This window comes from Beta vulgaris, chromosome 5, assembly GCF_026745355.1.
Source record: "Beta vulgaris subsp. vulgaris cultivar EL10 chromosome 5, EL10.2, whole genome shotgun sequence".
Taxonomy (NCBI): Eukaryota; Viridiplantae; Streptophyta; class Magnoliopsida; order Caryophyllales; family Amaranthaceae; genus Beta; species Beta vulgaris.
In genome coordinates, this window is record NC_079206.1 from 37,655,663 (window position 1) to 37,727,751 (window position 72,089).

The following is a 72,089-nucleotide window of genomic DNA, read 5'->3' on the forward strand; positions in this document are numbered from 1 at the left end:
TGTTGATGGATCATTGTTCCTCTTTCAGTTTGCTTGATTTGCAAACCAAGAAAGAAGTTTAATTCTCCCATCATACTCATTTCAAATTCACTACGCATTAACTCAGCAAATTCTTTACAAAGAGATTCGTTAGTTGCACCAAAAATTATATCATCCACATATATCTGAACCACTAGGATGTCTGTTCCTTTGGATCGAAGGAACAGGGTCCTATCAACTTTGCCTCGTATAAAATCATTAGAAAGTAAGAATTTTGAAAGTCTTTCATACCATGATCTAGGAGCTTGCTTAAGCCCATAAAGAGCTTTATCTAGCTTATAGACATGATTTGGAAGATCCGGGTTTTCAAAACCGGGAGGTTGTTCCACATAGACGTCTTCAATCAAATATCCATTTAAAAATGCACATTTGACGTCCATCTGGTACAACCTAAAACCCATGAATGATGCAAAGGCAATCAAAATTCTTATTGCTTCTATTCTAGCTACGGGAGCAAAAGTTTCATCAAAGTCAATACCTTCTTGTTGATTATACCCTTTGGCTACTAGTCTGGCTTTGTTCCTTATGACTGTCCCATGCTCATCTAGCTTGTTCCTGAAGACCCATTTTAGTCCAATTACCTTTTGGTTCTTGGGCTTGGTCTCAAGGTGCCCGACCTTGTTCCTCTGGAACTCATTCAGTTCCTCTTGCATGACGTTTATCCAATCAGACTCCAGAAGGGCATCATTGTGATCTCGTGGTTCTGTCATAGACAGAAAAGCATGGAAAGCACAAAATTTTTTCAGTTGGGATCTCGTTTGAGTTCCCTTTTCAATATCACTTACTATTAAATCCAATGGATGGGATTTTAAGTGTTTCCAGGTCTTGGTTAAATCTCTTGTCTCTGCTCCTCCAGATTGAGGAGCTTCATTTGTCTCGTCTCCAGGATGAATTTCTGGTGCCTGTTCCTCCTGTATAACAGGATCAGGAACAGTTATCTCTTCTTCAGAAATATGCTTTTTGTCGGTTCCTGCAGGTGTTAGTTCCTCATCAATGTTTACTGACTCCTCAATACGAGTCAGTCCTATTTCAAAGTCATTTTCATGACTTGGTTCCTGCAGAGAGTTAGTTTCATCGAAAATAACATGGATACTTTCCTCAACACACATTGTTCGTTTGTTGTAAACTCTATATGCCTTACCATTGTTATGTACAAAGCATTTACAACCAAAGATTCTAAAGTATGAGATATTAGGTCTTCTTCCTTTAAGTAGCTCATAAGGGGTCTTCAAGATAATAGATCTTAGCATGACTCTATTGATTATGCAGCATGCCGTATTCACAGCTTCAGCCCAAAAAAATTTCGGAAGGTTGCTTGCAATTATCATCGTTCTTGCCATGTCCTCCAGTGTGCGATTCTTCCGTTCTACTACGCCATTTTGTTGTGGGGTTCTAGGAGCTGAAAAGTTGTGATCAAGACCTTCATGCCTGCAAAACTCATCAAATTTTGAGTTTTCAAACTCCTTCACATGATCAGAACGCAAGTGCTTAATCTTAAAACCACTTCTTCTTTGAGTTCTTTTAGCAAATTTAACAAATTCATCAAATGTTTCATCTTTACTATGAAGAAAAATAACCCAAGTGTATCTTGAAAAATCATCAACTATTACAAGCACATATCTCTTACCAGATCGACTTTGGATTCGAACAGGGCCACACAAGTCCATATGAATCAATTCAAGGGGACTTTGTGTGCTTACCATTTTCTTAGATTTGAACGAGGATCTAACTTGTTTACCTTTTGCACAGGGTCCACAAACTTCATGGTTTGAGACTTTGATAGTAGGTAATCCAACTACCAAGTCCTTACCACTTAGCTTCTGGAGTAATGTCATACTTGCGTGACCACATCTGTTATGCCAAAGTAGTGGTTCATTATCGACGGCACTTAAACACGTTAGATTGACCTTAGGAACAAGGTTGAGATCCATAACATAGGTGTTTCCTTTCCTTGTTCCTTCTAGAATTTCGGTACCTGTTCCTGCATTTCTTACTATACAATGTTCATTAGTAAAATTTACACTGTTCCCTTTGTCGCAAAATTGAGAGATACTAAGCAGATTATGTTTTAAACCCTCGACCAAAAATACATTGTCTATGGAATGTGACTTAGATTTTCCTACCTTCCCAATTGCAATTATGTTACCGGCAAGATTATCTCCGAAGGTCACAATTCCTCCATCATAGACTGAAAGCGAGAAAAATTTTTCTTTATCTCTTGTCATGTGTTTAGAACAACCGCTATCGAGGTACCACAGGTTGTTCCCCCTCACTTTAGCCTGCATCAAAGCAATCAGTCAGTGGTAGGAACCCAGTTTGACTTGGGTTCCTCTGTCGGGCTTGTATTCCTTTTGACTTTCCAAACTTGTTTAACTAGGTGGGTGTTCATTTCAATATGTTCTTCTCCGGAGGAACAGTCAGACACTAAGTGTCCACTGTTCCCACAGTAAGAACATATTCGGCTGCTTGGAAGATCAACATATTTTTTCATTTTGTTTTTCTTCTTGTGATTGAAACCTAGCCCACTTCTTCCTTCATTTTTATATTTTTGTATCCAGCTCACTGGATCAGGAAGAGTCGTTCTGGAAGATTCCATTTTCTCTTTAAGTACCAGATATTTACTCAAAACTTTTTCATGTTCGAATTTTAACTTTTCGAACTCGGATCTGGTATTTATAGAGGAACTGGTTCCTTCAGGAACGAATAGTTTTAATTCAGCCATTTCCATATTCAAGAAGTAGTTTTCATTTTTAGCATTTTCAAAAGCTTCTCGAATACGCCGGTTTTCATCAAAGACTTCAAAGAATCTTTCCTCAATGTTTGCATTCACTATTTTAAACCAATTTGAATGACCTTTGGTGACTTCTAAGGCTTTTTCTAAATTTTCTTCTCTAACGCAAATAGCCTTGTAGTCATCTAAGGTTTCCAAAAGTAGTTTTATTAATTGATTCTTTGAAAGTTCTTTTAACTCTTCTTCAATAACATTTATGTGTACCTTGTTGTTTGGCAAGTCTTCTTCTTCGTCTGTTTTTGCCATGAGACATAAGTGAGCTGTCTCCTCTTCTGGTTGTTCCTGCTCCTCGTCTGAATCCGATTCTCCCCATGCAGCTACCATGGCCCTTCTCATATCAACTTTAGAGAAAGGTTTTTGTTGTTCCTTTCCCTTTTCCTTATACTTTCCTTGGCTCTTTTCATTTTCCCATAGAGGGCATTCCTTAATGAAGTGATCCGGACTTCCACACTTGCGACAGCTTAGCTTTCCTGACTTTTTTATATTCTTCCCTTTGTAGTTCTTGTTAAAGAACTTTGTGAATCTTTTCACGATTAGTGATGCTTCTTCATCATCAGTATCTGAATCCTCCAGATCATCGGACTTGAGAGCCAAGGTCTTAGGTCTGCTAGAGTCAACTTCATGAGTTCCAAGATGGATTTCATGAGTTAACAATGAACCGGAAAGTTGCTCGATATTGAATGTGGTGAAATCTTTAGTTTCGAGCAAGGCATTAACCTTTGCCATCCATTTTTCATCTTGAGGAAAACTTCGTAGAACTTTACGTACTTGTTCCTCGGGAGTGATGATATTCCCTAGAGATTCAAGCTCATTTATGATGTTGGAGAATCTTGTGAGCATCTCTTGAAAAGACTCCTTAGGCTTCATTTGAAATAGCTCATATTTGTGCATGAGCATGTCAATCTTTGATCTCTTGACTTCATTTGTTCCTTCGTGAGTAACTTGTAGAAGTTCCCACAATTGCTTGGCTAACTTGCATCCCATGACTCGATTGTGTTCATGGGGACCAAGACCGCAGTGAAGAATTTTCTTGGCCAAGTTGTTCATCTCCATCTTGTCGAAATCATCTTTATCAAATTTTGAGAGAGGCTTGGGAATGTCTTCGCCTTTTTCATTTTTCTCTGTGACTTCGAAGTCACCAATCTCTATTACTCTCCAAACTTGATAATTTTCGGCCTTGATAAAAATTTTCATACGATTCTTCCAGTATGGATAATACTTGCCATTAAACATGGGTGGACGCTGAGTTGAGTAACCTTCTTCCAATCTTTCTCCTGATGTGTTCATCGTTTCCAGGAACTAGCTCCTCACTGTTAGCTGATTTTGGAGGAACTAGGCTCTGATACCAATTGTTAGTCTTGGACGAACACTTAAGCAACTACAAGAAGGGGGGGTGAATTGTAGTTGGAGAGATTTTCAAACTTTTTGCAGAAATAGAAGAATGAATAAGTAAGAGAGAAATAATTGCATGAACTTAGAAAGAAGTAGGAACATGGAATTTTTACAAGGAAAACTTCCTAGGCCCAATAGGAAGAAAAACCTTGACCACGAGGGATTTTGACTCAATTCTCTTTAATAACTTTTAGGCCAAAAGACTCTCTTTTGTACAACCTAAACGCGGACCAACTCTGTTCCTCTAGGAACTGGTTCCCTGTCAGCCTGTTCCCCCTGAACAGTTTACTTCTCCCTTGACTTCACTCAAAGCCTTTTCTCTTTCTCTCTTCTCTTTCTCTTTTTCTCTCAAAATGATTACAGACTTAGATTCACTCAACCCAATCTATAATACATCAATTTCTAAGAAGAAGAAAACCGAATGTACTTTCTCTAAGAATATTACATAAAATTCTGAAGGTATTACTAAAAGATCCGTTACAAATGCCTATTTGTAGAGATATATTTTCTCAAGCACTTCTCCACGATTTTCTTCAAAAACGTCTCCATGATCACACGTAGCTTCAGCTACTTCTCCATGATTTTTTCGTTGTCGTTTTACCGTTGATAGTTTGTTCAGTTTGGCTTCCACGATCTCAGCCACTTCTCCATGTTCACACGCCTCACAAATAGCTAGGTTATTGCGGTTCCTAAATTATAGGAACTACCTCAACGTTCAATTTGTTGGCGCCTCCTTAGGTTAGTGTTTTGCGGCTCCTAGATTTTAGGTAACCATAGATGCTGCACAAACACTTAACTAAAAACAATATTGTGGAATCTTAATAAATTTCATTTGTTACATCCATAATATTAATCGGATAACACAAATAAAATTATAAATAACTTTAAACTTGATTAAACACCTAATCAAATCTTCACAAAGTATTTATCATTTTATTTGTGAAACCTAAAGATAATTACACTAATTAAAACTAGAAAAATAAAATAAACGAAACAAAATAAACTGGAGAAATAGATCTGAGACATAAAAAATATTACTTCTAACAAGAAAACTAAAAACCGAATTAATAAACTAAAAATATGTAAACTTTAATTATATGTCATTATCAAAATAGTGAAATAACAAATAAGTAAGAGTTTGAGATGAATCAATAATTACCGAAATGATGTTTGATTGGCGATTACATGGTTTGATGGTGATAGGCAGTAGCGTGGTGGTGATAGAACAAAGTTTCTTGGAATAGGGATGGAATCCGCACGAAAACGAGAAGATTGGTGTAGAAAATGACCGGTGAATTTAGAGGACTGGTGAAGGTAGCCAGCGAATGAATTTTAGGTAGGTTTCCACACAAAATTCAGGCAGTTTTTCTCTGTTCTATCGAGATCTGGGACGAAGAAGGAGATCTAAAGATGTGAAGAAAGAAAATGGAATTAGGGATTTTTGGAATAGAGTATGAATATGTTTTCTTTTACCTTTTTTTCTTCTGAATACTGAAGTTATTAATGTAGTTATTAATGACAAGTAATATTATTATGGAAGGAATTATTTTTCCAAAAAGCACATAAAGTCAAAATAACAACTTAATATGGATACGGGGTTTATTTGATATTGTAAATTTTTGAGAAAGTAGTGCAAAAGACCACCTTTCTAAAAAGTAGGTCTTTTATCATATTATAAGAGATCTCTTTTCTAACATATTTGGTATTTTTTACAAAATAATCACTTATGTCATCAATGTGGTCTCTTATAAGTGATTCTTTTGCACATATTTGTAGTAGTGCATATTCCATGCACCATGGGGGTGACAAGTCGTACAAAGACCATAAAGGTATTTATTGGTGGCAAAGCATGAAGCGTGAGGTAGTTAAATATGTGTCTAAGTGCCTAACCTATCAGAAGGTGAAGATAGATCATAAGAGACCCATAGGGAAGGTTCAATTCATAGAGGTTCCTGGATGGAAGTGAGATTCTATTTCTATGGATTTTCTGACAGCTTTGCCTAGGACGAGGAGTGGTGACGATACTATTTGGATTATTGTGGATAGACTGACTAAGTCCGCCGTATTTATACCTATTAAGGAGACATGAAAAAAGAAGCAACTTGTAAAGACGTACATTAGGCATGTGGTGAGATTGCATGGGGTTCCAAGGGATATTATTTTGGATCGTGATTCGAGGATTCTCTCAATTTTAGGAAAAAGATCCAATTAAATATTGGGACAACATCAAAGATATTGAGAGGACTAACCAAACCATGGAGGATATGTTGAGAGCGTGCGTTATTGATTTTCAAGGTAGTTGGGAGGACCAATTAGACTTGATCAAATTTTCTTATAACAATAGCTATCATACGAGTATTAAGATGGCACCTTTCGAGGCAGTATATGGACGAAAGTGTAGAAGTCCCATTTGTTGGAATGATTTTAGTGAACATATAGTCTTGGGGACAGAATTTATTGAGGAAAGCGTCAGGAATGTCAAACTGATTTAGGCTAGAATTCAAGCCGCTCAAGATAGGCGAAAGAGTTATGCCGACTTAAAACGATGCGAAGATGAGTTTGCAGTAGGTGTTAAAGTGTTTTTGAAAGTATCACCAACTAAGGGCGTCATGAGATTTGGGAAAAAGGGCAAGTTAAGTGCCAAATATGTACGCCCATATGAAATTTTGAAGCAAATTGGGAAAGTAGCCTATAGGTTGGCATTGCCAATGGAGTTTGAGAAGATGCATGATGTGTTCCATATCTCCCAACTCAAGCGATACATCCCTGATGAGCATCATGTTTATTTTGTCCTGAACGGATCCAGATCGATAGTAGCCTCACATATGAGGAAAGACCTGTACAGGAAGGTGCATAGTACACACAATAAGGATGTCCACATCGTGAAAGTACTTTTGTCTAACCACGAGTCTGAAGAGGCAACGTGGGAAGCCGAACATGAAATGAAGAAGAAATATCTAGACTTGCTCCTTGAGGTGAGTTACGAGGGCGTAACTCGTTTTCTGTAAGGTAGATAGAATGCGATAGAATTTCGCGCTGTTTACCTATTTTTATGAGATTTTGAAGCATTTTTATGCTTATTTTGGCGATTTGCACATATTGGTGCAAAATAAATAGATTCTCCGCATAGAAAAGTGTGTTCAAGAAGAAACACAAGTATTTCTCAAATGAAAATTTCGATCAAGTTTTTCGATTTCTGGGAATTTTTTGTCAAGTTTCGGGATGAAACTTCTTTTAAGAGGGGTAGACTATGATTCCCCGTAAATTTATGGATTTTATAAATATATTTTAGTATATACATATATATTTTTATATTAAAATAGAATTTAGTTTAAAAATAATTTATTTATTTAGAAGTTTGACTAATTTGAAAGTCAAAGAAATTATTTTAAAGGTTTATGGAAGTCAAAATATTTTGTTTAAGGCATGCTTTGAAAAATATTTGAAATACTAATTGGATTTGAAAAATGATTTTAGATGGGCATGAGGAACCCAAATACTAATTGGACTAGGAAAAGGAAATTCTAGTAATGTTAAGAGTTTATGCATCAATCCTATTCATTATCATATCCTACTTAAGATCCCATTGCCTTTTTCTAAGCCCAAAAAGAAAGTCTTCCTATAAATATCATTAAGCCCAAATATTTTACCACACAAAAAAAAAAAAAAAATCTCCAATCCTCCCTCCTTCCACATGATTTCTTTTTCCTCTTATTCCTTTCTTGTCTTGGTTTGATTTCTTTTCTTCTTCCTCATGTTTTGATTAAAGATTATGTTTTTGTGTTTTATTTTAGTACTAATTATGATTAGAAGCTTTAATTTACTGTTTTAATGAGAAATCAATGATTATACAAATTATATATTGAAAGAATAAAAATTCAGATTTGATTATTATGTTTAAATTGGATTTTTAATTATCAATGCATGGACTTTTAGGGTATTGAATATTGGAAACCATAGTAGCATGTTATAAACTATGAAGTTGATTTCACTTATGAATTTAAGGATGTTTAAGTATGTTTAAAGGGAGTTTTAATAAATTATAAGTTGCTGAAATTTTAGAAAAGTTGTTATTAATGGAGTTTAATGGATTTTAATGACTAGGATAGTACTACTAGGCTAGGGAATATAAGTAATTGAAGTTTTAAGGATGAAAACAACTTTTAAACAACTTTTAAAGGATATTTAAAGTATTTTGAAGTTGCTGGAATTTATTTGGAGTATTGATTGTAAATTCTATTGGTTATTTTAGGTGGCAATTTCTCTGTAGGCGACTTCCAAATTTGTTAAAAGTGGCCTATCAATTTGCCTACACGAGGTACGTACATACCTATGTGTTGTTTGATGTAGTATCATGATTTTAGGAAGGAAAAGTTATGTAGTATCATTTACAGGAACTTTGTGAATTCATATATGATTTCTATTGTGATTGGATTTACATGTTTTCTGCCTATGTACGAACATGTTAAGTATTCGATTTAATTATGAGATTAATATCATGTTTGTATGGAATATTGATGCAAGCATGTTGGTTGGGATTTTATTTATTAATTCACTTTGGCGAATTAATATATTTATCAGTTGGATCATGATTGAATCATGTATTCCCTTATATTATTAATTTCACTACTCTATAAGCACTATGGGCCTTATTTGTTAAGTTGATAATTTCTACCTTTGAAAGGTAAGTTGGTTGTTGGCTAGGTTCAACAAATAAGAAGGATTGAAATAAACAATGAATTAATCTTGGGCTATAAGTTGTATGATCACTTATTTAATCGTAAGATAAAAAATTTGTATTGCTTGTGTGTCGTAACAAGTAATAATTGGTAAATCGTGTAAAGTGAAACTTGGATAGTAATAAACTTTAGACTGGTGCAAGTGAAGTTGGATAATCAGGAGTTGCGGTTCATGGTGGTTGTGTCATGGCTTTTTTCTGGGATTTGGATTGATCACCATTCCTATTTTTATTAAAAGGTTGCTCGATAGCGTAGGTCATTATGGAATACGGAGTCGCGCCCGTATTTCGTCTTCCAAAGGGAAGGCTGGTTTTAGATGAGATAACTTGGTGCAATGACTAAGTAATAAAAAGATTGTTAAAGTTTAGTTCAATAAAATTTATCTGCAGATTGTTAGATTTTATGTTGTTATTTATCCATGTTTAGTATTCTTTTAGTATCATGTTAGGAAAGTTTATTTATGATTATGTAGTACTCAGCTTTACTGACTACGTACTTTCTTTGTATATGTTGATCATGATTTTTCCTTATTGATCCTGTGATGACCCATTCTTGGTGAGTAGATCCTTTAGTGCATTGACATTTATAGGTGTGTTAATGTTGCATCATGGGGATTTGGGAGTGGAGAGCTTGTGTAACAGATTGATCTATCTATTGATTTATAGTAGATACATTTACATTTAAGTTTCGTTTGAAGTTAAGGTTAACAATGTCGTTTGGTTTTAAAGTTATTTTATTATTTATTATATTTTCACTTATAAAGTTCAGTTATATGTTTTCCATTGCAAAATTCTGAATAAGCCGATACGTTATCACACGGGCGATAATGCTTTGAAGATTCTCTAAGTTTATATTGAAAAGGTATTTTGGAAAAGAGAGAATTATTGGGGTGTTACAGACTTTTTCAAATGGTATCCAGGCTCCAAGTAAATTTCCATAAAATCTCTTTACTTAGTATCCATATGGATGAGGTTCGGTTACAAAATGTCGCGGACTCATGACTATGCAAAAGGGGAAGTTTTTCCTTCACATATTTGGACTAACCCACTAGTGGCAATGCTTCAATGCGAAAATCTTGGGTGCCGATAGTTTTGATAATCAACAGAAAACTTGCCTCTTGGAATGGGTGGCTCCTATCAATAGGTGGGAGGGTCACACTCATCAAAGCCTCTCTTTCTAACCTTCCTCTCTACTACATGTCTTTGTTCCCCATCCAAAAAGGAGTAATTGAAGAGATCAACAAAATTTAACAAAGATTTTTGTGGTGTGGTCATTCGGATAAGATTCCTCTTGCCTTTCTTCCATGGGATTTGATCCAATTGCCAAAGTCTCTAGGTGGCTTGAGCGTGGGGAATTTGCTTCACAAAAATCTAGCTCTTTTGTTCAAATGGGTGTGGAGTTACCTCCATGAATCGGATGATTTGTGGAGGAGGATTATTCCAGAAAAATATAAACTCCCACAACATTTCAACACTAAAAACATTACAGTACCTACCAAAGGAAGACTGCGGATAAACATTTGTGCTGCTTTAATAAAAAATGAAGATGCAAAGCACCTTACATCAACAAACTCCAAAAAGTGTGTAGGCAATGGGCAGCAGACTTTATTTTGGTATGAGTTGTGGGTAACTGACCTTCCCCTTAAAGTAGTCTTTCCAAGACTTTTCTCTATAGCTGCAAACCAATTAGCCACGGTGGCTTCCCTTGAATCTTGGGATAGATGTGGCTGGGTGTGGAGCTTCTCTTGGAACCGTGCTCTAAGACCGAGGGATATTGGAGAGTGCAACTCTCTCCAAAAACTCCTTGACAAGGCTTATCTCTCCCTCGACAACAATGATACGCATGTATGGACCCGCCAACATTCGAGGTCGTTCTTGGTAAAATCTTTTTGTTTCAAGCTTGCAAAAAAGTCGACATCCCTTCATCATGATGCTACAAAAGGGATTTGGAGAGGCCTCGTGCCTCATAGAATAGAAATTTTCACTTGGATGGCCTTGCTTGGAAAAATAAACACAAGACAAAAATTGGGAAAAATTGGTATTATACCAATCAATGAAGTACACTGCCCCCTATGTCTTTTGCACCTAGAGAGTTGCGACCACCTCCTATTGCACTGCTCCTTGGCTCATCAACTTTGGTTTTCGTGGCTGAATATTTAGAATCTACAATGGGTCTTTCCCTCAAGCCTTCGTGATGCCTTTGATCAATTGACTTTCGGCTCAAAAGGTAAATTCTTCAAGAAACTATGGTTTGCAAGCTTCTTTGTAACAGTGTGGACTATATAGCAAGAGCGCAATGCTCGGGTTTTCAATAACAACTCATGTTCTATCAAACAACTACAAGACCTTATCTTGCTTCGATAAGTTGGTGGCTCAAAGGGTGGGACGACATGTTCCCCTATGCCTCTAGTGAAGTATTACGGAACCCCCGTTGCCTTATTTGGTCTGATGGAGCAAACACTTCTCGTCTATTAACAAGGCCCAGTAGCTCTTTCATCTGCATTGCAATCCAATACCTTTAAATGAAACGTGGATGCTTCATTTGAGCCGTGAAAAAAATCTGTCAGCAGTAGGGGGAGTTTTGAGAAATTGCAAATGTGACTTTATGTGTTTATTCTCATGCCAAATTCCTCCCATTGATATTAACTCAGCTGAAATAATCGCAATCTACCGAGCAATTCAGATATCTCTTAGCAGCGAGTAAATAAAACACAATGATATCTTAATTGAATCTGACTTCGTTAACGCGGTCTCATGGTGTAATGAAGATAAAGGTGGGCCTTGAAACCTTAACTTTCAACTTAATATCATTCGAAACGCGAGGAAGAACTCGCTAAGTATCTACATTGTTCACAAGAGAAGAAGTTCGAACGTAGTTGCTTAGCCAAAAAAGGACTTGTTCGTGATTCAGAATTTTTGCCCTGGTTACGACGCTACTCCTATCTTTGTCTTTCTCATTATTTCCATAAAAAGTTCTCAGATGTAGTACTTGTAAGTAAGGTTGAGTCATTGATCCAGCGTCTATTTTTAGATCCTACAGCTTGCTCTCTTGTTTGACTGCTATCATGTTGTTGATGTTTTTTCTACCTTTATGGTATAAGTAATGAAACAAAAGTCATCAAAAAAAAAAAAAACCTTTTAGTTTTAAATCCTAATCAATAAAATTCAAAAATAATAATTTTTTGTTACGGGGTTCTATACTAAATGGGGAGGGGGCTTTGTTTGCTAAAACTTCCAAATTTATGATGGAGGTTACAAATCTTGGTTTAATCTCTTAATTTATGGTGAAGGTTACAAACTATTTACTTTTGGAAATTAAGTATTACCTATTCTACTCTTACAAATATCCCATAACTTAAGCCATCTTTTCCACATAAAAACTTTGAAGAATCCATACTCTCTTACTTCAAGGTTCTTCCTTCTCTTGTTCATCTATTCCAGTTTCATATTTTTTATTCAAGTTTCAATTTCTTTGGGTTAAGAAAAAGATTTTTCATGTTTATTGCAGAATCCATACTCTCTTACTTCGAAGAATTCATACTCTGTTACTTGCAGTTTGATATTTTTTATGCTCATGATAGGTTATTCATGTTTAAATTCATGATTAAATTCATGTGATAAGTTAATTACTTATTGGTTGGTTAGAAGAAAGCTCAAGCAAAAGAATAGGTGAAGATACTAGTATACTCTTTCTGCAAGATCAAAGTACGTTATTTAACTAGATCTTTTGAAATGTGGTTTTATGTGGTAAATTTCTTTGTTGATTTCATGGTTGGATTAGCTTAGAAATTTGGTTTTAAATAGTTACAATAGTTTATTATTCACTCTTGGAAGTGAAAAGAAGGAATAATTTTATCAATCATATTTATAGAGGAGTTAGGGTATCCTTGTTGGAAAAATAAAATTATTTTTATAAGAAAATATTTTATTGGTTTTGATGAACTTTGAATTTTCAAAAAGTTGTTTATGAGAAAAGGAGATTATTTCATGACTTACAAGTCATATGATTATTATTATCGCTTGATTAACATCAAGGAGAGTCTATTCATGCCTTACATGTCATATTATTATTATTAGTATTACCACTTGATTTACATCAAGAAGGGTTTATTATTCAAAGTCCACTTGTCGTCAATTATTATTACCCTTTTATATAGATCCGTGATGGGATGACTAGATTAGGGGGTGTGCACACTTAGGAAAATGAAGGGGGGATAAGAAGAGGAATTATTTTCAAGATTATTTTTAATCCAAATTGTTTGGAAAGAGCTTGTTTTTAAAGGCTATTCTTGCACTATTAGCTAAAGTGTTTGAAAATAGTCTATTATTAAAGAGTTATTCTTGAATTACTAGTGATAGATTTTTCTAAATGTAAATTGTTACGAACTAGAAAATTTGTTACTTATCGAGTACATTTCATACTGAGTTTTATAATTACACATATTTCTTTTTTTTTCTTATTTGGTTTTCCCCTGTTTACCTTTTGGTATGCAGTTTTGGATGTGAATTTTGGATGTGCATGGGAGCATACGAGGAAGCAAATCTTCATCTAGATTAGGGTGTTTTATTTACTTTGGAGTTTGATACAATATTTAATTTTATTAATAAAGAAGTTTATTATTTTGTTTAAAGTCTTCCGCTGCAAGTTACTTACTTAGTTACTAGTTGATTGCCGAAAGTGTGTTAGTCACGTGGCAATAATACTACTAAATTACTCAAATATTATTTAGTAAATTACTTATTTAAAAGTGAATAATTTGGGGTGTTACGCTCACTAAATTTATTTTTCTACTATGGACAATCTGGAAAGAAAGAAATGATATACCGTTTAATTCTAACACATACAATAGATTTTATATTCTCCATAAAGCTAAATTTCTCCATAGCGAATGGACTATTCCAAATAAGCTCAATTCTTGCCAACTCGCAGGTATCCCTCTCTAAAAATCATCATATCTCCAATCCACTGCCCTCCTCTTTCACTATTCTGGTGGCCTAGTCCCCCCCCCCCTCCTCCTCCAACGCACTTCAAATTAAATTTTGATGATTATACCGTCAAACCTCAGCTACTGTAGGACTATCATTTGCAGTCATCTGGGACAATTAATCCACGCGTGTACCTGTAATCTTGGTAATTCCCCCGTATTTGTTGCCAAAACAATTGCACTTCAAAAAGGTATTCTCTTAGCTTTACAGCATGATGTTCATGATATTTATACTGAAGGAGACAACTTATTGGTCATTCAAGCAAATCAAGGCCTGTACTCAACTCCATGGCAAATTCATAACATTATAGCAGACATCAAATCTCTCTTGCACAATATCAGATATTTTCATTTACAACATGTGTACCATAAAGCCAACCGAACCGCTGATTGGATTACTAACTTAGTTTATTCTACTTTCGAAGGTCATCAATGTAATTCTTCAATTGTAAACACCATCCTTCTATCAAAATTTCTAGGAGTTTCCCTCGTAAGTAAGTTCCCTAAAACGCTTAAAAGAAATTAATTTTGACCAGCAACTAGCTTTGTTTTGTACTAATCCGATTTACTTGTCTCTTGGATATAGCCATTTAAATTGACAAGCAACTTTTGGATTTACCTTTCCTCATTCTTATTTTTTTTGTCAAATATCTTTTATTCCTTAACTAGAAATGCTAACAGATTATTGTAATTAACTCATCAGGCACTCATAAATATATGAAAGGAAAAGGACACTTACTAAATCATTTCTTATATTAATAGTCTATAAAATAATAACCCAAAAATATTGACCACAAATTTACATTGTAATAAATCATGCAAGAAAATATACTTGACGACATTATGGTACTATAATCCTTATATTACATTATCAATCAAAACTGAGTTGAATAACGAAACTTGTAAATTTGTTAGAAAAAGAAGTGAAGTAAATAAATAAAATATGCTTCTCCAAAAAGACTAACTTGTGCATTGTGCGAAATTAATTAGTAATTGTATAATTATAGTATTATTGAGTCTAGGTAGTTCTTCATTGAAAATGACATATCATATTTGCTTATTAACACCTAAAAAAAGTTATTTACCCTTTTTTTCAGAAAAAAGTATAAATAATGATCAAAACTTCCCATTAGCATATCCGTATCTGCCGGAAACCAATCCTTTGATTAGCTTACATACAATCTTCACTTTTTTTAGTAAACCATTTACCTGGTTCTTCTCCACCTTCTCATTATCTTTGACATCCATTAGTGAACACATGATTGTTTCAAAAAATTTGATCTTTTTTTTTCCCATTTGATGAACCTTCATACAATTCAAAGATGACAAATTATTCATCCCAAAAAATCTGAAATATATATTATAAAAGGTTAGAGTGATTCCTCACTTTGATCAAGGGTCAATGAGATTAATTGAGATATGACTCTTTGATTACCAACACCAAAAATCTATTATTGATAATAAAATTTATTTTACATGAAGAAGATGCAATAGATATTCAGGAATATCAATTTTGAATAGTTCCAATTTTTTGATTTCAGGATAAGGATTCTTTGATTTGTCAAAAGAAGTGGAACTCCAAGATTTATAAAAAAGGGGAAAAAAATGGATTCACCGCCAAGGACGCCATGTGATAGTGGACGTCCATCCTCTGGATCATCTTTAATGGAAAATCTTTTAGGTTTATTGAGAGTGAAGATAATTAGAGGGATAAATCTTGCTATTCGAGATGTTCGAACAAGCGATCCTTACGTGGTCATCAAGATGGGAAAACAGGTTGCACTTCCTTCTTCATGGCTTTATTGTCATTAAATTCTTCTCTTTTTCATTACTACTTTACTTGACTCCATATGATTTTAACGCTTTCTATGCTACGAGTAGTATTTGGGCATGTGCGTGGTTCCGGATGGCAATTTTTTTTTTTTGAAATTGATATATATATTTCTTTTCATTGCATTATATATAATCAAGAAAACTCATCATTTAAAAGGTACAAATATAATACTGTGGACATTTAAAGCATGATTAAAAGTTGGTTGAGATGGTAATTGTACTATGTATGATAGCAAGATGTCAACTTTTGTTAGTTGATATGACATGTGTACACGTGAAAGCATAATCTCCAAACACACGCACACACAAACATACTTTTTTTATATTTCTCACCTAGACTATTTATAGTATTCATATTTAGAAAGAATCTTCTCAATTTTTAAGAAGAAAAAAAAGTCATGTAAAATCTTGTTTGATTCATCTCAATTAATACTTTATTCATACTCAATCGTTGTAATTTTTACTAATATTCAAAGTTATTTAGTTCAAAAAGATTCATTATATGAGGTTTACATGCAAATATGTATTATATGGTTTATTTGTTGGCGCATAATTAGAGGTGGACATGGGTAGGGCCAGAACGTGGATCGGGCTGGTCCGGCACGATTTGGGCCCAACCTGGCACGAGCCCGTTGAGGTCCGGCCCGACCCGACAAGTTGTCCGCTACGTGGGCCGCGAGTCTGTTACGGTCAAGAAATTTTATTTCAGGCCGGCACCGATACGAGCCCGACTAGATGTCCCGTGGGCCGCCCCGCGACCCAAATGCTCCTTTCCTTTGTGTTTTTAGCCTAAAACTGTCAAAAATCCAAAAAACACATAAAACACGGGCCAGCTAGCAGGCCCGTGGACCTAGATCGGACCTTGGTCAAAATCTAGAAATTTTGAACCCGGCCCGACCCGCCATTTTCCCAAGCTATATGTCCTTCTACCAATAGTTTCACACCTTAAGATATTTTTTTAAAATTTATTAAACTTTAATTAATTTCTGTAATTCTGAATAAGAAATCGGAAGGGATAAATTGTCAAGGTATATAAAGGATTTATGTAACCTATGCCACAGCCCACAAGGTAGAAGTTAATATTTAAAGATTTCATTAAAAATATATCTTGCTTAAGATAGAGATCGTCACTATGTATGATTTTTTTTAGTTTGGTTGGATTTGGAAATGAAAACTTTTTGTATAATGATATCTTATATAGGATTTTTGATACCCTTAAGTTATGTCATGTAGAATAGGTTAGAAAAATTGATTTTTTCACCAGACATTCTTGAGGTTTTACGAAATGCACCAGGTACCCCTCTTATTTTAGAAATGCAAAATGCCTTTATAGTTGGCATAAAAGCACCAAATGCCCTTAACGAGTAACGATATCAATTTTTCGTTAGTCATTAGAGCCAAATAACCTAATTATCTCTAATTAATTGCATCTAATTAGATCCTAATTATATCTAATTAAATCTAATTAATTACATCACCAACCACCCCACACGACATCACCGCCATTATCAACCAGCACAACGCCACCTGTGCAACTCACATCAACCCAGAAACATTTTCTTTAACAACAATGACGACACTCTATCTCCTATTCCTCCTCCTCACCTTCACTCCCATCTCTGTTCAAACTACCAACAGCGACGTAACCGACGATCACCATCATCCCTCCACCCCCTGGAACAAATCACTGTCATTATCAACTACTACAACATCACCCTCGCCCGACTCACCAACCCAAATCTAATTCGAGCCTTCTCCTACTCCTCCGTCTCTCTCCTCCTCTCCATTCCCACCTTCTCGCCTCCAACCGCTCACATGCTGTCGTTTGGATCTAGAACTAACGTCGTTCCCTCCTACCCACGTACCACCATCGACTGTGAGTAACATAGACCACCAAGATCCACCTACTTCGACCGCCCAACACCTACTTTGTTGCCCACTCCTATTACTATATTTTCCCTCCCCTATGTGCGCCGGCAGGAACGATAGTGAGCTACTCTTCAAGGCGAAAACAATGAGCACGAACATAGGAAAGAGAAACACGGACCAAGGAGAATTCACGGCATCAGCAACCAAAAGAAAAGAGAGAGGGAAACAGACAACGAAACTCCTGCGAGCAGATGGCGGAAAAATGACAGCGAACTAGCATGAGAAAAAGGGACGTGTGAGGGAAGAGAGCGAGAGTCGAGAGAGATAGAGATAGAGAAAAGATGAAAAATGAGGGTTTCCTTTCGATTAATTGTTGAATTGATCCGAATTTTTTTGTCATGAATTTCTTAGATCCGAAATTTCTTAGGTTGTTTGAACAATTGATCCAAATTCATGACAGTGGTGCTAGGGAAGGGGTAACTTCTGTTGGGTGGGGTTGGAGGAGGTGGGAGAGAGTGGCAACGATGTGGTGGTCTAAGTGGAGGGCCGAGAAAAAGAAAGAAAAGGAAAGGTCTTTTATGGAGGGAATGGAAGGGAAAAGGAGGAATGTGGGAGAGAAAATCAATAAAACGAAAGTTTTGATTAGTTTTACACTGAATGACTTGCGAAAACTTGAAGTCATTAGTCATTAATGGCATTTGGTGCATGTTATGCAAATCACAAGGGCGCATGACTAGAGCCTAGAGGGTACCTGGTGCATTTCGTGAAACCTCAAAAATACTTGGTGAAAAAACGTATAAAAATCCATATAATTAGTAGGCATTTAGTTTCTTTTTCCTGAACATTAAAATTTTCTTCTTTAAGTTTAGCTAAAAAATATATAAGGGAAGTCCGCTAAAATTCAAAATAAGAGACTTAATTTTCAATATATAGGGGCGGAAAATCCCCTTAACTTATTTTTTAGAGTGGCCTAGGTATTGAAAAAGATAAATAGGATATGACTCCTAAATGAAACTAGATTCATAGTTGCCAATGAATTTTAGGAAAAACTATTATACCATGTTAAGTCAATTCATACATTGTCGGAAGATGTATATAAGAGAAACAATTGTATCACGGAGCCGCTCATGACAATTATATAAACCCAGTCCAAACTAAATTTAACGTGAACCTATTCCTCATACATATAATCTATGAAAAAAAAAAATCATTATATTAAATAATTAATATAAGAGATGAGTACTTATAAATTATAAAGAGTCACTAAGAGAAGAAAAATTACTATGTTATAAAGTCTAACTTATATTATAATTAACTACTGTAAAAAGGGTGACTGAAATAAAATAGTCACTATGTTAGATAATGATAGATTAGTATAACATTACTATGTCACATTGATTGTTTTGGTCCAAATTAATAATAGTGTAAATCATATCCACATGAGACGAACTCTGCAACCGCTTTCGATACCATGTTTAGTCTATTCACACAATCTCGGAAGATGTATATAAGGGAAACAGACTAAACGATGGAACTGGTTCCGACTTTAGTGAGAGTCTATCAATAATAGTCGATTAAGGGTGCGTTCTATTCAACTTATTGGCCCTTAACTTATTGGACCTTATAAGAACTGAACTTATTAAACCTGAACTGAACTTATTGGAACTTATTAAATCTGATTGGACCTGATTCAACTTATTGGACCTGATTGAACCTGATTGGAACTTGTTGGACCTTATTGGAACTTATTGACCTTATTGAAATTTATTAGACCTTATTGGCGCTGATTGAAACTTATTAGACCTTATTGGACCTGATTGAAACTTATTAGACCTTATTGGACCTGATTGAAACTTATTTGACCTTATTAGACAAAAACATTGACTATGAATAACATAAATATTACCACTAACGTAAATACTAACTCTTAAAATTTTTTGTGGAGTAATAATTATTATAATTCGTCCTTTAAAAAATAATGATTATTAATTATCTCTTATGATAATTAATTTAACAAAAAAAAATTACTATTTATATATTTGCCTATACATAACTTTCACCACTTATATATCTAATAGTCTTGTTGTTTTACAAAACACTAGTAGAAAGTCAAAAGTTAATTAACATTTATTGCTAACAAGTTAAAATTGGCACATATAAAAAATTCTCACTTCACTTTCATTATTGTGAACGTAAGTAGATAGCATTAACTCCTTCCTTCATTTCTTCTCCTTTCTTCTCCTTTCATTTATGTGAATGTACTAGAAGATAAAAAGAAAACAAAAAGAAAGAGAAAAAAAAGGTCAAAATCACCGTAGCTTTAAAGATACTTCAGTGATGATAATGAAGCAATCAATTGATAACATTTATGTCTTTTATTGTTATTAGTAACGAAAACATGTTATCTCTAGTTATTTAAAGATGAATTGCAAAATATTGTAATTATAATTATTATTATTGTTAACCTTAATTATTTGACCATGATTATAATATTATTTAATAGCAATATGAATAATCAAATAATAGACAATAATACAAGTATAATACTATACATTGTGGTACTTTAATAAAAAATTCTAATAACAACATAATCAGCTAACAGTAATATGAATAATAAAATAATAGACATAATACAGATAAATAATAAAATAATAGATATAATACAAATAAATAATAAAATAATAGACATAATACAAATAAATAATAAAATAATAGACATAATACAAGTATAATACTATATAATCATTGTGGTACTTTAATTAAAATTCTAATAATAATATAATCAGCTAATAGTGATATGAAATTATGAATAACAAAATAATGGACAATAATACAAATGTTTATTAAACATTGACTATTTGGACCTTATTAGACCTGATTGGAACTTATTGGACCTTATTAGACCTGATTGGAACTTATTGCACCTGATTGGAGCTTATTGGACCTTCTTAGGCCTTATTGGAACTTATTGCCCTTATCTCTATTATATAAGGGAAGGGGGGAGCAATGGTGTCCTCTTTTGAAACGCCTATTTTACCCCCCTTCTCTTTCTAAATTACAAAAGAAATGTCAAAATCAAATTTGACACTCAAATAAAACTACCAAAAATAAATTTACAACACTCACTCACAAATCACTTAAAAGAAGAAACTTTACAATTCACCCATACAATTGAGAAAATCACGTTATAAAAATCACACAAATCACTCAAATAATCAGGAAACTTTATTAAAACGTAAAATTAACATACAAATTAAAACTAGCTAATAACCTAGAACGTCAATACATACAAAAATTTACTTACAAATCACTATTCTCAAGAACCATTCACAATTAATGGTGGGTCATGATAAAAAAAATAGAGGTGTATTTGTAGTGAAATCAGAATTTAGAAGTTAGACAAGGAAAAAACTTATTTTTTTTTATAGTGTTTCCTATATCTAATGAAACTTTTACATATATTTGGACCTATTTTTTTCTATTAATAACAGCGATTGATTATCAAGGTAAAAAGTTTATGTAAAATATCATTCAAGAATTAAAGAACAACATGTCTCTATTATATAAGGGAAAGGGGGAGCTATGATGTCCCCGAATGAAGAGACTACGTCACCTCCTTCCCATTCTAAATTATAAATTCACTTATACATCAAAGGGGGCTTCAAACAAAAAATATCAAAAATATAACTATAACAATCACTCACAAGTCAACTAAAATCATAAAATTGCATAATTTACGTTATGCAAATCACTAAAATGAGAAAACTTTGCAAAAACTTAAAAATTCACTTACAAACTACAACCTATGAAAAAATTGACTTGAAATCAAAGTGTCTACTTTCTTTACACTTTATGAAGTACTGTACTTAATTCAAAAATCAACTAAAAAATTATAATATTAGAAATCATAAATAAATGCAATACAATTTCTATTTTGTTCATAGAATTTAACTTTGAAAAGTAAAAAAAAAAAAAAACAAAAACAAAAAGAATGGTGAGAGACTTAAGTAACAGAAACTAAACCAATCAAATTTTGCAACTAAAAACAATTATACTTCGTATGTCTAATGTTCAAATTTTGACTCTTATGCCGAAGAAAATCGAGTTTCTGTTTTGAAAAAAAATTCCAGCACGCATCGCGTGCAATAAATTCTAGTTAGACCTTATTGCAACTTATCTGAACTTATTGGACCTGAAACTTAATCTTTTAAGTTGAACAGAACGCACCCTAAACTAGAGACATTCTTGGAAGATGTGTATAAGGGAAACAAACTATATGATGGAACTGGTTCCGATTTTAGTGAGAGTCATTCAATAATAGTCGATTAAACTAGAGATTAGATTCGTGGGATAAGGGGTACAAAGTGGTGACTTAGAGGTGCATATAATATAATACAATAGTCTTAATTCTCAAAGAATTTCGAAAAATTAATACTAATCATCCAATATTTGCTCAGTTTGCTGAAATTAATTTTACCTTTTAATTATTTATAATAATCCCAAATTTGGGGATATCTTTTCATAATAATTCGAAGTCTTATTTTTCTCACATATAATAGGCCGAAAACGGATTTGTTACTAAAATAAACATTAAAGTTCCGGTAATTATGAGAAGCTATCCCAAAAGTTGGGATATCAAAAAAAATCAATAGATGGGATTAAATTCAGCGAAACGACCAAAAATAAATTCTTAAAATCAATTTTTCCAAAGAATTTCACATTTAAATTTTTGCCTTATCATATTATTAGGAGAATCATAAAATGTATATGGCTACATTCTACTCCTATAAGAATTTAACGTAAATACAAGTTATAATTGTAGTATAAGTTTTACTTGTCTAATGTTGTCAAACTCTAGTCAAATAGAAAGCCCTAAATCCAATATGGTCAACATTCAGCAATTCTAAGACTTTTTTTTGATGTGACAATAAAAAATAAACGAAGTATCAAAATTAGGTATAATGAGATAAAGGAATATAATTAGTCTTCAATATTCATATATGTCTAGGAAGCTTTGGGTTTAGGATTTTTAAAGTACCGTTAACTAGTAAATAGAATGATTATTTTTATAGAAAATTTAACATGAATAATCCCAACTTTCACCCCATTTTTCTCCAAAACACATCACTTTTAATAACAGCTAGCATTATAAAAGTATTAACTCTACCACTAGTCATCATCCTATAAGTGTAGTTATACTCCCTCTGTTTTATTTTATTGTTCCTATTTGCAATCGAGGAATAAATCAATGCAATACAATAAATAGGCATTGTTCCCCTATTTTAAATAAATTTAATCTAATTAAAATTAAAGGTGACATCTGACGTGATTTTCGTGGTTGTTTTAGATCTTTTCATGGATTATAGTATGTGTAATGAACTAACTACGAAACTATAACGATATTAGTCTCAAGTCATGATTAAGATTATGATCAAACAAGTATCAATTGTTCGATTTAGGTTTACTACTCGGAGACCAATTATGAACTTGCACTCAACTCATACAAAGTATGCAAATCTTTAAATCAAAACAATATGTTTATTAATTAATGAAATAAAAGTCGTTAAATAGGTGTGTTAAACAAAACCCTAAGCATACTAACATTAGGAAACTAAGAACAAGATTGAAATAACAAACTCCTAACCAAGTGGAACAAACTCCATCTTGAGCGCCTACTACTACTCCAAATCCAATTAGACTCCTAATGTGTTTAAAGTACGAAAAACCTATTTTGTGTAGAATAGTAAATACTGCTTCTACTAATATAATCTACTCCGATTAGAAATCCTAGTCCAACTAGAAATTGGATTTTAGACTCAACTAGAATTATAAACAAACTAAACTTTTATACTCCTAACAAAACTAGGAGTTCTAATCCTAATAAAGTTAGGATTTCAAAAGTCCTATTCCTACTAAAACTAGGAAAACAACATATATCCTAATAAGACTAGAATTTGTAGAAAATGATCATTTCTCATATAGATCAACAACCTTTTGAGTTAATCTATGTGTTAGGCAACTCATAAGACAAAATTTTGAGGGGTAAAAGAGAGGGGGTTTTCTGGTGCCTGGTGGTCGTGCAGTGGCGGGTCATGGCCTGATAGTGGCTGGTGGTGGCTGCGCCAAGTTGTGTTGTTGGGCCAACGAGAGAGAGAGAAGGGAATAAGGGAAGGGTGGGGTCCTCGGGTTATGAGGGTGTTAGTTTGAGTTAAAGCTACGCAATTTGTTGAGCACCCGCTACCTATTCGTTTTTAGAAAAGGAACCTACGGATTCGGGGCCATGTCCTTAGATCAATCTGGATCCACATTTTGACTATAGGGCCCGGATTCATTGGGTCCAAAATTTCGGGATCCAAATCCGGCAAAAAGAATTTGGATCTATGGGTCCGGGCCGTTCCAGGTGCCATTGCCATTCCTAACGCTTTTTCTTAAAGTGTTTAGCTCATGTAATTCACATACAATAACTGTTACAGTATTTACTCCATGTACTCTACATACAATAAAAAAGTTGAAAGTGCATGGTATAAGATTTGATCTCATGACTTCAAGTAGTATATTAATGTCTTAAGCACTAAACCAAGTAATGTTTGGTGTTATAATTTCAAAATAACATGTTAAAAAATAAAAGTTACATTTACTTGAGATATAACCCGAACCTAAAAACTAGTTGACAATAACAACGCGTTTTTGTGCCAAATTAGATGGTTAGAGTATGAGGACAACTTTTTAGTGCAGAAACAACATGATGATATATAATAGTTTGAGAGGTTAAGGTTTGAATAATTTTCATAACTTATCGTAATTATTACGAGGTGATTGTATATATATCGCAAGTTTAGGCAATACTACATCTACCCGGTGGGTAGTTAACCACTAGAAATAGAGCATTAAAAAACTATTAGAACTGATGAATTAGATTCCACTATTTATTTATTTCTATTAATAGTGGCTTGTTGACCCACTAGGTAGATAAATTTTTTTCCTGCAAGTTTAGTATTCATTTAGTACTGAATAATTTACTTCCACAAATTAAATAGTTCTCTGAAATCTCTCTTTCCGTTTTTCCATTCTCATTTCTCATGTAAGTATACATTCTCATATTAACTCACTTATATATATATATATATATATATATATATATATATTATATATAATATATATATATATATATATATATATATAGATGCTAAGAATGGGAAGGACATATGCACATTTTGTTAAAAAAACGAACATGATAAAGAAGATGCAAAAAACTTCTTCTCATCCTTCTCATCATAAGAGGGTTCTCCAAATACTTGTTCTGAAAAATAAAATGCACATTATGTCAAAAGAATATACACATGATAAAAAAAGTTTCACATTTAGTTCAAAAAATAACCAATAAAAATATTCTTCTTTTTTAAAGAATCTTCTTATTTGATTCAAAATCATTGATATATAATTTATCATTGCACATTTTATCTCTGGCATAGTTTTAGTGATAAAAATGTATGAATGGTACATTATTAATTTACTTTATGTCCTACATAATTTTCTTTAGAAACTGAAGACTCGTGTAATCAAGAAAGACGTGAATCCTGAATGGAATGAAGATCTCACCCTTTCTGTTTCAGACCCCAATTTACCTATTCAGTTGGTAAGAAGTATTCTTAATTGTTATGTCAATTGAAAAGTAAATGTTTTTTTTTTGTTTAGGAAAGAAAACACTAGGACTACTTCCTAATATAGACAAACCTACAACATCCTTACGGATGATGGAAAAGAAGGTGAAATTAGAAGAGGAGAACCAATAGACAAGGTTAGCTACAATGTGATCAAAATTCGCCATGAAATTCGCCGCTTGATTGGCCTCTCTGAATTAGTGGTGAATAAACATCTGATGAAAACGGTTCAAGTCCTTCCAAACATCATCAATCTTAGACTTGATTTCCCAAGGAATCTTCCGCCACCGCCTAGTGGAATTGATTACCGTCAAATTATCACCTTTAAGCAGCAAGAAACAAATTCCAAGAAACAACGTCGCTTTGACACCTTTAATGAGTACCTACGCCTCGCTTTGAGGATAGAGCAATCATACGAGAAAGCATTGGCAATTCAAAGACACAAATCACGCTTATGATATCTAATGGTAAGACCAAAAGCAGCTTGATCAATATCAAGCTTAGACCCGTCAAAATTAAGTTTAAACCATTCTTCAAGGAGGGACCTAGCTAACTTATTGTTGTTGACGAACCGAACGGCATGACCCAACTAACTTATTTGACTGGTAGAAGTAACTCATCAATCCCTGGGAGTTAGACTGATCCTTAATAAAGTTCACAATAAAGCTACTACGTTGAAAGGAGAGCATGCTTCCTCTCTAAAAATCACCTGATTTTTCTAAAAAACCAACAAAACCATCAGATGATTCACATCATTATCCATTTACTACATAGAAACTGGCTCAAACAGTCGTGGACAAAGGGACAATTAAACAACAAATTGTTCGCATCTTCAACATGAATATTGCAAAACACACATTATTGCGGGTGAAAACCATGACTACGTTGAAGCATAGCTTGGTAGGTAAACCATCTTGGCAAACTTTCCACAAGAAGTTTCGAATTTTCGGAAAGACTTTAGCTTCCAGATCCAACAAAAGCTTATTTCAGGTGCCGGTGAATGACACAAACCTTGAGCAAGATAAGCACCCGATTTCACTGAATAATGGCCATTTGGGGTAAGAGATATAAAATACTATTAACTGTCTCTAGGAAGCAAGAAAATGCAATAAACCGCCTTAGTAACATTGGGAGCCACCGATTAAATGAGAGTTATATTCCATTGGGGATTGGTTGAGATGACATCCAACACCTCGAGCTCCTTAATGCCTTCTAAAATTGTTGAAGAGGGGTTTTCAATTTTGGGACAAAGCTATAACGGTATAATTGATCTACGAGAGAAATGCCCATAATGGAAAAAAAAATCTTTGATAGCTTTTAATGACAAGTTGCTAACTAGCAACCAACACTTTTGGAAGTAAAATGGGGGAAACCTATCCGTTTCCTAGGGACTTATCTAGTGCTAGCTGAAAAACTACATCTTTTACTACTTGTGAAGTAATCATTCTAGTCAACAAATTATTGTCTTCACTAGAAATGATAGGATTAATGAGCTCAAAGTCATCAAGTTTATTAAAGTGACACTCCGAGTTGCTAATAAATTTAGATTGGAATTCTTTAGGTGATATGAGAGCTATTTAAAAATGGATATCGATGATCTCATTCCAACAAGTAACACAGGAAGAAATTTAGTATACTTAACTAACCCACATAAGGTATAACTTTACCATGCCTCCCCTTTAAGGTGTATTGAGCTAATCCACTTAATCCAAATATTCTTCTATTTGGAAGCCATGACTCATACATACTTTTCTTAGCAAGCAACATTCCATTAAAACACATCTCTAAAGCCTAATCCACCACTAGGTTTACTCCAGCGCAACAGGTCCCATGCTATTGCACCTGACTTTTGCGTGAATGCTTTTAAACTCCATATAAAAGATCAATACACCTTTGTCACTTCATAAAGCACACTTATGAAAAGGATAAAACCTTAGCGCAATATCAGTGTATGGTTGTTAACACAAGGTTAACAAGACGTGTTCTTGCTACATAGGATAAGTTCCTTGAAATCCACATCCTAATTCTTCATCTTTTTAATAAGCGTTTCCCATTAAAAATTTAGGTACTTCAAGATACTTAAAAGAAAGAGTACTTTTCACAAAAACATAAGCTTCATAATTCTCTATGTATTAAACTTCCTCATCACAAGCATAAATAACTACTTTATGAAAATTAGATTTAATGATGAAGTATCAAGTAATAGCTTAAAAGTTGTCAACAACAATTATAGTAATAGATACTGACCCTTACAACAAAGGATAAATTCATCTGCAATGTGTGCTAGCTACATTTCCTTACACCTAGGTTGGAATTGATCTAAAGCACTTAACCTATACAATATCCTTTGCAGATATTCCATAGAAACCACAAATAATAAAGGTGAAATTGGGTCACCCTACCTCACGCCTCATGTGGACTTGAAATAACCCTCCATATTCCCGTTAATCATCAATGAAAACATGGGGGTGGTAATACATATCATAACTAATTCCATAAATGCAAAGGAAAGTCATAATGAGTCAACATGTACATTTTCATTAAATAAATCCCACTTCATAGTGTCATATGCTTTTTTGATATCTATCATGAAATGACAGCTTGGACTAACCTATTTTCATAATGCTTCACCATATCATAGATCACCATTATGTTTTGCACAACATATCTCCTATGAACAAGACCCCCGGTTTTTAATGATTATCTCTGGAAAAAATTGCCTTATTATTCAATAAATGAGCTTTATTACATACTTATAGAGAGTATTACAACATGATATAGGTCTGAATTCACTCACATTGCTAGAACTTCTAATCTTAAGGAATCAATGTGATGGCTATATTATTATTCAATTTTTTCAACAATCTTCCTCCTTATAAGGTATTTAATACAACAACAACAATATCATCACCAACTATATCCCAACAATCTCTATATAACAAGGAACCAAAGCCATAATTGATATCAACCTTACAACCAGGGATAGAGAACAAAGCATTCTTCACTTCTTTTGTTGTATAAGGTATTCAAAATGGTTTTATGCTCATCAATTACCAAAGGGCCATCTTCTACAATTTGTTACATAACATTGATCCTCAGCAAAGAATTGCTTTGTAATAAGACAAGCAAGCATCAATCACTGACACTGCATTATCTTGCCAGCCTCCCTTGCTCCTCATGTATGATGTATACCTCGTTCTATATCCTCCTTACCTTGATGCTCTGAGGAAATATTTTAGCATATTCATCTTCATCTCTGATGTAGTCCATCTGAGCTCTATGTCTCAAGAATTATATATAAGCTATATATTTCAATTTATACTCTTTAATAGCCACAAAGCCTTCAACTCAGCTACTTGCAATTTAGAAAGCCAATACATATAATTCCTTCACTGTAGTCTTTGCTAACTTCAAATTCTTCAACACAACAAACATTTTAGTACCCTAAATACTAGGGTTCCAAGCTTGTCTGACCATTTCACTAAATTATGGCGCCACTCTCCATATTGTAAAATATTTGATACGATTTTCTTTACCTTCCATATCTCTTTAATGTACAACGAGAAGAGCGTGTAAATGCTCAAATTAACCCTCATTCTAAAAGCAAATTTCAGGATATGAGTAAATGTCTTGCCACGCTTGATTAGCAAGCATTCTAGCCAACTTTGAGAATACCCTTACATTCCCCTGCTGTTCATCATTCAAAGTGAAAAAATTACCAGTGCTTTTTATATCTTCCAATTCACATTCTATCATGCAACTCTAATATTTCCATTATCTTTACTCTCTAACAAGAGATCCTATTTTCTCATTTGTATTCATAACACTAAAAAAAGTCCCCAGATAAAAGCCATGGCTCCTAAGTTTTCATCATCTTCAAATCCTCCCCTAATTAACACTTCCCTTTTTTCTCTCTCATTAAAAGCTTACACAAAAGTACAGAATAAACTAATTACACCACTCATAGGCCGTATAAAATAGTGTAAAAGTTGAGTGGTACCTTTAATTAGGTACACCTTACCGTTTTCTCGTCAATTAGAACTTTACCACCTTCATGGAATATTTTATTTGATGAAAAATACCACCCACTGAATACTTATAGAAAATATGTGAATATAGGCTTTCGCATCATTATGCTTCTTGATATTATTAATTTCTAGGACATTCCAACATAACAATATATTGATTCGTAATGGAGGGTTCCCCATTCCCTCTTCTCGATCTACTCTTGCTCCATTTGTAACTGCAGTCTCACCTTGCCTTGTATCTGCCTTTTCATTACACAAAGTTTGAAAAGAGTTGGTGATGCTTATTGGCTTTACATTTGAGACTATTAACTCTTATTCACCTAATAGCTCTCTTTAATCCCTCCTGATCCACATCTCTTACTCTTTGGCTATTGGTTGCCCTACCACTTCAGTAACTATAGTAACTAGCTCTTTGGAGCCGAAACTTACATGACTTTCTTCAATTATACACTCCTTGGTATCATGTCGAACCCCCTTATAATCATTGCATTTTTAGGCTTCCATTCATATCTACATGAATTGTAGGTCTCTCCCCATTTATTAATGAAGTGAATAGTATCAGGAAATATCTGATCCATCTCACCTTTCACTAGATTTCTAGCATATTGCGAGTTCTCTCTATTTTTACTGGATCATCCTTCTTAATGAATCACCAAGTTGATGTGAAACTATCTTGTGAAGAGATTTCGCCCCCAATACTTAATTCCCAACTTTAGGTGAACGAAAATTGGAAAGGTCTTAACATCCTCCTCAAAATCAAGATTAGGTGACCATGGTTTCATAAACAATGGTTTCCTATAAAAGAAAAGTGACCATTAAAGACCTTATCTCTTGAATCCATGGCCATAAATATCACTAGAAAAACCCCTAACTTCACCATTACAACCTTATCGAGTTTCCTCTTTCTTACTCATAAACTATGTACTAAAATCGTCTTATTCTCATATACCCTACTAAAATCACGTAGTGGCTTATTCTTATATACTCTTCAAAGTTCATGTTAGCGTCAGACAACCAAAATTTTGAAGTACTTGACCTCTTGAAATAAAAGTACCTCATATTAAAATTTTCTCTGTAACCTGAAAGTACTAAAATCCTGTTAAAGTTTTTCACCTTTCTTCCTCACTTATAAAGCATATCCTTGGACAAAAAGTAATGAACTTGTTCTATCTAGGAGACCAGGATTGTTAAGTTCGACCCTTGCAATAGTGTTTTCGTCCAAATTAAAGTGCCTACTAACGGGGAATGTGGACTCATCAAACACTTAATGTCTAGAATAAATTATTTTGTTTGAGGAGAGGTCTAGACAAAGATACCCATGGTGCTTTGCCGGGTACCCAAGAAACAGACATGGGGTAGAGCGAGGGGCAAGTTTGATAGGTGTAGTGGAAGAAAGATTGGAAAACAAAGGCACCCAAAGACACTAATATGATCATAGGATTGAGGGAGAAGGTATAAGGCGTGAGTTGGAGTGTGATTTCCTGAAGTTTTAGTTCACAATATGTTGATAAGGTACGAGGAGGCCTCTAATGCATAAACCCAATAAGATGGAGGAAGGGAAGCATGAAAGAGGGTGGTGCGAACCATATCATTGAGAGTGTGAAGCATACGTTCCGCTTTACCATTTTGGGAGGATGTGTGAGGACATGAGAATATAAACACAATGCCATTTTTAACACAAAAAAGTTTAAAAGGGTCATTATCAAACTCACGCCCATGATCACTTTGAAATGCTTTAATGGGACAAGCAAATTGAGTTTGGACATGGGCTTGAAAATTAAGGAAAGTCTGAAACGCTTGAGATTTGTAGACAAGGCGAATTGTCCATACAAAATGAGTGAAATCATCCAATAATACAAGATAATATTTATGGCCTTTATCACTGCGGATCGGAGAGATACATAACTCTGCATGAATAATATCAAATGCAACTCTATTGTATTGGATGTAGAAGAATAAAAAGGGAGCTTAACATGTTTTCTTAATTGACAAGCAGTACAAAAAGTGGAGTCATGCTCCTTATTACAAGAAATGAAATTATTAGTCCTAAGAAAATTATAAACAGGAGAGCCCGGATGACCAAGATGGTTGTGCCAAGTGGACGAACTGATGGCAGCACGAGATGTAGGAGTGGAGTCGATGGTATTGATGATGGAAAAAGGATAGAGATCCCCGGTGCTATTGCATCTGGTAAGAGTTGTCCCCGTTCGAAGGTCCTTCACAAAAAAACCATAAGGATAAAAAGATATTGAAACCTTATTATCATTAGTAAATTTGCAAACATAGATTAAGTTTTTAATGATTTTATGAGCATAAAGCACATTGGATTAAAGGGAGGGTGGGATGTTTTAGTATGACAAGAACTCGTTACTGAAATGCGACCACCATTACCAACTAATATAAACTCATTGGTGCTCAAACTGAAAAGGGGAGAGAGAGTACGTGAGTTGTGAGTGACATGAGAAGAAGCATCGGAATCTAGGTACCAAGTGTCATCAGGATTGGAAAGGGTGACGGTGGAGAGAGCATTACCCAACTCAGTTACTTGCATAGCCTGGCCATAGGAGAGGACTGGCCCATATGAGGCGCTGGGCTTAGCAGCATAAGCTTGCTACATATGTAGGTGAGGACCCAAAGAAGTAGAAGGAGGGCGCTGCATCTGTGGCCCAGTAGGATAGGGGCAAGGGGGGGTCTGCCAAGTATTAGGAGGTCAAGTTTGAGTGCTCGACCAAGAAGAAGCAAGGGCCCAAACCATTAGATATGGGGTCGGCCGAGAGTTATTGCTAGAGGAGGAATTTCCTTGATGAGGTTGACTAGGTTGTTGGTGCCTACATGAGCCCCGACCGCGACCCCTGCCCCCACGATCACCCTTGCCACCATAGCAACAGTGGCCGTCGACGCCACCACCATGGTTGCCGGAAGAGTGTGAGGCATCAGGTGGAGTTTGAGACGGTTGAATTGGAGCAGGAGAAGGAGATTGAGCAACAAAGGAGGTTTGGGAGTTAATGGTGACGTGGGATCGACGAATATCATCAAGCAAGAGCATGGATCGAGCCTTAGGAAAACTAGGGAGGGGTTAGAATTGTTGGATAATAGTGGCCACAGTATCGAAATCTGAATAATGAAGCCCGGAGACAAGACGAAGTACCATTTGTTGATTAGATATCGGATGGCCGACATTGGCTAACTAATTACCTAAGATTTTCAATCTTTGACAATACGTTGTAGCATTTGGGAATTGTTCAATAGTAACAGAGATGAAAATATTTTCTAGATAAATATCCCGAGAGTTCTTGTTATCCTGAAAAATATCTTGAAGGTGAGTTCAAGTTTATAAAGCTGTAGAACCCTTCATGAGAATGGTTTGAAGAAGGTCAGTAGAAATCGTGCCATAAATCCATTGTTTCACGAATCCGTTAAGATGTTTCCACGTGAGATCATCAATATCAGACGGATGAGGTATGGATGGGTTAATGCGATCAAGAACATTATACCTAAGGCAGGATGAAAAGGGGATATTGTAGGTGTTGATGGCGGCGTAGGAGGATCATTGGACTTGTGAGTATCACCCATGATGATCACACGCAAATAGAAAAGCAACGGGTTGACTTGGAGAAGCATCAAAATAAAGTAGCAACGGAAGACTAACAGGAGGAGTAATGAAAACTGTATTAATGAAAAATAATGCACAGATCCCAAGGAAGGATCAAGATCCAAGGCACCAAAAAACTAAGGGAGACGGCAAAGAAGAACGGTGCACAAGGAAAAAATAGTTTAAGATCTAAACCTAGCCTATGATACCATGTTGGATTATGTGAATCTCCTTCACCGGAGAGATTATTGATCATTATATATATAGGGTTACAAAGGATCAGTCTTAACCATGTTAGGAAACCTGACAATAATAGGGAATATTCACATAATAAATATTTACATATATTCTTTATCAGTCTCTACCTATAAAAAATATTGCACTAACATATAATACTTAAAAGATGCCCATGATATGATCACATTCTATACCTCATTAGTGTTTGTAAAGTAGTTAATTAGGTGGCACGACACATGTTCTATGATTTCTTACGCTACCATTGTATCCAACTCAAGTTTCATTGAAATACTTTTGGAAAAAAATATATTACCATGGAAGAGTTTTTTGAAGTGTGAAATACTTCTCAACTTATTCCATTTGGTTGATTTCCTTAAAGGACTCTATACTCACAGTATAACGTAAATGTTTGTCATATAATGCATGTCTTTAAAAGAAACAAACTAGTTGTTGGGCTTGGACGACAATGCGTTTCGTACTATTTTTATACGTGTCAGGTTACATTAGTTGAAGACAATAAGTGCCTTTTTTTACAAAATTAATAGATGTAGCTTGGTTATAAACTCCTGATATCAAGCTTAATAATACAACTTGGGCTAGAAGCTTTCCTATTATAGTCCTTGACTAAATCCTGGACAATCATTATATTGTGCACAATTTGCCTACTATGAACAAAAGCTCCATGAGTCTCTTCAATCAGATTAGGAAGAACAAGCCTTATCCTATTACAAATCATCTTAGTGATGCATTTGTATAATGAGTTGCAAAAGGAAATAGGCCTAAACTCACTAACATTCTTAAGGCAAGTATTTTTAGGAATAAGAGTAATTAGAGTTGTGTTTAAGGCAATCAAAATCTTACCATGTTCAAAGAAGTCAAGGACAGTTGCAGTCACCTCATCCCCAATAATCCTCCACGCATCCTTCAAATAGAAGCTACCAAAACCATCTGGCCCTGGTCCTCTATTCCCATCAATGGAAAACATTGCCTCCTTTACCTCTTCTGGAGAGTAAGGTTTCATTAATTCATTCTTTTGAACTTGAGTGAGAGTTGCACCAGACCTCACCACCTCCCACTTAACAGCCTTGCTGGTGTTATTTTTTGTTGCACCAAGTAAGCACTTATAGTAATCCAGAAAAGCATCCTTCAAGTTGTCCCTTATTTCCTGCCAACACCCTGCCATATCATATATATATGCCATAGACATAATTCTTAACTCTCCTCTGTCTAATGCTCTGGTGAAAAATAGTAGAATTATCATCACCATCTTTCAGCCATGTGGCTTTAGCTTTTTGCCTAAGAAAAGACATGTAAGCTCTATGTTTGTTTTTATACTCATTGACAGCCTTGACCTCTTCATTAGCCAAAGCAGCATTACCAGGATTAGAATGCATTCTGGTTTGAATGTCTCCCATAGCAGTTACATCACTTACTATCTCTGCTTCAAGCTGCATAAATCATGATTTGTTCAAGTCTTTCAACTCTTTCTTCACCCACCTCTTTAATTTCTGAAGCACCTTGAACATCATATTCCCCTCAACATCATAACGCCAGCAATTTTTAATAAGGCTATCAAACCTGGGAGAAATCTTCCACATAGTGTAATATTTGAAGCGTTTCTTGCAATGCTCACTACCTTCATGGAAGGATAAAAGGCAGGGAGTATGGTCAAATTCTCCTTCGTTCAAGAAAGCTGCCCCTACACTGGCATAAAAATCTTCCCAATGATTATTCACCAACACCCTGTCTATTTTCGAAAAAACTCTAGCACCCCCTTCCTGCTTATTTGTCCATGTGAACCTATTACCTGAACTAGTTATATCATGTAATCCACATTCCATTAAGCATGCTGCCATTGGTTCCATCTCCCATTGCCTTACTTGGGCTCCCACTCTTTCATCACAATTCAACACACAATTAAAATCACCACAAACTACCCAAGGACCATCTATTCGTCTGCGCCAATTTATTTAGATCCTCCCACAACACCTCCCTTTTGCTTCTCCCATTGAAAGCATAAACAAAAATACAATCAAATCCTTTAGCACCATTTTTAGGATTCACAAAGCAGTGAATCCATTGACTAGCTCCACCTCTAATATCAATAGAAAAAACACCTAGTTTTCAGGCCAAAATGACCGTTCCACAGGATGAAAAGCCAGATTGGAGGTAAAACACCATGTTTGAAATATAACTTGATAAAGACTACCCAACCCAGCAACCTTTACCTTAGTTTCCAGCAATTACAGAGTGTTGAGAAAGAAAATCCCTCACTACTCTCTGCTTCCTTGGGCTGTTCAGCCCTCGGACATTCCAAGAGCAGATATTGTCCATTAGATGAAGAGGAATTCCTTCCCCCTACATCAATTCTTGATAAAGACTACCCAAAAAAGTTGCTGATTGTTGTTGTAACAACCGGGCTAGTAGGCAATCTCACAGCTCTACTAGCTGATTGGAAGCCTTCCCGATCAACTTGTTTTTATTTACTATCACAGCTAGTTGTGGAGCTACATTCTGCTCAATAGGTACATTCTAGGTACCCAGGCCTGCTTCCTCTTCCTACATTCTTGATCACAATGACCAAACACCTTATAGTTACAACAAAATACTGGTTTCCAGTCATATTTTACATTCACATAGGTGTCCTGTCCCAATTCATTCTCAAAGATAATCTCATCAGGAAATGCTTAAGATACAACCACCTCAACCAGCACCCTTGCATACTGTAATCTTTCTCGTTTCAGTGTTGCATTATCCACTTTTACAAACCTACTAATCCACTCACAATCTTCTATAAACAAATATGTCCCCAATACTTGAATTCCAGATTCAATCAAATCCATATAGGCACCTGGCGAATCTCATCTCTCTAATTTAAATCAATATTTTCGTGCCAAGCCTTAACCATGACCGGTTTACCATCAAATAAAGGATATCCACCATTCACTACCTTATCCCTATTCTCCATTGTATTAAATCTAACCATGTAAATCCCCTTTTCTACCATAGTAACCTTATCTACCCCCAGATTCTTCCAAATTCTACGCACAAAACCTTCCATTATCACACTTGGTGGGTTCGCTCCCAACACATCAAACAATGGCAGAATTCCAATATTCCACTTCCTCCTGAATATCATCTAAGTCAGTTTGAATTCTAGGTTTAACAATAACCTTAGAATTAACATGATTATCATCCAAAACTTCATTCAATTGCTGAAGAATAGGTAGAGGATTACCTTGACATTCACCAATTGAACCATCTGTTGATCCGTGTATCAACGACATCCAAGCTGAAAAAGTCTTATTCAGTTTAGATTGCTGCTTCAATTAAACAATCAATTGATGAGGAGTTAGAATCTCCCCAACCTTAAAATCGTCAAACTCCAATGCTTCAATTCCCATGATTTCATCTATCGATCGCATCTTCTTCGCCCGAGAATCAGAGGATACTCCTTGCGGTTTAGTAACAACAATCTCCGGTTATTTTTCGACATTTTCCGACATCATACCCCTCTTTTGGCCCCCTTTCGAAATTTTATAAATTCTAGTTTGCAATTTTTTTGAAATATATAATGTCTAACCCAAATATTGTAGATTATTGAAGAGAGATGCAAGAACTTGTTGCTAAATACACAACTCGAAAGATTCTTGTTCATGAATTCGATACTCTTACGTCAGAAAGAGATAACATAAAGTCCAATGACGAAGTTTATTAATGGTTTCCGTCATTTGCTAATCTCACTGAAATAAAACCTTGACAATAAGTAGTTGTTTTTTATAAATAAATAGGAATGTCTTTTTATTAATAAAAATATTAAGTAGATGTCAAAAAAAATGAAAACAATAGGTATTGTTTCACAAAATGTCCTTTTTTAAATAAACATTGTAGCAACCTCTAAAGTACAATTCAAAAACACCCATAACAACATTTCAAATTTTTTTTGGATAGATTTGAAATTTTATTTTTGATACAATTATTAACATCGAATAATCAAATAAGCATCTACTTAAATTCAGTATAATAAACACACATCTTGATCATTTGCGTAAATTCATAAATATACCTCCAGAACAATTAGAATACACCCATAAACACTTTTTTAATTTTTTTTGTTGGATTTGAAATCCTTATTTTGAACATGGAATCCATCAAATATGCATCTACTTAAATTCAATATAATAACCACAAGTCTATATTTTTGTAAATTCACAAATATACCTCCATATTACATACTTGAATGGAAGTCATAAACCACACAATAACCTTATTATAATTCTAATATTTTTTAAAAAATAAAGATACAGATATAGGGTCGACCATGGGCCAGGACAGGCGTTGCGCCCGCCCAGGGCCCAACAATTTGGAATATTGCTTTAGTGAAAATAAAATAAAAGAAAAGAATATGAAGATATCTTCCGTAAGTAGTGCACTAGTGTTGTAGTGCATATATCTTCAACTCCCAGCAAATTTAATTCAAAGTTGATTTTGTCTTGTATGAGACCACCTACTTTTAGATTAAAATTACGCAATAATAAGCCCAATATTAAAAAGAGAATTAGCTCAATAGCGACTAAGTTAATTTCTTTCAATGACTAGTTTAATACATTTAGTGACTAGGGGTCTATTCTCTTCGGCATAAAACAACTGAACTAAACTAAACTGAACTGAACTGAACTGAACTAAACTGAACTGAACTAAACTAAACTGAACTGATTGCAACTGAATTGAACTAATGAACTGAACTGAACTGAGCTGAAATGAACGAAATTAAATTATAACTAATAGAAGTGATAATAATATAATTTAATATTATTTAATTAATAATAAATTCATAATAATGATTTATTAATTATAATAAGTTATTGAATAAAATAATAATTAACCGATTATGAAAACTAGTTAATGTTCGATTGTACTACTATTATTTTGCCTAGTAATTCAACTATCAAAACGTGTATATTTTTTTCATTTCAAGAATGACAAGTACTCCCTCTGTATTTTTTTAATCTATCATACTTTGACTTTGCACGTTTGTAAATGCACTTATTCTACATTACATATCTTTCATTACATATTAGTTAAAATTATAACAATTGGATATTAATATAGTATTCATTAAACAAATCAAGCAAGACCCCACATGACTATATTTTTTCTTATATATTGAGAAAAATCTAAATGATTCTCTCTAATTGTGAATAGTGTCAAGATTCTAAATGAGAAAGATAAAAAAAAAATACAGAGAGATATTATTGTTATCATTAATAGTATTATTGTTGTCATATATTAAAAAGTTTGTACTTTGTACAATGTCAAATATTATTCCAATGTGTACTTCTTAGGCTTAAATTATCATTTCAATATAATTAGCTGAAATATATTGAAAAAAAGTACTAGCAAAATAATAATTAGCAATATTAAAATAATAATAATAATAATAATAATAATAATAATAATAATAATAATAATAATAATATTAAACGCAATAGTAATAGGAGTAATAAGAACAATAATAATATAATAATTATTATTATAATCATGATATTAATATTTATAATAGTAATAGTAATATTAACAGTAATAATTGTAATAGTACTAGTAGTAGTAGTAATAATAATAATAATAATAATAATAATAATAATAATAATAATAATAATAATAATAATAATAATAATAATAATAATAATGATTATCATTGTTTTATTACCGGAAAATTAAATGACTTAACTGAAATGAACTGAATTTAATTAAACTGAACTGATTGCAACTGAACTGAACTGAAAATAAGTTGGGGGAGAACAAGCCCTCGATCTATTTTTATATAAAAATTAGACCATCTCTTTTAGTAATTCTGTTCAAAATTTTCCTCCTAAACTCCAATCTAATCAAGATTTTGTATCCAAACAAAAACCCATTGAAATCCCTTTAATTTAGGCCTCCCAAATTTAAGCCCTCAATTAGCTCTATTTCCTAATTGTGGCTCTAATTATCTCGTTAGTAATCTCAGCTATTTTCAATTTGATTTTGGTAGTCGTTCTTATATTTTTTTTAGGTAAGAATCATGTTTCCGAAAGTTTTCAACTAGTTTTTATTTCACATATTGCTAATTTTAATTACAATCATATTTACTTTTATTAATTTATTTTAATTTTTCAATAATAGACTCGAGTATGCTATTTTTGCATAAAAACATAAATAACTACACATTGGCTACCTGAAAATACTTTAACAAGTCACATTAGTAAATCTTCAACAATATTGTTTGGTTGTTGATATGATCCTAAAAGTTTCTATATGAAAAAAAAATTAATTGGAGCTCATTGCTTTAGCTATAAACGCTAGCTAATTGTGTAGTATTTTTATGGCTTTTTTATGATCAATAGTAATTTTTCGTTTATCTCTATTATATAAGGGAAAAGGGATGGGTATGATGTCTCCCTATAAATTACTCAAAAGCCCTCATGATTCTTCAAAATTTAAAATATACCTGGCCCCTTAATATTTACAACACACATTAAGTACCTTAACAAAAATAAAATAATTCTTAAATTTTTTTCTACAAACCAATTCAAAAAGTCAACACTAATAGTAGAAATGAGCTCACAAACATATAAGGTATGTTACAAACATATATTGACTAAAATATTGGTACTAAACTTTAATTATCAATAAAAATCAGGAAATAGAAAAGTAATTAACTCGAAAAAGAAATAAATTAAATAAAACACAAACTCAACAAATTAAAATACGTGGTATTCATATGTTCCTTTTTAAAATGATATATTAACTCTATGTGCATACTTTCTTTATTTATCACATTGAAAAATAATTGTCAACTTACATTATTATAAAAAGTTTTCGCTACACATGTATTGCACTGAACAAATTTTTATTTAAGAATACAGATTTTCGATCAAAAAAATTACTATTGCACGCAGCAATGAATACATAAGTTCGATTAGAAAAAATACATATATATATATATATATATATATATATATATTATATATATATATATATTATATATATATATATATATATATACACATATACATACATACATACATACATACATACATACATACATACATATATTGTATATACATCTCCCTCTCTCTCTCTCTCTCTCTCTCCTCTCTCTTCTCTCCTCTCTCTCTCTCTCTCTCTCTCTCTCTCTCTCTCTCTCTCTCTCTCTCTCTCTCTCTCTCTTCTCTCTCTCTCTCTCTTCTCTCTCTCTCTCTCCTCTATATTATAATATATTATATATATATTATATATATATATATATATATATATATTTTATTTATATATATATATACATATTATATATACATATATATATATATAATATACATATATATAACACATATATAATATACATATACATAATATATACATATATATATACTATATATATACTATACATATATATACATATAAATATATACATATACTATATATACATATTATATATACATATATATACATATACATATATATATATATATATATATATATATATATATATATATATATATATATACATACATATATATATATATATATACATATATATATATATATGTATCTATATATATATACATATATATATATATATCTATATATATATACATATGTATGTATATATAATCCCAACTAACGGTTCAATCTATGATTTAAAAGTATCATTTGAAATAAGTTTGAATTAATTCAATATTGATAGTAGAGGAAAAACTAGTAAAAGTACATGAAATTGGTCCAAAAGTAAATGAATCTTCTATGAGTGTAAAGAAATTTGAAAAATGTTTGAAAAGTTATATATAGAACCAAGATTGAATGAGAACTACACTCTAAAATCAGAACTAAGAACAAATATGGACCTTTAGATCATCAAAATCGGATGATCTACATTATTCCTGTGTCATTAATGATAGTTTCCTAATTATGTATATTTTCAAGCAGGTTTATAGTATTTTGAGTTTTATAAAAGTTTCATTTACTTTTGGACCAATTTTATTTACTTTTACTCCCTTGAGCCCAGAATTGTCTGAACGTTTTCCTTTTATGTCTGTTTGAATTAGTTTGAACAGTTTCATTTTTGTCATCATTTTACTATTATTATATTATTTCTTTTACACTTCTTTGGCCCACACTATACCTTTATCGATAAAACTTAATTGATTTTTCGTCTCTCATCCAATAAAACACCCTACCTTTGTCGGTAAAAAGTTAACAATTTTTCTCTCTAGCACATCTTCTTTTTTAATATAATAATATATGATAGGAAAAATTGACAATAGAGGTCTGAACTTTGGGCGATAATTTTTAAAAGGTTTGAACTATTGATTAACCAGTGCAAGTCCCAACTTTAGGGGGTCTTAAATTTTAGCGGGCTTCGGTGACTCAAAACTGACGATTTTTTTAAAAATCTCACCTAATTCTTACTTCCCTCCTTCAATTAACCCTTCTGGTGTGACCCAAGTTTTACAAGTTATGACCTATTAAGCCAGTTTCAAGTCACTAAGGCCCCCTAAAAGTTAATACCCCCTAAAGTTGGGACCTACACAAGCTAATCAATAGTTCAGACCTTTTAAAAATTATCACCCAAAGTTGAGACCTCTATCGTCAATTTTTCCTATATGATAACTACACTACAAATTATCACCTTAAACTACGTGCTTTAATAAGTATTGAAATCTTTATGGGACGGAGAAAGTACTAGTGCTTTTACTTTACTATCAATATTAAATCCACTTCAACTTATTCAAAATGGATTTTTTACAAAAATGGCTGAAATGTTAGTTGTCAATGATAATATTTTATGGTCTTTGACGTGTTACATTCTCTAGAAGTTAAAAATTTCAAGTATAAGAAATTACTTGTCAGTCAATATTATTTACTTTAAATGTCTTTTTTGCTTTACTTTTAAGGGGTTAAATTGGTTCTCATTCTTATTATAAGCTTGGTTTTCATTGCAACGTGGATGAAAATTAAAAATCTTATCTTTCTAAATCTAGTAGTTATAAAACATTTACAACTTTTCCTAATCTAATAACTAGATATCCTCTTACAATTACTATACATACATTTACCTAAATGCAAGAACTTGATGGCAAGGGAATATCTTTAGAATAAGGATATCGTGAATTTGTATAAGTAGTTATTAGTCCAAATTCTGTGTAAATAACCTTCACCAAGAAACTGAATTACTAGTCCAAGTTGTACGATGGTAATCTCTACAAGCAACAATTTTATGAATTATCTTTGGAATTGAGTTTTAGAGTAAGTTATTGAGTTTTATATTTGTTATTTTATTTGAAAAAGTAGACGTGTAAGGTGATAGTGAAGTATTATTTTTAGTGTTCGTTTGTCCTTTTAAAAATAAACATATTATTTTTATCAATAAAAGTGGGTGAGAATGAAAAAGTACAAGTTGTGGGCTAAGGTGTGTATTTTGTTCAAGAAGTGAGAGAAAAATAATTCTCAAACTTGTTTATAAAATGATGTGCAATTGAAGTAAGGAATGTGTCCAAGCTAAACGGGGAATTGACGTTGTTAGTATCTCTAGGTTGATGTTCACACTAATATGCAACTGATTATTACTTCGGTTTATTTTAGTATGGTCACGTACACTTTAATATATAACTAAAGTGAACTCATTTTTTAAAAATTTTAATAGTTAACTAACGAAGATACTGTTGATGAAAGAAAATGTACAATATAATTTCAAATTAAATGTAATATTTTAGATATTAGCTTATTTGAAATATTTTTAAATAATCTAAAATGTATGCTTCTTGTTTTGGCACTTAGATTAACATTATCTTTTCTTCATCTTATCATGTATCTAGACTGTTTATGATCATGACATGTTTAGTAAAGATGATAAAATGGGAGAAGCAGAATTCGACATCAGTCCTTTTATCGATGCCTTGAAGATGAACTTGGATAGCCTTCCAAGTGGTACACTAATATCAAGAGTTCAACCTTGTAGAAAGAATTGCTTGGCTGAAGAAAGTAAAATTATGTGGACAGAATCAAGGGTAATTCAAAATATTTGCTTGAGACTAAAAAATGTTGAATGTGGGGAAGTTGAACTTCAATTACAATGGATTGATCTACCAGGTTGTAAAGGATTATAGGCATTAACATATTGCCTTTATTTATATTGCTCTCTGTTTTTTCTTTATTTTATTACAATATATGAAGATTTTACAAAAGTTATATATCAGTTAACATTATAACCTAGCTCTATGCAGTGGTGGATTCAAGGGGGGGCCTACTTAGGTCATGGCCCACCTCATGATTTTAGTTCTTTACTAGTATTAGATGTTACAAACACTTACATACAAACGTGGTAGTTCAGTTGGTATTAACGTGCCTTTGTTGTGGTGACTTTTGGTTTTTTAGTTATGTTAAATTGTTCCTTTACTACCCAAAACTTCTAATTATTACTATACTATGTTTACTTTTTATTAGGTAATACTATACTTACTCGGTTACATCTGCTTTTTTTAAAAAAAAAAAGTTATATTAGTTATTGCGTATTATAAAGCTTAATCAGGAAGATAATCATATTAGCATAACATACAATAATCAATAATATACAACTAAAATTATCTTTATTGTTATAAGAATATTTGATACAATTTTGTAATTAAGGCTAAAGAACTAAAAAGAAAAAAAGTGTAACTACTTCACATCGTAATTCTGGATAGCTAAAGTTATTTTATGATAAAAAAAGTATACGTTGAGTTTGACCCACTCAATCTAAAATTCCTAGATCCGCCACTGACTCTATGTATCTCGCTTACTAAAAGAATGTGTCATGTATCGTATTTGTTGATATTGAAAATCATCTCCTTAGCAAGAAACACAATGTTGTGTCTACTTTTAAGGATAAGATGTTTAACAAAATGCAAGTATATGAAAGTTGCACATGAAATCCATGTCGGTATGTGGATTGTATGTAAGGAGCTGAAATGATGAAAATTGAAGATTATTGTAGATTTGTAGGCATCTTGAAACGTACAATATATACCAATTAGTTTTCCACCCGTGCAAAAATGCACGGGAAGTTTTTTTTTTTGATTTAATTTTTTATATCAAACAAGAATGTGTATATATTATGTTATACATGGTAAAACACTGCAAGTTTACATGTAGCATTTATTGAAGAGGAAACACGAAAAAACCCATTTATCTCAATGAAGTGAATGAACATCACAAATGAATTATTAAATGACCATTATAATAAGAGTATTTTAAAAACATTTTGAACCACGTCTTTGTACTATACATTTGTGGTAACATTTGAGTTTTCACGTTCTTTATCACCTATTAATGTTTTTGAAACCCTTTTTGCTAATAACTCTTGATATGACAATATATATTTAAAATTATATAATACGTCCCTTGAAATCATGGTGTATCTATATTTATATAAATATGTAATGAAATAGTATAAACATAAAAGTAGAGCAGGCAACCAGCAAGTTGGGCTGGCAATACGTTCAAGTTTGGTTGGATTTGCTTTCGGGTTTACTACACATTTAATAAACAGGTTGAAATACTCAACCCTGACCCGACCTATTGATGCAGGAGCATCTAGCTTAAACAATCAAGGTCTTCTTCTACATGATCAAAAGGAGAACATGGTGAAAGAGGTTCAATTTCTTAGCCTAACTAGCTCGGTTTATTCTAAAACCTTACTTAAGCAACTTGATTAGGCTAATCCTATGTTAATCTCTACTTAAGCAAGATTAGTAATACTTAATGACACCTTAAACATCATTATGTATTGGTAATCAAGTTTAGTAAGTGATTAGTAGCCTAAGTACATGCTTAAGTTATGTTAATCATGCTTTAAGAGTTAAGCTAGATTAAGGTTATGTAATTCGGTTCTTTAAGCCAACTTTAGGAGATGTTTTTGTTGCTTTTGGTTGCCACCACCTACTGATTTGAAGACCTTGGGAAGTGAATGAGCCCATATGAAGTTCACATGGCAAGGAGAGCTCCATCCAATGAGAAGAGAAGGCTTCAAGGCAAGGAATGCATTCTGCCCAGCTCCCAGCGTCACTTTAGCTTCCCTTTGAAGCTTTTGGGCAACCATCATTTCTTCTGCAAATTGTACAAGCTTTTGAGGAGTAATAGTTTAATATGTTTACTTTAGTATCCTATTGGTAGTTTTACTGTTTTGTAACTTCCAATAGAAATCTAAGCTAGTTTGTAGGAGGTGTGCTGGACAGTTTGTAATTGTTGTTTCATGTTTTTTATTAGCTTAGTTGGCATAGCTAGGGAAGTCCAAATTAGACGAAATTTGGACACAATGTAAACAAATATGTTATCTTTGCTATCCTTTTGGAATTAAGTCATTTGAATCAAAATTGAGAGAGTTATACTCAAAACATTAAGCTGTGTGCTTATTGATTGTTCCGGTCAGTTTTGGCCTTGTTAAATCTTTGCTTAATTCTTTCACTTAAACGTTGATTTAGTGAATGAAACTCAAAGTAGATGCAATTTAGAAGCTTATTGTTATAACTTGATCTTAGATTGGTGGTATTTGGTTTGTGAAAGTTGGTGGTTGTTCAATCAAATTGAACCGGTTTGTAACAAACACTTATGTTCTCTTTCTTTGTTCTTGTTTCTTGCTTTGAATGCTCTTGTTATCTTAATCAATATGTATCACCTATTTGATAAGCGAATTACCCGTTAAACCCATTTAATCATAATTAGTATTATACAAAAAAATAATTATTTTCTTAAAAGTATATATGAGAGAGTTCACTGTTGAAAGTATGCATGTTTAATATTTCTTATAATAATTGTGACCAATTTTAGCAATATTTACTTTTTTAACCAAATTTAAGATTTATCAATATATTTTTCGAGAATTTTCTACATAAATGTAAGTTAATAAAGTCAAAGCATGTCAATTTCAAGTCGAAAATGTCAACCTCAACCTACCTGTTTAATCAATGGGTAAGAAAATCGGTCAAAGTTCCAACACTAACCTGCTTATTTTGGGTTAAGTTCGGGTCGTATTTCGTATTGAGTTAGCTTTTGCAAACCCTACATAAAGTAGTGACATTATAATTTACACTGTATAGTAAATGTAAATTAAAAAAAATTAAAGAGAAAATACATTTTTCAATTTAGTTTATTAAAAAAATAACATGTAACTCATCTTATCAAATAGACAATAAATTTCATGTATATTGTAATATATAAATTTATATATATCGTAATGTATAAATTTTTCTTCTAATATATACCTAAGAAATGAATATAGAAATATCAGTTATTAATGTTCATCAAACCCTTTTTTCTAATAACTCTTGATATGACAATATATATTTAGAATTATATAATACGTCCCTTGAAATCATGGTATATATATTTATATAAATATGTAATGAAATAGTATATACATAAAAGTAGAGTAGGCAACCAAGTTGGGTTGTCAATCAGTTCAGGTTTGGTTGGATTTGCGTTCGAGTTTACTAAACATTTAATAAACAGGTTGAAATACTCAACATTGACCCGACCTATTTGATAAAGGAATTACCCGTTTAACCCATTTAATTATAATTATTATTATACAAAAAATTTCATGTATATTGTAATATATAAATGAATATATATTGTAATGTATAAATTTTTCTTCTAATTTATACCTAAGAAATGAATATAGAAATATCCTACACGATATTATGATCTTGTAATGAGATTGTATAAATTAAAATGGGTTTAACCTTAAACAAAATAACTACATGGGCTTGTTATCTAAAATGATATAATATTGTATTAAGAATAGTCTAAAATTGGCTTACAACCCGTGCGATGCAGTATACTGAATATAAATTATCCATAATAATCAGTATTATTATTATTATCCATATAAATGATTAAATGGTACTAAGTTAATAGCACATACATTGCTTAGGTTAATTCAATTAACTTGAGTAACATTTAGTGGTCAAACTTGTTCAAACTCGCTTTAAGCTCACATAAATTTTCTTACAATGAATCTAATTGTTTATATCAATATTGTTACATATTAAAAAAAATATCTATTCCCCTAGATAGCATGGTTTTCATTTGCGGGTCAGCAAAATATGTGTTGATAATTAATATTAATAACATATATCTAAGAAAAAATACAAAAACCCAAAATATTTCAATTTAGAAATTGAATATTTTGTGATATTTACATTAGAATCATGAAGTGATCATACACAACTAAATATTGAAATAATTTAAGAAAGATATAAATGAGAAATAAAAGATTAGATGGCTTTTAAAATTTGTTCATATTGACTTGCGAAATAATTTACATCTTGACTATTTGAGAAATAATTTATATTAAGATTATCTGGACCCGTGCACAATGCACATGGATTTTTTTTAGTTCTCAAATATTTTTTTTAATTCCAAAATTATTGGAATGACTACATTTAAAATTGAAAGATTATAAATTGTAAATTTATATTTCATGATATAATCTTTTCATTAGGACTGTCAAAATTAAAGCTGATCCAATATGATAACGAATCTAACCTGAAAATTTCGGATTTGGGTTAAAATTTTCAATGTGAAAAAAAAGAGGGGTCATTCCAACCCGACCAGAAAAAATAATGGGTTAGGTTCAGGTTGAATTTTTGAATCTCAAAACAATCCGAATAATCTGACTTTGAAGTGGGGTCAAATTCAAGGCAGGCCAACCTATGTTTATCTAACTTGTATTAGACCAAACTCGTTTCTTGAATATTCTAAATTTGATTAAGTTGGCATTTGAATTCAAGACTCACTCAATATGTTGAAATATTGCAATGATTAAATTTTAAATCAGGTCATTTTGGGTTGGTTTCGGGTTAACCTGAAATCGAAAAGGTCGGGTTCAAATTCTAATTTTCGACCTGAAATCAGAATCAAGTCAAGTTTGGATTAGGAGTAAGTGACCCGAAATAGAAATCAGGTGAACTTGAAATTAATCCAACTCGAACTTATTTGCTACCCCTACATTATTAATATAGACAAATGACACGTCAAGATAATTATTGAATATTAATAACATATATCTTAGAAAAAATATGAAAACCCAAAATATTTCAATTTAGAAATTGAATATTTTGTGATAATTACATTAGAATCATGAAGTGATCATACACAACTAAATATTGAAATAATTTAAGAAATATATAAATGAGAAATAAAAGATTAGATGGCTTTTAAAATTTGTTACTATTGACTTGCGAAATAATTTACATCTTGACTATTTGAGAAATAATTTATATTAAGATTATCTGGACCCGTGCATATTGCACATGGATTTTTTTAGTTCTCAAATAGTTTTTTTTAATTCCAAAATTATTGGAATGACTACATTTAAAATTGAAAGATTATAAATTGTAAATTTATATTTCATGATATAATCTTTTCATTAGGGCTGTCAAAATTAAAGCTGATCCAATATGATAACCCATCTCGAATCTAACCTGAAAATTTCGGATTTGGGTTAAAATTTTCAACCAGAAAAAAAAGATGGGTCAGCCCAATCCGATAAGAAAAAATAATGGGTTAGGTTCAGGTTGAATTTTTGAACCACAAAACAATCCGAATAATCTGACTTTGAAGTGAGGTCAAATTCAAGGCATGCCAACCTATGTTTATCTAACTTGTATTAGACCAAATTCGTTTCTTGAATATTCTAAATTTGATTAAGTTGGCATTTGAATTCAAGACTCACTCAATATGTTGAAATATTGCAATGATTAAATTTAAAATCAGGTCATTTTGGGTTGGTTTCGGGTCAACCTGAAATCAAAAAGGTCGGGTTCAAATTCTAATTTCAACCTGAAATCAGAATCAAGTCAAGTTTGGATTAGGGGTAAGTGACCCGAAATAGAAATCAGGTGAACTTGAAATTAATCCAACTCGAACTTATTGCTACCCCTACATTATTAATATAGACAAATGACACGTAAAGATAATTATTGTATACTACAATAATATCTAATAATAATGTACTCTACTGGAGTAATAATTAAGCAATATAAAAAGTTGTGAAAATTATCAATCCCGCAACTCCAAAATAAATTGTCTACATTATAAATCAAAATCTACGACTACAGGTAAGTTACATAATATGTAAAATGGTAAGTTATATCAATATTAACATTGTTTATTATTAGTTAGCAACTGTGCCTGAATTATACACGAACTAATATGATTGTAAAGTACTTACATTTGCTAAGTGAAATTTACCAAATTAATAAGATTGTAATTGATCCATTTTACACGTGGCACTAAAAAAATGAGAATAATTATAATAATGACATGTGGTGAAATGAGTAATAGCTTGACACATAGGCAAATTTTTCTAGCTTTATCTATATATATATATATATATACATATATATATATACATATATATATATATATATATACATCTATATATATATATATATATATACATATATATATATATATATATATATATATATATATATAATACTATATATATATAGATATATATATATATATATATATATATATATGTATATGTATATATATATATATACATATATTGGCAGATCCAGAATTTTGTAGATGATAGATCACTAGTTCACCAAACACCATTCATAAACGACATACGGAATATCAATCAATAAGGATGCAATGACTTCACAAAGAGTCATTCTCTAAGAGTAATAAATATTACCACCTTCATTTCTTTTTAATAAAATATTTAATCAAAATGAGCAAACAAATAAATAATTAAATTCTTGGGTGTGCTTTGAATCCGATTGGGTGTATATAAGACTTTATCTCTTCATTTGATATTGTGTAAAGTTAGAGATAAAGTTGGAATTGTTACATACCGTTTTTTATGAAAGATATTATTGGGTGTGCTTTGCATCTAGGTTTATATACGAATCTATCTCTCTTCAATTTGATACTCCACATTATGGAAAATTAGATATAAACTTGGAATTATTATGTATCCTTTTTTATGAAAGGAAACAAATAGAAAAGAAACACCCAATACAATACACGACAAAAAAAAGAGGGAACCCATCCCCTCTACAACAATAACCATAAAACAACCATCGTCCTCTTTGTCGGGGACGGGGCCCATGCCCCCTCTACAACACTAACAGTAAAACAGCCGGACGCGGCTGATCTTCTAGAGTGTCCCGCTAAGCCCGAAGGACAATTTGAACAGCAGGACGCGGCTAAGAAGGAAGGCTCGGCCTTCAATGGCCATGTTGCCAAGGTGGTGTCTCAAATTCCTCGGCTTATAGATCTGCCTCATTGTCATCTGGTGAGTCTTACAACTCCAACGTGGTTAAGACACTACGTGTTAGTGGACATCCGATGAGTTCGTCCAACAGACTAGCAGTAGTCATTCTCGTCAGAGACACTGGCGATTCTCCTCTTTCAGATAAGGGCAAAGGAGCAGTTGAAGCTGTTCTTGAAGCTTCCCGAGCACTGTCGGGGGATGAATCCTCGGCTGCTTTTGCCAGGATGACTTCGGCCGATCGTGAGAAGCTCAAACAGGAGCTCTTCAAGTGCTCTCCTGCGCCTTACATCAAGAGATTGAGAGACGCTTCTTCTGGGTATGTAGGCTACATGTCCCAGCTTGCTGCTGAGGTATATTAATCCTTTTTCTGTACCGCTCTACTAATGTACTTGTACAATATTTTTTTTTCTTGACCGTCTTGCTAATCTACTTTATCTTCGTCTTTTCAGCTCTTCGCTCGCAGCAGCATAACTAAAGGTTGGGCTAGAATGCTCAGAAAAGAGAATAAAGAGCTCGTCCGCCAGGCTACAATGGTCAGGGACCAAGCTATGTACGATATTCAAATGGTGGAAACTCTCCACCACAATCTAGGGAGGCCTGGGAGAAACACTTGGCCGAGTTTGAGTCTCCAAACAAAAACTACCTCATCCGGATCAACGGTGTTTTCCTTGAGAAGGATAAATTATAACTGCCCTGAAAGCCGAGAGGAACACTGCCCTGCTGGCCGCTATCCAACTTCGAAGGGAGAATAGTCTCCTAAGGGCACAAAACCACCAGCTGCAGGAGGAGGCGGCCCAAGCCTTTAATGATGCCAAGGTGGCTCTAAATGAGGTCCTCGACACCTCCAAATCCTGGGCTGTGAGGCTTGAAATGTTGGCCGAAGTAAATTAGGTTCCTCGCTATGAACGTCGTCTAGACTTCTAAGAGAGCCTTCATAGAGCCATGGTGGCCGGCGAAGAGCCTCCGGTTTTCAGGAGTTGTCTGATGATGAGGAGGAGGAAGAGACGACCGCAGAAGAGACCTCAGCAGATGATGTCACCATTTCCCTGATGGAATAAAGTACATAGCTTAGGGTTCTCCATTGTTGTAACTTGGCCGGAGGCCATTTTGTATTTAGTTATTTTTGTATTTCTTTTGTTTAGGTTGTAATCTTTTCAACAAATCAATATACCTAAGGTTTTTCGTCCAATTTTGTCTTTGTTTGCTAAGTACCAAAATAACTCGTCCAATTCTAAGGACGAATTAATTCTGCCTTATCTTTTAAGTATACAAAACAACTCTAAGTGCATTAGAGGCTTGTCCAATACTGCTATAACTGATGGACGAATTTAATCCGTGCTTGCATTTTTCAAGTGTTGAAGTCATTCGTCCTTAATCATATAAGTGCTTCCATTAAACTAAACTCTGGTGATTGGTCAACTATTTTTCACTGGACGAGTCCTGTTTACGACATTTTACAACTTTTGGCGTTGGTCGTCTGACTTTAGAGATACCTTTTGCCTCCTTATGGTTTGGAAAGAAAAATCCCTTTCTTCCAAATAATTGGATGACCAATGCTTGTCGGATAAGTCTTAGCCCAATTTTTTCAAGGGATAGAGACACTCGTCCATTACTATAGACTAGTTTCAGCCTATGTGCTTTTTTAGCCAAGTATCAAGCCATCCAAGGCAAACCGTCCTTGATCATGGATTGGCCATTGCCTTAGGATGCGGGTCGGGTTTGGGTGATACTTTTTCATCCATCACTCGACCCGTCACCCATTTACCACCCGACCCGTCACCCGTTTAAAGTAAAAAAAAATATAATTTTTTTATTTTCGGCTTTTTCATTTTTACAAAATTTCAATGGTCCAAAGGCCCAAACTAAGCAAGTTAAGAAGTTAGCCCAACCCCATCTTACTTTCTCACTCCTAAAGAAACCCCAAACTCCCCAAAATTCCATCTCTCTATCTCTCGTCATTCTCTCACCAAAAGACCGAAACCCCAACCCCTTGTTTCTCTCTCCTCTCGCCTGATGCTACATTGCTATTACCGCTGTTGAACGGCCTTGCCACGTGCTGCTGTAGCTGAGCAATAAGTAGATGTTGGTATGAGGTGTAGGAAGAGCATCCTACACCACCTCCAAAACGCAAGGCAAGAAGAATAAAACGCATGCACCAATGAACATGCAAAAAGTAATTGATTTGACAGCCAATGTACATTCCCTTGCTTCCAGTGTACAGATGGAAAATGCAAAAAGTGATCGATTTGACAGTTACTGCTCACCATTAAATGCGGGTAAACCACCATCCCACTTTTCAGTTTCCCACACTCAACCTCTATCATTTCACTTCCCTCTACATTTTCTCTCTCCAAAAAATTCAAAACCTCCACAACCTCCATAACCTCCATATTTCCAATTCACTATAATTATCTTCCACCATCCCAAAAATTATTCGTAAATTTTGAAAATATTTCATTCAATATCCCAAATTTCGTTCAATATCCCAACAATTGAGTAATTTTCTCCTCCTTCCAAGTTTATGATTTCGTTTTTCAAATTTCGTCCTCTAGTTACTAAATTTCGTTTTTTTTTTAGTTGCAAGAACACAAAGTGAAGAAATACCATTGGCCACTCTTTTGAGAGAAAAGGGGACAAATCTGAAGAAATATCTGAGCCTCTACTTTGAATGTTTGTTATTGTTCATTGTGTGTTATCACATTGTTCACTATACCACATGGATTGTACTTTGGATGTCTATTATTGTTCATTGTGTATTATTGGCGATTTTATGGGGCTGTATGATGGAATTTGATTTGAACAATTGACTTACATTGTTAATCAATCTGTTGTACAGTAATGGATTTTCATTAAACATATGAACTATGTTGTTATTTTTATGAACATGCAAACAAACTGTGGTTACTTCTTATTATTTACATTATTGTATATTAAATAAAATTGATTGTACATTACTAGGTAAAGGTACAAATGATAGACTATGGTTGTTCATTAAAATTCAATATATGTACAATGACACTGACAGTCCCACAAGTGAGTGAAACATTACATGCAACTAGGATGCCAAATGAATACTTTTATTCTATTATGTTTCTTTGTACATTCTTGGCTTCGTGATTGTTCATTTACAAAATCAAAATGTACAATGACAGCCCGCCAGTTGAAAGTAACCCAATTCCTAAAGCTGATGTCAAGTGAGTAATTTGCCATTTTGTTTCTTTGTACAATGGTGTGTTGATGTTTGTTCACTGATGAAATTCAATATGTACAATTACAGTCCCATACCTCATACTGCTCCAGGTGCTACAATTCAAAGTGATGAAATTCAATATGTTCACTAGATATGACTCAACGTACAATATTGTTTTATTGAATATTCACTGGTTATGACTCAATGTACAATGTTATAGCAAGATTGTTCAATTTATACGCTTGAATGTACAATGTTGTTATAACTGAATGTTCAAGGTATTTTATGAAGCTGATATTGTTCATTGGTTATAACCCAAAATATATACATTATTGTTTGATTGAATGTTCACTGGATATGACTCAATGTACAAATGTTCTAGCAACATTATTTAATTACTAACCCAGAATGTACAATGTTGTCATGACTGGATGTTCAAGTTACTTTATAGAGCTGACCTTATTCTGTGTACATTATAGTTGCCTTAATGTTCACTGTGTATGACTAAATGTACAAGGTACATACATGTGCATGCAACTGTAGGTGAAGCTAGTAATCAAAAAAACGTACCACAACCAACACAATAAAGATAAATCACAATGTACACTGATGGTCATTACTTCGATCACTGAAAAATACAAAATGTACACTCGTATATTATTGTACAACAAATCATATGCATTTATACATTAAATTTTTTTTTTTCAACAAATAAATACTAGAATTTCCGGGTAATTCATCTTCTTCTCTTTCTCCTCCATCACCAAAATCTCCCATTGCATTAGAAGAAATAACATTACTAAGATTCCATCATTTCCATTTATATCCCCCATTTTACAAATTGAGTACATAAAACATGCAAAGTTTTAAAAATGCAAAACAGAAAATAAAATCAAATATCAACTTTTGGGAATTTGTGATAGAAATGAATGAAAATCAGGGAGAAATAAAGAAGAACAAAATAAATGAGAGAGAGAATTGAAGTGGTTCTTGAAAAATAAATGAGAGAGAAAGAGAGTGAATGAGTGAGTATGTAAGCAATAAAGTACAAAAACTTGAAATGGGGAAGCTGCCCCACTTTCAAAAAGACGGCAAAAAACCAGCCAAATTTTTGGACCCCCTAAAACATTAAACGACGTAACTTTGGGGAAGGTGTAGGATGCTCATCCTACTCCCTTCCCCAGGATCTAATCTGCGGTAGCTAAGCCTTTCTCTCTCAATAGCTCTACTCTGTCCTTAGTGTTGCAGCGAACGACACCGGAGTGTTGCCGCACCACCATACATGTTGCTCAGCCATGCCGTAGCTTAACGCCATTCACCGAAGCTTCGAAAACCTTTGTTGTGTCTTCCCTGCTCCAAGTGAGCAAAGGTATAAACCTACCTCTTTGTTCTTAATTCTGAATTCTTAATATTTGACCCAAGCCCAAGTTTATCCTTTAATACTTAGTTATAAATTTGAGCCTAGAACTGATTAAGTATTTTATTAAGCCATCTTAGTTCTATTTGATTATTAACCATAGTTGTTGGGCTTTAATATGAATCACCTAGTTATCTAGCTAATTGGACTGATTTTATAAACTGGTTTTTGGTTCTGTTAATTTAGTTAAACCACCTAGTTTAATCTGATTTAGTTCATTTGATTATCACCCGATCCATCCATGTCACCCGTGGGTGATGGATGGATGAATTCAGGTGGATGTTTTACCGGGTGATGGATGGATCGAGTGGGGTGGATGAAGGCGGGTGATGGTCCACCCGACCCGAACCCAATCCATTTCCATCTCTATTCATGGAGCTCTTTGAATCCATCCAATCCATATTCCCTAGAGATGCACTTAAGAAGAAGACGGTTGAATGCTTTCTTGTATAAAGTCTCATCCCATAGCTCAAACCATTTGTCTCTTACTTTCACATACTTAGCTTCTACAGGATCAGAAGGTAACCAACATGTTTTCTTGAATTCCATAATAGGCTGCATCCAAACTGCCCCTCGACTGAGAAACATTACTTGCTCTTGATCAATACTTTTCATTTATACCTCCCCAAATACTATTCTTGGTGCATCAAAGACAGCCGAGTTGGCCAGTTTTGAGTGAGCATCTGCTTGGTGATTTTCTGACATTATAACTTGGTCAAGAACAAACCGCCTCAAGGGTTCAACCTCCTCCTTGACCGGACACATATAGTTGCTTATAGATGCCTCTTTACATTCAAAATCTCCATTGACTTAACTGACGACTAGAAGAGTGTGTGATTTATCCTCAATTTCTATAGCTCGAGCCACCTTGCACATTTTTATCCCAGCCAAAAGCGCTTCATACTCCGCTTCATGATTGGACGCTTGAAATTTGAACCTTAGTGCATACTCAAACTTATATCCCTTTGGATACTGACAAATTAGTCCTGCCCCACACCCATTAACGGTAGTTGATCCGTCTACCATGAACGTCCGATGCTTCCTTTCCTTTAGTTGGATCTATTATAGGTTCTATAATAGGCCGAGTAAGCTCAACTATGAAATCTGCCAAAGCCTGCCCCTTGATCGCCTTTTTAGGTTCAAAATTTAGGTCAAACATGTTCAACTCTACCGCCCATTTAAGCATTCACCTAGAGGCATCCATCTTTTATAGAACTTGCTTCAGAGGTTGGTCAGTATAAACTAGTATATTATGGGCCAAAAATTACGACCTCAATATCCTGCCGGCCATAACAAGTGCTAAGCCGAACTTCTTTACCATCGATACCTACATTATGCGTCTTTGAGAACATGACTCAAAAAGTACACATTGAAACTTGTATGGATTCTCTTTCAGCCAGCAACAGAACACTTAATGCTTAAGGCGAGACGACCAGGAATACAAACAATTTTCCCCCCTCGGCTAGACTGGCCAAATGAGGTAGTTGACGGAGCTTATCTTTCACTTGCTGAAGCGCCTGCTCAGGTTCTTCCGTCCATCCAAACTTTGCTTTTTTCTTGATTGTTGAGAAGAAATGATGACATTTGTCACCTGACTTGGTCAGGAATTGTCCAAGGGCTGCTAAGCACCCTGTTAGACGATGTACTTCCTTGATCTTGGACGGTGATGTCATGCTTGAAATAGCCCGAATCTTCTTAGGATTGGCCTCTATCCCTCTTTGATCGACAAAGAACCCTAAGAATTTCCCTGCTACCACCCCGAAGACACATTTCTTGAGATTTAACTTTAATTTGAATTTTCGAAGGATCTCAAAAGTTTCCCTTAGGTTGTCAATATGACCTAGCTCATGCCGGCTTTTTACTATCATATCATCGATATAAGCTTCCATATTTCTCTCTAGTTGCGGTTGAAAAACTGTGTTGATTAGCCGTTGAAAGGTGTTTGGTGCATTTCGAAGACCGAAAGGCATCCTCAGCCAGCCATAAAGCCCTTTCTCTATGATGAATGACGTTTCGAACTGATCTTCCGGCCACATAGGCCAGCCGAAGTAGACATCCATGAAACTCAAAAAAGCATGGCCATTGGCCAGCCGTGGAGTCTACTAACCGATCTAACTTAGACAAAGGGAAGTTGTCCTTAGGACAGACTTTGTTAAGATCGGTTTAGTCCACGCACATTCTCCATGTTCCGTTGGGCTTGGGTACCATGACAACATTTGATATCCAATCCGGGTAATGAGTCTCCCGAATGAACTTAGACTTCAATAATTTCTGCACTTCTTGGTCAACAACCTGATTCTTGGTCGGGCCAAGGTGCCTCTTCTTCTGACGAACCGGTTTCAAATTTGGATTTATGTTCAGCTTGTGAACTACCACTTTAGGATCAAATCCAGACATTTCTTCAACACTGTTAGCAAACACATCTTCAAACTGCTTCAACTACTAGCTCGTCCTTCAGACTTGGGGCAAGAGCAAACCCAATCTTCAGCGTCATTTCTGGACGATCATTATTCCAACAGACGTCTTCTGGTGTGTTTCTACAAGCTCTGGACACTCAAGTGCAGTGCCCATGATAGTCATCACTAAGTACTTCTTCTAACGAAGGTGTTTCATCTTTAATGGGCATGTATTTCCTTTTCTTGCCTGGCAAGAGGTTGGATGGTTTGCATGGCAAAGCAACCTGCGTCTGAGGTCTTTTAACCACTGTCTTTAGAGCGTCCACGTGGCTTTTTACATGCTCGGCCGTTTTCCTTTCACCATCTATCTTTACCCGATCTGACTTCTCGCCTTTCCATGATGAGGGTCTCAAAGTTGTGAGATATCATTCTCTAGTCGCCTGCTGATCTCCATATAAAGATCCAATTTTGCCACCATCATATTCAAACTTCATGAGCCTGAGATGGGTGACTATCATAGCCTTGATATGATTCAATGTTGGCCGTCCGAGTATGACATTATAGGCAGTTAAATCTCTGATGACCAAGAACTTAACAAACAATGCCTGATACGCCTCCTTTTCTCCAACTCGAATTGGCAATGTAACTGTTCCCATCGGATGGATGACTTCTCCCCCAAACCCGATAATTGGGTGATTTACTAGGACTAAGTTACTTTCGTTAAATTTTGATCTAGACAAGCAATCAGCACTTATGTTATCCGTTGAGCTTCCGATATCAATCAAAATCCTTCTTACTCTCATATTCTCTATTTCCACCTCCACCACCAGGGGATCGTCACGGGGAGTTTTCAAATCTCTCGGATCCAACTCACTGACAAGCAATCAGCACTTATGTTGTCCGTTGAGCTTCCGATATCAATCAAAATCGTTCTTACTCTCATATTCGCTATTTCCACCTCCACCACCAAGGGATCGTCACGGGGAGTTTTCAAATCTCTCGGATCCAACTCACTGACTACCACTTCAGGGAACGGGTCAGCCTTTGCTTGGTTGGTTAGCAAGACTTGGCTAAGTTCCCTAAGATAGTTCTTATGCCCTCTATTGTCGGTCCCCCAGCGACAAATACTCCTAATATTACGAGAACCACATCCTCGTCAGTACTTTCACTCTCCTTCTTTCTGCTTTGATGGTCATCTTTCTTCTAAAATTTTCTTCCCCCTTGGATCAAGTATGAATTCATATTTCCTTTCCAAGATAAGTCCTCCAAAGCTCTCGTGGGGTGATTACACTCATTAGTCTCATGGCCGCAATCCTTGTGAAAATTGGCAATACTTGCTCTTATCCCTGTTTCTATAGGGGGTTTTCATCTCTGCCAAAACCTTAAGCTCATCCTGATCTTTATTCTCCATAATAATAGAGTATTGATCCTTGTTGAATGCTATGGGTTCTAGCAAAGTTTCAAAATCTCTTCTTTTGCTTTTTCGGGACGAAGTGGTTGTAGAACTTAGGGCCCATGTCTCGGCCTTTTTTGCGTTGTTTTACTTTGGTTGAGTTGCTTCTTCAAACTTTTAGGTCTCTGGATGCTTTGCTTCTGCACAGACTTAAGCTAAACTAGTGATCTTTTTCTTCACAAGATCGAATTAAAAGCTTCCCAGCCTCAAACCTCTGATGAAGATGTCAAAAGCCACCCTAGCATTGAGATCCTGAATCTGCAAAGCCTCCAAATTGAATCTCTTAACAAAACTTCTCAACACTTCTTTTGGTCCTTGGATGATCTTACCCAAGTGCATGTTAGTCTTTTTTTCTTGTCACTTTGCCACAAAGTGACTAGTGAAGAGGTAGCTAAGTTATGTGAAATTGTTCATTGAGTTAGGGGGAAGATTGTTAAACCATTTTTGAGCCATACCTTTTAGGGTGGCTGGAAAATTTTTGCACCACGTGGCATCATCTACGGCCTTAACATACATTAGATGTTTGTATGCAGATAAGTGATCATCAGGATTAGTGGTTCCATAAAAGGGGTCTATTGTTGGAAGCTTAACCTTTGGGAAATGGGGTGCCTCCATGATTCTAGCCGAAAATGGAGTCGGCCAGTTCATTAGGAGAGCTTCTACTGTCCCTCAGTAGGTATATGCTCCCGACAAAATTCTTTAGCACTGCATTAAAGGAGGTGTTTGTGAGCCTTGGTCGCCTGTACACCATAGGTTGTAACAGTGTCTTTTCCTACCTTGGCCGAACAATAGAAGGTCTCAAACTTCTTCCCTCAGTTTTTGATGGCAACCTCAACGGGGGATCCCTCATAGATAGGGTGGATTCTGTGACCGAACGCTAGAAGGCTGCGACCTTCTTTGCCTCCAGATACTCTTGAGCATCTATTTCCATACGATGCCTGCTTGGATGAACGTTATCTTGAGTTCTGACTACCATCTTCAAGTCCATCTTCCTTCGCTGCTCACTAACTTCTGGCTACCTTCTTTGGCTGGCCTCTTAGATAGTTCCTGACGAATAGGCCGACTTCACTAGTAGAATAAATGCTATTTGCTGCGGTGATATTGCTGCGGTTTTACCCATACGCAGCAATATATTACGTGAAAAGAAAAGATAAAATGAAAATAATCATATTGCTGCGGTTTTGGCCAGAAACCGCAGCAATATGGTTTTAGTGCAGATTTTTTCAAAAAAAATTGACTATTTGACCAGATATATTGCTACGGTTTCTGACAAAAACCGCAGCAATATATGAAAATAATAATAAAAAATAATATTTTAATATCCTCATATATTTCGTAAGAATATTGCTGCGGTTCCTTAGAATACCCGCAGCAATATATCATTCATGTTTTAAAAAAAAAGGAGCGCGCGACAATTTTAGGGTTTCTATAAAATTCATTACTATAAAAGAGGACCCGTTTTCAATATCTTTAGAATTTTCGGCCGTTTTCCTCACTCTCATCTCCCTCTCTCATCCTTCCTACATTTTAGGGTTTTTTCTCAACTCTCATCCTCTCACTTATCAGTTATCTCTCAACCTTTTTTTTTTCTCAGCCGTTTTCACCCTCACCCACTCACATAGCTCTCATCCTCTCACATATCTCTCACCCTCTCATCTCGCCGGTTTTCATCTCACCGGTGTTAATCTTCATCACCGGTCTTCGTTCCATCACTCATCTCGCTCGCCGGTCTTCATCACCGAAATCGTCTCGCATCTTCGTTCATCTCTCTCGCTCCTCCTTCGTGGTCTCTCGCTCCTCCACCGTGGGCTCTCGCTCCTCCTTCATTCATCTTCAGAGCCCAACGTTCGCTTATGGTTCGTCGGCCGTTCGTTGGCCGTTCGTTTATCAGAGCCCAACATTGCGCCATGGTTCGTTGGCCGTTCGTTCATCTTCAGAGCCCAACGTTCGCTGCTCCTTCGTGGCCCTTCATTCTTTTTTCCTTTTTTTTTTTCTTTTTTTAATTATGTACGTAAATTTTGTGGTAGGATTTATTTTTTGATTTTATTCGTTCTTTAGTTGTATGTAGATTTTTTTTTTATGATTTTTTTTTTATTTTTTCAGATCAGTTTCTTAATTTTTTTTCAGTAGTCAGTGAGTTATAACAATTGTTTTTTTTAGTTTTTTCATTTTACTTTGTATTAATTATACAACTAGTTTTTTATTTTTATTTATTAATGATATTCATATGTCATTTCATATTTGTTGGTTTTTTGGTACTATAATTGTCATTAGTTTCAAGCAATAGTGTTTCAATTTCTTTTAACTTTTTCACCTATTAAATCTGATGGCAAAACGCGGGAATTTTTTTTTTTTACCTATACAGTACCTATTGCTGCGGTTTTTCACGAAAAAACCACAGCAATATGTCTATTTTTTATTATTAAATATACCATATTGCTGCGGTTTTCTCCACAAACCGCAACAATATTACGTATTAGCCAGATAAAAATGAAAATATTGCTGCAGTTTAGCCTAAAAAACCGCAATAATATTGGTATATATTGTTGTGGTTTAAAACCGCAGCAATATTATTAATACCTATTGTTGCGCCCTTAATTGCTGCGCGCCCAAAACCGCAGCAATAGGGCACTTTTTAACCGCAGCAAGTAGCATTTATTCTACTAGTGCTTGGACCTAGACGACCCTCCTGAGAATGCCCCCTAAGAGGGTTGATAGTAGCTGGATCCGGGTTTACTTAAAAAAATAGCATATTGCTCTTGATTTGCTCCTGAACAACCGCAACCATCTTAGTCCGAAAATCATTCAAGATATTTTCTAGATGGGCAACAGTCACATGACACTCAAGGTTCTTTTAAATGACAGGCTCTCGACTTCGTCCAGGAATGTTGACAATAGTTGGAGGCTTATCCCTTCCCCGAGGTGGCCTTTCATCATCCACTGTGTCTTCTACTCGAACCTCAAAATTTGGGTTTCTTGCTATATTGGATGAGTGACAGTCAGTCATCATCGCGTCTCTCGACAGATGGCGCTAAATGTTACGCAGTCTTGAAACTAATAAATATACTGCTATTCCACAACGACTTCTTCAATGGAGACTTGTGCAACGATATCCTGGTCAAAGGATCCTGAACCTGAGTTTCGTTCTCGAACCTGCAAAAAGGGACCCACCCTGGAGGTTTGGGTGGTGGCTCCCCCTCCGAATCGTAAGTCAGGTATCAGGAGTAAAAAGGGAAGTTTAGAGAGAGAAAAATTATGACAGAGTAATAGTACATTGTTATGAAAAACGTACCTTTCTCCTGATTTCAAGGACTATTTATAGTGTTTGGAGTGATTGTTGTACCATGAGGTCACCTAATTTAAGGGCACCTGATTGGTTAAGCAATATGAGCATGACACGTGGCAAGCAATGATTGGAAAGTAAACATCGTCCAATCCTATGTCAATGGTTTTTGTGGTCTTGGGCCTCAGTGTGTGCCAAGCAAAGAAGATGGGCTGGTACTTTCCCTGAATAGGGATTTGTACTTCAGGTACTCTCCTTTTTGCCTTGTACTGTTTATTTGTAGGCAAAAGACATGTGGGCGCTCAAGATTAGTCCACGTGTCCAGTGGGGAGCCGTTGATTCCATGTCACAACAGTGACTGTCAAAAAAAATCAAGAGTTAATATCACACCATATTTTAAAGAGAAATATCTTAAATTTGAAATTTGTAAAACAAAAAATAATTAATGTGATCACGAATTATGGATTTAAAATTTACAAGTGCAACTCATGGGTTGTGACCTATAAGTCACAAGTCATACTTATTCAACTCACGAGCTGTAAGTCAATTTGACCATATTCAATGTGATCAATTATAATTATTATATATAAGTCCAAGTTTATAATTGTAACACTCATGGATCATAAGCCAATTTCAAATTATTCTGAATTAATTTCATGGTATTGTACGATAATTCAATTTTACATTTTTTTTACTCTTTCAACTTTATATCCTTTCTAATAATAATGCATTTAATAGATTTGAAAAAAAAAACAACTTAATAAAGTAAAAAAATTACGTACATTATGCACGATAGACCCATTTTCAGCCATGGTCAATTTTATGTTGCCTTTTTCAGAGTGGGGTGGAAAAATGGTATGAAGTTCCTCCCATTTGATAAAGAACATTGTGTGCACACAAGTACAACAAATCTAGTTTAGAAGGAAGTCTTTGAAAATGTATAAATTGATCTAAAAATTACATTTGCAATTATTCTTCTTTAACCAATCTTACTTTATGATTTTATAATTTTGCATAATACAGGAAGTTAAGTGATTGTTATTGTGTGACTTCTAAAATATGCTCCATAATAAAGCGAAAAATACCTTTGTGCATTATGCACAGGTCATAAATCTAGTGTGTGTGTGTGTGTGTGTGTGTGTGTAATATATATATATATATATATATATATATATATATATATATATATATAGGGACAAACATGTTCATCACATTGTACTACATGTACATCAGTGCTACACTAAAAGTACACTAAATCGCAAAGAAAATATTAACTACAAGTTGGGAATTTATATTGGATAGAAGGAAATAAGTTGGTTAAGAAAAGCATATAAAAGAAAGAAAATCTTATAAAGGTGTATGAAGAGAAGTGCAATGGGAAATTTAGAAGAGTTTGTAGTTTAGAAGAGTAGTAGTACAAAGGAGGTAATAATCATGAGGGTCTCTTTAAAATTGAAGAAAATTGTAGGTTCGAGAAGGATAGCCTATATCAAGAGGTAGCTAGTTTAATATACTTTGGCCTCTAGTCAACACCTTTGGTGTACCAATACAACTCATGTACATTAGATCTTTGCCATATATACATCATCTAAAACCTACAAATACATTAAATCTCTTATAAATATAGAAGTTGAGTTTTTGGCAATATCATATACAAACATGAAATGTGATTTATACATGAACATTAAATTGCCCATCCAAGTTACCTTCATGATCTAACGGTAACTAGAAATTAAACTCATTTCTATCATGTCTACTTGGTTTTGTATATTGTTATATTGATGTCTACTTTATGTAATGTATATCATATCTTTACTCCATATAAATCATTGGTATATTACATGTACATTCAATCCCATATATATATATATATATATATATATATATATATATATATATATATACATCATCTTCTTGAGATATTTCAAATAGTTATCCGTAGAGACTTTTCTTCCTCAAAGGTAAATTCATGTGTTCTTTTCGCCCTCTTCCTTGAGGAGGTTGTGTGCATGATATGTTACAATTCATTAGGTTGGAGCCCCTTTCAATTATTGCAGCCCCTTTCACAAAGCCAATTGAATTATGCAGCTTGGACAGTTGCATTTATTTAGCAGTCATATGTCGTTGTGATACTATGTTAAGGCCTTGATGATCATTCATATTATTCAAACGTATAATCATACATGGTATTGTTTCTTATGTGCTACTTTTATAATTTTTAGGAAGTCAATCACAGGGACACCCATAACATTTGAAGAAAATGAAGGCCAAGATATTGCTACATCCCAACTGTCAATAAGCTGTCCGAAATCTGTGGTATCTTTTTGAATCCTTGCTATTGTTTATTGATAATTTCTGTGAATAAGAGGATCCTTCATTCCCTTGTGTATCTTTGACAATGAACATTATCTACAAAACAAAGTTACTTCATGTGGGCCTGATTTTCCTTTTTTATGCCTTGTTGGTTTTCTTTTGAGGTTTTCCTAAGAACATATTAATCACTCACCAACTATATTAGAAGATTTTTTGCTCACAACAACTTGTAAGCCTAATATATTGGCTAATTTCAGTATACAAGAACGAGTAAAATGTCCATTTTCATTTCCTTAATACACGGTCCATTCGCGTCTTCGATTACAGTGCCACCACCTACTTATGTTCAGTTTTTGGAGATGGAGAAGAAGTTCCAGTTGCTACAACAATATGAGGCAAAAGGGATGCAAGGTCAACTTAGTTGGATTTTTTTGTTGAGCAACACTTTGTAATTCCGAATTCCTCTCTTGAATGTAAAATTTGTTATCTTGTAGAGAATTATCGAAATTAACATTTTGACTAGCGATATTACTGAGTGATATTACTTGTATATTTAGCCGAGTTCTTTTAAGCTCATAAATTAGTATTTAAATATTTGTATTCTTTCCCCTTGTACGGTGAGGCAGATTGTCAGTGACTGCTTATTATGAATGTGACTGCTTATGAATTTGTCTTTTTAGATATCTTGGACAACAATTTATTAATGCAAAAAGTCCCCTCTTGAGCTTTTGTTAAAAGCACATCACTGATAGCCTACAAGCATATCACCCATGGCTTGAAAGTACATCACATGTGGCTTGAAATTATAACAATCTAAGCACAAGGAAAATTTATTCCATAATCATCATTCGTACCAAAAGCATGAAAAGCATAATATGTCTTACATCGATCAAAATCTGTTATAGCACTCCATGCACAACTAAAATTCTCAAAAAAGACTTATACGCATGAAATTCTCAAAAAAAGGCTTGTACACATGAAATTATCAATATGCCATATAATCTATCCCTTATGTACATCTCTTTATTTCCTTATAAAAGATATGGCTAATTTCTCTTAAATACGAATTCTTCCAAGTCGTTCGCTTGTTTAATCGCCTTAGCATTCTTTGTTGTATAATATGAGCACTATAAGAGGGGGGTCAATTATAGTGAGAGAATAAGCTATACTTTTTGCGCAATTAAAAGTAAACTTGGGAACAAACAATGGGAACACGAGAGATTTAGCGAGGAAAAACTTCCTAGGCCTAGTAGGAAGAAAAAACCTCGACCACAAGGGATTTTAAAACAACTTTCTACTATAATAGGCCAAAGCAACTCAAATTACAACCTATTACTTTTCTCTCGATTCTCAACTTAAGTCACTCAACTCAAGTTCCCAACGACAGTTCCCACAACTGACGTTCCTCTCAAACTTCACTCGAAGTTCCTTTCTCTTTCTCTTTCTCTCGCTTTACTCAAAGCTTCTCACACTTACAAGAGTTCACTCAAGCCATTTTCTCAAAAATACACTTTGTAAATCAGTGGAAGAGTAATAAACTCGATTAATGTAAGTATGAATTCTCTTAAGGAAAAGGCACTGACTCTTTTAGAAACTAAGACAAATTAGCTAAGTCAGACACACTTTGTTCAATGAATTAGGCGCCTATTTATAGACAATTAAGACAAGACATTTTCTCCACTAATTAAACCATTATCACATGATCTCCATGATTTTAATTAATTAATTAAATAAATTAAATTTCCATGTCAAGTAAATAACCCACTAATCCACTACTTCATTCATAAGAGAAGCAGTACATATTACGTGGTTTTCAAAACTTGAGAATAATTAAACTCTTTAAATTAATTAAATACTTGGAGGATAATTAACTAAGCCACTAAATCCACTAACTACATAAACGTGTAGCAGTAGCTTTAGCGTGTATCCAATTTTTAGGAAATAAATAAATTATTACTTTAGCTAGTTTTTAGGAAAATATCTTTTAAAATACTTTAATAAAATGAAAAACGTTTTATATTTTAAAACCGAAATCTTTTAAAAACCGGAAAGATATATATATTTTTGAAAACAAAATCTTTTAAATAAAATATAAAGATAAAAGAAAAGATAAAGATAAGATTTGAAAATCGTTATATAAATCAAAATCTTTTCCTAACAAACTTAAACTAAATTCCTAAAATATGGATCTTAGTTAAAACAACCCTAAAAACTCTAACTAACTATTAGGGCGATACATTGAGTTAGGCGCACAACATTAGAGACTCTTAGGTGTTTCCTAAACAGTTTTAAGTCTTGTTCCCTAACCTTGTTCCTATAGTGCCAGGTTGTTCCTTCATGGGAACAGAACCAAGTTCCTTTGAGAATTCACCACGAACTTAATTGAGCTTTTACTCAACCTTAACATGAAGATAATAAATATATCCTAATGTATTCTAATCTTCATTCCATGTTTGATTCTTCATCACTCGAACATCTTTACTTCGGTCTTTGATTAATTCTCCGTTTTAATCTTCAATCAAGTGTTCTCTTTGCTCGGAAATGAATTACCTTGCAACAACATAAATAAAATACACTATGTCTTTTGTAGTTAAGTCATCTTCAAAACTCAAGGGTCAACAATTTCCCCCTTTTTGAAGATGACAACAAAAGGTATATAATATAATATAATAAAATGTAATACACATAAGTCATATAAAACTATTTTAACAAAGTATGCAACCAAGTTAAAGTAACTACTATAGACTCATTATTTTATTTGTGTAATAACATAAACCTTGACAAGAAAAAATTTACTCTAATTGCGTGTCACTTTCCCCCTTTGGCATTCAAAAACATTAGTCCACGATTACAAAAAGATGAATTTATCTACTAAAACACATCACACCACCAAACTTGTGAGAAACAATTTGGTTAGTATAAGTACAATAAAGCATTCAACTCTCAAAACCGCAATCCAAGAATATTAGCCATTCAATAGACGCACACATGCAAAAAGATTAAACTAGAATTATCAAATTAACAAGTTCCATTGTAGCATGATAAGAGAGAAAGATAGAAAAGACAAAGATTAAAAAGTTCATGTTCCCACAAAAACTAAACTAAGAAAGGTTTAAGGATTAGGAGAGGAAGGTTGCTCGATTTCTTCCACCACATCATTTAGCTTAGCCATCACCTCCTTATGATTTTTGGCCATGGTGTGATCACCCTTGAGCACATCATCCTCCAACTTCAACAACCGAGAGTTCATCTTGGATGGAGGAGGAAAGTTCACCAAGTCGTTCCATGATCACTTGTTGACCTTCCAAAGCCTTGTCAACTTTGTTCATTACCCCTTGTACTAACCCATTCAAATCCTTGGCTTCGGTTGCAAACTCCATCATAGCTTACGAATGACCCATAACCAAAGTAAACAACTAGTCTAACCTCTTAGCATGAGCTAGAGTATATGTAGAACCAATGGTAGGATTTTGAGAAGAAGAGGGAGCATTTTGAGAAGGATTTGGGACGACAGTGTGTTCCTTAGATTTGGGAAAAGCAGGTTGTTCCTCTGGGATGGGAACAACAGCTGTTTCCTTTTCTTTGGGAACAGAACATGAAGGCTTTGAGGTAGAGAGAGGGATAGGATTAATTTGTGGTGCAATGGGAGATGGAGAGGCAGATTTTGGTGGAGATGGAGGAAAAGGGGGTATGGTTTCCATAGGAACAGGAGTTTGTTCCCTAAAAGGAGGAAGGTTAGACTCATAAACTTCCTTAGCAATCACCCTAACTTCATCTTCATCAAAACTTTCATCTGTGTCAAGCAAAGGAAAGTTTAGTACTTTCATGTTTTGAACTCTTTGACTAGTTCGAGTGCTCTTTGTAACCGGTTTCACCATCTCTTCAACCACCTTCTTCCCTTTCTTCTTAGCTTCTTGGTTTTCTTTTTCATTTTTCTTTTCTTTTTCTTTTTTGAATTTTTCTGTTTTCTTCTCTTTCTTATCTTTTTCAACTCCAACTTCCATTTCTTTTTCTTCTTCTTCCACGTCATCATATTCATCATCATCCACATCATCATCAATGTTAGCTCTTCCCTTGATTACTTCCCCATTCACAACACACACGTTTAAATTATTCAATGCACGCACATTCAACATATTCCTATTAGATACACCAATGGTTTGAGCCCCCAAAATTTTCACATTAAACTTAATCAATATTTCGGTTATTAGAGCCCCATAACCAACAACAAAACCATTTTCAATACAATGACTCATATGTTGAATCATTAAGGAGGGAAAGTTTATGTGTTTATGAGAGGCTAAGCAATGGATATAAATCAAGTCCAACATGCTTACTTGAGCACGTTTAGAGAGACGAGGTAATATAGCTTTCTTTAGAATGTGAATAGAATTTTGTGGTAGGGAGAAAGAAGATTGTGATCAAGAAATGTTTTGCCCTTTTGACCACCATATTTCACAATCAATTGATCAAAAGAAATATCAGAAAAGGGATAGGAACCTCTTTGTTTCTTAAATAAACATCGGTTCCTCTCACAGGAACACCGAGCAATTTACCCAAAGTTTTAGCATTAAAGTCAATTTGGATTCCCTTCACAAGTGCAGCATAATTCCCTTCTTCATCAATGGAAAAGTTTTCACAAAATTCATCCATTAATTTAGGAATCAAACTTTTACCATAACAATTCACAAAAAGATGTTCCCAACCTTGAAACTTGATCATGTTAAGCAATTGACGAAAATTTACCCTTTTACACCAAGAAACATCAATATAAAGTCCATGAACATACCTAGTTGCCGTGGTATTTTTTCGCGCAACTCTTGTTGTTCCTTTCTCAGGGACATCCGATTCCCCCTCACTTGTTGCATGTTGTTCCTCTACTTCCATTTCCACAGTTTCTTCAATTGTTTTCCTTTTTCTTAGGATTCTTGTTGATGAATTTAGAGAGATATCCATGGGAGTAGGTGATTCAATGTTAATGGAGGAAGGAGAGGGTTTTTCGGATTTGTGGGAGGAGAGAGAGTGAGAAGTGTTTTTGGGATTCATGATTTTGTGGAGGGGTTTTCGGGTTTTATGAAAAGTAAAACAAAAGAGTTGTTTTTTGGTTTTAGGAAAGCTAAGAAATAAAAGGAAAAGAAAATAAGAAAACCGTGTATAGTACACGTTTTGAAAAAAAATCTTTCAATTAACTTGAGCGAAAATATCTTCCAACTAACTTGAGATATATTAGGAAAGAGTGATAACTTAAAAAAAAATCAGATTTTTAGGAGAAAAATCTGAACAGAATATTTTTGGATTTTCGAATTTTGAAAAAAAATCTAAACTTAATACGCTGGGAATAGCGTTTGGGAACAACGAATGGAAACAAAAAAAATTTACTACTTTGGAACACCATTAATTCTTTTAATTCTTTGTCATCACTTAAGGCATACAATTGTCTTATGAACAATAAGGGGAATATTATTGGACATTGGTGAGCAGTTTTCCGACATTTTTACTCATACACATGAAATACTCGCACAATATAAAAAAGATGAGAGAGAAAGTTCTAGAAAGAGAAACACTAGGAAACCAAGAAACCCCAGAATGCGATTCATATCCCTCAAACCCTAATATTTTCCCCATTTCAATTTCACCCCCTATTCTTCTAATTATTGCTGCTAGTAGCATTAAATTCTTCCGAAAAGCGTCTGTCATCCCTCTTCTATTGTTCATTCAATGTCATAGCTCTGCCCTAGCTTGTAGCTGTGAAGGAGGTTTAGTTCCCCCAAATCAATTGCAAAGCGTGGTTTTTGGCCATAAAAGAGGAAAATCATTTCGTTTCCCTGTAATTACTCTAAGTTATGTTAATTTTTTGGGTTTCCAATCTGCTTTTGTCCATAAATCTTCCCAAAGTAATTTGAATTGGGTTAAGGGTTTTGTGTGCCCTTCTATTAAGTACAAGCCAGCTGGGTTTTTAGGGGTCTCTTCTGAGTTCGCATTAATGGCGAGTGGAGCTTCCCTCTGTGGTTTAGAGGGGCTAGGTCAGAATAGGGTCTTATTGGTGGATTTTCTCATGATGTCGCCGGATTTTTTGTGTGTGCTTTTGGCCCAGCATGCGCGAGTTGGTAGTTATCTGCTGCTCTTCCCTAGTGTAGCATTAAATGTGATGGAATTGCTCATTCCTTTGGAGGGCATCAGTAATTATGCAATCCCAATTTGTCTTCAAGTTCATTATCCCTATAAAAGGGATACTCAGGTGAAAGTTATCCATTCTCATACTTGCCTCTTTTCTTTTTCTAATTCCTGTCTGTTAGTCCATTACTTCTCTGCAATTTTGTTTTCATTTATGATGAATTCTTCTGGAAAGTTTAAGGAAGCCCTATTATCTAACCCTACCCCGAATGTTGTTATTGATTCTTTATCCCCCAACCCCAGTCTCCCCTTAAATACTGAAACTTCTCAAAATGATCCCCCCCACCCCCCATCTTTCCCTGAAGCTGTTGTTTTAGATACTTTACCCCAAGTGCAGAAGGATATTATGGAATTGTCTAAGTCTTGTCTATTTGGAAAGATGCTATCAGCACCTTTGGACTTGCGTACTATTATTGCAAGGACAAAGGCTGACTGGAAAATTGTTAAGGGTGATGTTGATTATATGCAAATGGGCAATGGCTGGATTTTGTTGCGTTTTGCAAATCCTCAGGATTTATCTCTGGTATGGAGTGAAAGGCCTTGGCACATTCAGGGGGACCTGTTTGTCCTTTCCCCATGGAAACCATTCTTTGATCCCTATTTGGAAGAGATCAAATGGGTGGACCTATGGGTCAGGATACCTAAGCTCCCAACTGAATTGCTTAACTTTGACTCCATAGCAAATCTTTTGGCTTCTAATGATATTGGTTCTCTTGTTAAGCTTGACCAAAGGTCTCTGTTAAGAAACAAGATCCGGTTTGCCAGAGCTTGTGTTAGGGTTGATATTCAAGGCCCCCTTCTTGAGTTTGCTGAGGTAAGTAGGGTAGGTGACTTGGTTCATGGCTATGTGATTTGGTATGAGGATTTTTCCTCAGGTTGTTCATTCTGTGGTGAGTCTGCTCATGTTATAGATGCTTGTCCTCTTCTGAATTCCCCAAAAAAAGAAATCACAATTCAACTTCTCAAGAATCCTAAATAGAAAACTCTTTATGACACTCTTGCAAAGGCAACTGGGCAATCTGGTCATGCTACCACAGCTGAGCAAGCTAATGTGGTGCATGTAAAGCCCAAGTACCTTTCCAAGTCCCCCGTGGCTAAATCTCTCTCTAAGAAACTTCAAGATCAGTCTCTTAATGTTGGTCTGCTCCCTACCCCTTCTGCTAAAGGGATTTTTATTCATGATGTTGTTCAGCCTGCTAATAAGTTTGCTTCAGATGTATCTATTGTTCAAGGTAAGGGAAAAGGAAAAATGGTTGTGGTTCAGTCTGCTTGTTCTGATGAGTCCTCTGATGATGAGGCAGCCCCCCCCCCCCCCCCGTTTACTCTAGTCTTTCCTTCTTTGGCTCCTCTGGTGGGAAATATTGGAGGTGACACTGGGTCAGCTTCCCCC

The 72,089-nt window shown here is 34.2% G+C and overlaps 1 protein-coding gene across 1 annotated transcript; it reads left to right on the forward strand.

Annotated features, from left to right (window-relative positions):
- Positions 1 to 15,068: 15,068 nt before the first annotated feature.
- On the forward strand, positions 15,069 to 43,563 carry LOC104893638 (protein C2-DOMAIN ABA-RELATED 4). Its single transcript, XM_010679767.3, has 4 exons — positions 15,069 to 15,314; positions 15,487 to 15,721; positions 25,188 to 25,283; positions 43,020 to 43,563. Exons 2-4 carry the CDS (start codon positions 15,551 to 15,553, stop codon positions 43,308 to 43,310), a joined length of 558 nt encoding a protein of 185 aa, XP_010678069.1. The 5' UTR covers positions 15,069 to 15,314; positions 15,487 to 15,550; the 3' UTR covers positions 43,311 to 43,563.
- The last annotated feature ends 28,526 nt before the right edge of the window (positions 43,564 to 72,089 follow it).

Excerpts from the sequence above, each read along its gene's own strand:
- LOC104893638 (XM_010679767.3), top strand. The coding sequence starts at position 15,551 with ATGGATTCACCGCCAAGGACGCCATGTGATAGTGGACGTCCATCCTCT. Across the intron at positions 15,722-25,187 it reads TCATCAAGATGGGAAAACAG|AAACTGAAGACTCGTGTAAT; the intron begins GTTGCACTTCCT and ends AATTTTCTTTAG. Across the intron at positions 25,284-43,019 it reads CCAATTTACCTATTCAGTTG|ACTGTTTATGATCATGACAT; the intron begins GTAAGAAGTATT and ends TCATGTATCTAG.